This window comes from Papaver somniferum, chromosome 8, assembly GCF_003573695.1.
Source record: "Papaver somniferum cultivar HN1 chromosome 8, ASM357369v1, whole genome shotgun sequence".
Taxonomy (NCBI): Eukaryota; Viridiplantae; Streptophyta; class Magnoliopsida; order Ranunculales; family Papaveraceae; genus Papaver; species Papaver somniferum.
In genome coordinates this window covers 10,354,865-10,426,953 of record NC_039365.1, presented here as the reverse complement: position 1 = coordinate 10,426,953, position 72,089 = coordinate 10,354,865, and the positions used below count along the sequence as shown (strand labels likewise).

Here is a 72,089-nt window from a genome sequence, read left to right as displayed (position 1 = left end):
GAAAGATTGTTTATCTTATGGGGACTGGGTCAGATATTCTTTCCAAACTCAACCACTGTTGCTCATGTTGGTTGGTTTGAAGCGTTAGCAGATCTCGACAAAGCACCATATTATGACTGGGGATCTGCAATTTTAGCAGAATTGTATTGTGGGCTTGATCTTGCGTCAATGGGAAAAGATAACTACACTGATTTCTGGGGCATCATAGAGGTAAATATTAAAATTCTTATTTTTAAATTTATTATTATTACTGAATTTAAATAATTTTTACGAACAAATGTAGATTATTTAGTCAAAATACTAAAATTATGGAGTAATTTCCGGTATTGGTGGTATACCTACTTCCGTGTTGGTAAAACAATCCTAAAAGACGGGACATTTAGATTTCCAATGTTGGACATGTATATGAAGCACAACATAGAGAAGAACATTGGAAGCGACGTCTTTAGTTCCATCTTTGTTCAGAGGTTACATCAGATGTCTCGGAGCCACAACAACATAATTGTTCACCCTGATGTTGATTCACCTCAGTATGGTGATGATGTTGGAGAACCTATTCTTGATTATTCTATGCGTAGAGTTACTTTTACAGTCTTGAATCACAAAGAGGGGTTTGGTAGATGGAAAAAAGAGTGCAGTACCAAATACAAGGTATATTTGCAATTGCAATTAACCCACTACCACAGATGCAAACCTCTGCATCAGATTTTGATCGGCTGAGAAGAACCGGTTGGGAGAGGTATGAACTAAATACAAAGACAATGAAGAGAAGTACGTCAACTGGTACAAGTCAATTACGAAGCATGTAATTGGGACATAGAACATGCTGATGCGTGTCGTAGGTGCAACAAATTAGTGATCTTAATTTCACTCAATTAACAAGTAATATAGTGAAAGTCAAGGTCGTTCCCACGAAGAGCAGAGAGATTTAGTTGTCAAAAAGTGTCACAATGGGGGTTTGTTTTAGATTTCAGAACAAAGTAAATAACAAAGCAATTAAAAGTAATTAAGATTTAAAGCAATATGGAGACAGATGATCGAGGAATCCTCCTTCGTTACTAAACCGTCAATGAGTTAATATATTCATCAATTCATCATTAATCATAGATTATTATCAACCGTGGAATAACAACTAGCAGTGATATCCCCTAAAGTCTTTTGGTCACTGAATATCGAAGCGCTCGAATATCAGATTCTATTCGTCCAAGCCACCAAGCAGTAGCGCACTCAAGGTGTAACTTGGTCGAGTGGTTTATATTTTACGACTTAGGTTAATCTTAGTAGTTAGACTCTTAGCGCAAGGTCCACTTTCTAATGTTGTTCTACACGCGATTGCTCCACAGAATTCCTCTACAAGGTTTCACGTTTTCTACTTACATATGGGTTATTCAACAATGACACGGATATCCTAACCCTTTACTAGCAATAAATCAATCAATGAACTACTATAGTTGGCCACCTAGAGCAATCAATTAAACAATCATAGACATTCATTAAAGTAGAAGCAAACAATAATCATATGAAGAACTCAAAATAGATGCATATATTAATCCAAATCAATTCTAGAACTTAGAATTCATCCTCAATCAATGGTGGGTTTAGCTACTCATGGATGTAGAAACACACATGTTAAACATATAAGAAAATGAAAGAGAAATCGTTAAGATAATGAAATCGCTCCAAAACCCTAGCTTTTCTTCCTTGTGTTCTTCTCTCCAAAGGCGCGTGATTCAAAGATTAAAAGATAGAAATTCTTTTATTATAGATATATCCAAATTGTAGTTGTGCACTAAATCCCGGTCGAATGGTCTCCAATCTTGAAAGCCGCACCAAGCAACCCCACTTCCAAAGTCTGGCTGTACCCAAGTCTCTTGAGTATATCCAAATGGGCCCATACAAATGATGAAGGTCCAGCCCACTAAGTCTTAAGCATGTTGTATCACTGTCGGATCCAGAGAACCAACAACATACCTTAGTCTTCACCTTCTTTCCCGCGGACAGACTATTCTCCGTGAAATATTTTTTCCCTGAGTTTCAGTTTTCTCCCGTCAGAATCACGGATACTCATGCCTCCGTGAGTTTTAAAAGTTACGGGATTTTTTTGCTCGAGCACTGATAGGTGTCTAAAACACCTAATTTTATATCTAGTAATTATGCTTTCTTTGCGAGTTGTCTTGTAAATTATGTATCTTATATTTGCTTTTGAGTGTTATAGGTACTTTGGAGTCATTCGGAACAAAGGAAGAAGAAAGCGCCCATTTTGAGTGTCATACTTGGAACCAGCGACAAAGGAGGCGAAGAATGAACTGTCAGTTCCCCACAACTGACAGTGGAGCAAGAAAGCGAATTGGGTGTCAGTTATCTGGAACTGACAGGCCAAAGAGTTTAGGTGGCCCTTATCTACTATACAGGGGTGGCTATATCCACTAGCCATTTCCTACAGAAGACATGAAATTCAGAGAGATTTATTTCTCTCATCATTAGCTTATGTCTCTGCCTGTAAAGAATGGCAGCTCCATTAGAATTCAGAAGAGGGAGATCGAGAGAGGATGGGGTGTCTGTTAGCTTTGGATTTCAAGAAGAACAAAAGCAATTTGTGTTGTTGCTGCTGTAGAAAATCAGTTAAGAAAGATAGGGTTGCTGTTTCGGTGAACCAGATGAAGAAATTGAGATATGATGGAACAATTCATTGTGATTCAGATGTAATATGATAAGAAATCGAAGGGGTTTTGGTTGAATTTGGTGTTCCAGTAATTCAAAGAAGATTAATGAAGAAATTAGGGTTTTGAAAAAGGGTTTTGGTTATGTGATTGAGGCTGATAGTTGCAGCTGATGAAGATGATGAATTTGTGATCGATTCATAAGGTATCTGGATATGGCAGAGGTTCAATTAGGGTTGGATGGTTGATTGAGAGCTATTGAGGTGGTTTCTGCTGAGTAATTTCATCGGAAGTGAAGAATAGTGGAGGTGATACTGTGATGAAGGGGTTACTGGTATTGGAGGCCTGTACACAGTGCGATGGTGGTGGAAGTGCAGAACTGATTGGAGTTGCAGGTGCAGTTCAAGGAGGAGATTGAACAAATGGTTGTCTTATCATTACAGGGAAGTGATGGTGTCAGTGTATTGCAGATGGGTGATGTAAGATATTAATGGTTGTTTAAGGGGTCTTGCTGGTGATGGTAACAGATGGGAACTACCGGTGTTGAATGAAATATTGCAGTCAAGGACTCAAGATGAGCTGATATCGAAGTGACTGTGTAGGCAGTGAATATAGTAAAGGAACATGAATCTATGGATCTGAAATGACTCAGGTGGAAGAGTAGTTCTGCTGGTAATGAGATTGCAGCTGTGTTTGAGAGTGGTTATGGTGCTTGAAGTAATGAATGAAGCTGCAGTGTCAAGTGATTTTGGAGGAGAATGGGTATTGCAGGTTCAAGAGAGAATGTTGTGTAGCACAAACTGCAGTGGATTGTTTGTTGTTGCAGCTGGAAGTGGTGTGTTCATATGTTGTTAAGCTGTGATATGAGATGGAGTAATAGTGGTAATGGTCTCAAAAGATGAAGCTGCAGCTGTAATTCAAGGAATTAGACTCAAGGTAGAGAAACTGGAACTGCAGGTGAACGAGAGGTGGCGGCCGGAGTTGGAACTGATGTCGTGTGTTTACAGTGGAGTCATGGGAGATTTCAAGGGATATTTGCAGCTGAAGCAGCAGAAATGATGGTGTTGCGAGCAGCTGAGAACTGTTGGAAATGGGATTTGTTCTTGAGCTGATGGTGCTGAGTATGGCAGGTGCAAGCTGATATGGATGGTGTTGCACCTGGTGGTAGTAAAGTTGGTGCTATGTAACTACAGGGTGCGAGATTGATGCAGTGAGGCTGTGATGGTGTTGATGCCGTTCATTTGTGGAGACTCAAGTGCAGGTGAAATGCATAAGGTGCAAATGGGTCTAGTGGTATTGCTTGTGATAGAAGTGCGGCTTGAGTTTGCATGAAAGCATGGGACTGCAAGCAAGAAGCTGTGGTGATACTATGAGCTTGTGGAGATGCAGAATTGCAGGGAAGACTAAGAATGGTGTCTACAGGTAGAGTATGTGTTGCTATTGCAGATGGCTAAGCAAGAACCAAGTGCTGCTGTTGATTGTGGTGTTCTAATTGTAATTGAGCTGCTGCCAGAACGAAGGAACTGAAGTTGCAGCAGGGATTGAATGTGCTGAGTAGATGTCTGTAGGATGGAATGGATGATTGAATCATTGTGCAAGGGAGGAGCTATAATTGATCCTGAAACAGGCAGGAAATACCCCAGAATCGGCCTGAACTCTGACAGAATCGGAATACGGCAAGTTGACTCACCGATCAAGGTAGCTGACTCAGATGCACTTGGATTTGTTTTGCTGGCCTGGCTAATAGACTGTCGACTTATTTGTGGCAGTGGGTTGGTTTTGAAAAGGAAGGCAGAGATTATAAAAAGGGGATCTCGATTCTACGCTAAATCTTATCTCAACTTCTACTTTTGTTTTAGGGTTTAGAAACATGAGTTTTCTCTTTATTCTTGTTATGAACTCCATTAACATGAGTAGTTAATTTTATTATTGGTTATGGAATAATTGAATTTCACACAACATGCTTTATGATATGATAAATTAGTTTTGTCTCCATATTATCGATTATGATTCACTACTTATATTGTTATATGATTTGAATGCTTGTTTGATCGAGTCGCGAATCGGTTGAGTTTGCTTTCAATCTCTATTGCTAGATTAGGATTTGTTATATGCAAAAGTGATAAATTCCTGATTACAAGTAGCATAATTGTGAATATTGCTTGTAGTGATATATCCTAGTAGTCGTAAGTGGATCATAACCTTTGTTAAATCGGATTAGTGCTTTTACACGTTCGGTTGCTTTGATTTGCCTGATTTCATAGAACTTAATGCATCTAGGGAAATAAACTTGATTAGTGCTTTTACACGTTAGGTTGTTCTCTAAGATAGAATTCATATTCGCATCTTTTAATGTGTTTATTGAGGACAAGAGGAGATTTGCGGGATATACTTGCGATCAAGGTATCTTAGGGCCTTTGATAAAAGAAAGATTAAATATCAATTGTAGTTATTGTTAAAAAGCATGTTTGCGAATGAAGATGAATCCTTAACCAATATCTGTTCTATTTGATTTGCTTGTTTATTTCTTTATTTGCTTTCATTTTATCTTAATTTATAAAAATCAGAAAACTCCCTCATTTGTTTGTATAAGAAACCGAACCATATTGACAACCTAGTCCTCTCCGTGGGAACGAACTCTTTCTTATCACATACTTCATTTATTTTAGTTAAGTAAGAAAGTGAAATTATTTTTGACGCATACGACTGCGATCAAGTGATAGACGCATTTATGTGTCTAATATAGCCCAATTGTATATTGTGTTAGTACCCATTTTTGTACTTATTATGGTGTTTTATTTATTTGTAGGTGTTTTTGGAAAAATAAGGTTTTGCGGAAAAATTGGTGTAAAATGTGGCGTTTGGAGCTCCGTTGACAGTATACCGGAAGTAGCCCAGAAGTACCCCGGAAAAGTCCGAAAACATCCAAGAAAAATTACTAAAGGCACCCAAGATTTGGTTATTTCCACCCCAAGAATTTTATTTCAACCCCACTTGCTATTCGCACCCCATCAGAGGATAGGGGGCATTCCTTCTCAAAATTCAAAAATGGATTTTTGGCGGGAAGACTTGTTACAGCACTGGCAGATTTGGTGATCGAATTTTGGACGTGATTTTTGGAGATTCAATTGCTGTATTTGCTACTAATGGGCTATAATTGAGTAAACAAGTCTGTTACGATCGATTGGACCCAACCAATTGGGCTGGAATGACCGGGAGAATGGATCAAAGTCCAACCAGGACACGTACTCTCTGTTTAACTTTCAAAGCTATTTTCAAGAGATTCTGGGAGAGTTTTGCTGAAGTAAACTATACTTGGTCCTGTTCAAGTCTTGATAAGAGTTTGGTGGCAAATTTATAGCTAACAAACGCGTACAGGGAGATCACAAGAGAGATATTTTCTCAACAGCGCAGAGAAGGGAGAAAAAAGAAGAAGTCGGATCCACTCGAGATTTTTGGGGGTTTGATAGCTATATAAGTGTTGGTTCGAGTCATAAGAAGGGTTGGGAAACCCTTAGGAGAGAGTTTAGAGTCGAGGAGAGCCGAGGAGAAGCGATTACAGAGAGTTACAGTGCTGCTGCTGCTGCTGTTCGAGGAGGAAGAAGAAGAGGAAGAACAGACCTGCTAAGGCAGTCATTCTTCAACAGTCTTAAAACCAGAAACGTGTGTCGTAGTTCAACAGCGTTAGATATGTATCGTTTATAAACGGCAGTACTCATCTTTGTAATAGTGACGCTGTAACGTTTACACAGCGTTGCAAACTTCTCTTTATCACCATATTCATCAATAAAAACACCTATTAAGCAATTTTGAGCAAGTTTTTGATATGAGGAGCTAAACCCCTTAGCCAAGGCGACGGAGGAAGCCATTGGTCCTTATTTATGGTATAATTCTAACTTTATTATTTATTTGCAATATTATTACATGATTATTTGCATGGAATTTTTATTGGAAAATTGATTTTTATTGAATAATTGTGATTCATTTTGATGGAGCATGCTTATTTTAAGACTCTTGATGTTTCATGCTTGGTGTTTACATTTATTACTTCAAAAATCTACAAAAGGCATAATATTAGAATCACTCTAAAAGAAAAATTGCATGAATATTAATTATTAGAATTTATCAAATAATGGGTCAATGGTGGAATCCAAGTCTTGGTGTTTTTCCCTAAAGTTTTCAAACAAAATTTATTTGCCTGTTTAAATTTAAATCTAAGAAATTATTTCCTTCACAAGTCTGAAAAGAACCCAGTTTTTGCCAAATTTTTTGGTGGACATTTAAAGACTTGGAGTAAAAGGCAAAGCAAAAGGAGCAAAAGAAGAAGAATTTTATTTATTTTTATTTTTTTTGATAAAAAGAGAGAAAAAAAAAGAGTGACATTTTTATTTTTGTAATTTTTTTTTTAGACTTTCTTTTCTTTTGTATTTTTTTTATGGACTTTGGACATTAATTTTTGGACATTTTTATTTTTATACCCTACGGAAGGGTACCCTTAAATATAAACTGTGTGCAGGGAAGGACGGCGATTACGATATCGTCTCGGCCCCTCGGGTTCGTACACGACATAGGAGTCGTGGCCCGAGTCGACTTCAACGGTTCATCGCCCGTCTGGTACGGGAGGTAAGTCTAATCGAAACACTCGCGAATCCCCTGCAAGCGAGTTACTGTATTCCTTAAGGTGATAATTGTTTGAGGAAGAACCGGACTGTTTTTATATTCCTAGTAAAGGGCAAGGCCTGGCCTAAACAAGATAAGGGTTCGGATTTCATCACCGCTCCCTTCTTGCCCGCTTTAGGAGAACAAAACCTAACGCGAACCCAAGCTTTAAAATCTGATTAGAAAGAGACCTATAGGGTATCGAGCTTAACAGGACAATCATTCGAAAAATATTGGTTACTCTTTTAAGCACACCTCGAAGTTCTTGACGGTTTCTGCGAGTTGAATGCGTGACTGCGCCGCATTGGATCAGTGAGGTTTTTGGTATCAAAGCTCCACTGAGCTTCCCTCGCCTCGATTCAACTTGCTTTAACTCGGATTGATTCCAGAGGGGTTTGCTTAAATTGTAACGAATTCCCTTTCGAAGGATTAGAAGCTGGTCTAGAAACAATCTAAGTGGAGCCATCATGTTTGTTGTTTGCTAGAAATCTTTAGGTTTGCTGTGGTAAAGTCGAGTCATCCTGCTGTGTGATTGCTAGAACCTTTCTGTTAGGATTTTTATTTATTTTTGAATTCTTTTTAGTGTATGCCCGATTTTGTTAATAGGGCTTGGAAAAGAGATACTCTAGGTCGATTGATTAGCGAAAAACCTAGTAGTTCTTCTGATTTAATCAGGGAGCTCGAAGACTCTTCTTTTGAGAGCCCTGTTTTTGGAAACTTCAGTTTTGAGAACCTATCTCTTCGTGATAAAAGTACCCCTAGTACTCCAGTTGTGCCAACGATGGCAACTTTGAAAGACTACATGTTCCCAACTAGGACCAACCGAGCTTCGTGCATTAAATTGCCAGCCACTACGGCTAATTTTGAGATAAAACCTAGTATTCTTCAGATGATCCCTATATTCTTAGGAAAGGATGACGAGAACCCTTATTTTCATATTAGGGACTTTGAGGAAATTTGTGGGACAATTAGAATAAAATACCTTACTGATGAAGTCTTGAAACTTAAGATGTTTCCCTTTTCCTTGAGAGATAAAGCCAAGACCTGGCTGAACAACCTACCATCTGAATCCATTGAAACATGGCAGGAACTTATTGCTGCTTTCTATATGAAATTCTACCCTAAGCATAAAACTGCAGCTGTTAGGCAGAAAATTAGTGCTAGTGTGCAACAAGAGTGAGAGTCTCTTTATAGGTTTTTAGAGAGATTCAACGATCTTCTCTCTCAGTGTCCTCACCATGGATTTGATAATATGAAACTCGTACAGATTATTTATGATGGTTTAGACTATTCGACCAAAGCCATGGTTGAGTCTATGTGCGCTGGTGAGTTCACTAATAAAAATGCTGATGATGCTTTTACCTTCTTAGGAGCTATCGCTGAAAAATCCCAACAGTGGGAATCTTGTGTTGAACCCCCTAAAAGACTCTTGGTCAATAGAAGTAGCACCAATATGGTAGATACGAGTTTTGCGTCTGATGCTAAGTTTGCTGCTTTGTCTAGAAGGTTAGAAGCTTTGGAAATGGGTCAGTCTAAAAATAGGTCCCTTGTTGAACCTAATAGAGCCTATAAAGTCTCTAGTTGTGGAATAGAGCCCGATAATTCATTTTGGAAGGTCAGGTTAGTGAAGAGCAAGCCCATGCTGTCTATAACAATGCTAGGTTTGATAACCGTCAGAAGTTTGACCCATACTCAGAAACCTACAACCCTGGTTGGAGAAACCATCCTAATTTCTCTTGGTCTAAGGGACAGAGTCAAGGCCAGTCTAGCAATTCTCAGCCTCCCCAGGTTTTGATTTTAAGAACTCTTCAGGTCAAACCCAGTTTCAGAACACTTCCGAGAAAAAGATCTCTACCTTAGAGGATACTCTCACTATGTTAGCAAATAACCATGAAATGCTAACAAAGAACCACATGAGCTTTCAACAAGAAACTAGGAAAGAATTGAAGAATAATTCCCAGAGTCTTGCAAAATTAGAACTTCAAGTAGGACAAATAGATAAGTTCATAAGTGAGAGAGAAGATGGAAGGTTCCCTAGTCGTACTGATCCCAACCCAAAAGGAGAGAAATCGTACAATCATGTGAATGCTGTCACAACCCTTAGGAGTGGAAAGAAAGTTGACAACAAGGTTGCCATGTCTAATAGTGAACATGCTGTAGTTCACCCGTCTGAGCCAGAGAATGAAGAGACTGATAGAGTCTCTAAAGAGACCAATGAGGGTCATGTTGAGCCTCACTTTGTTCCCAGAGCCCCATTCCCACAACTGCTAGTTCCTACTAAGAGGGAGTCCAACTTTAATGATATATTGGAGGTTTTTAAGCAGGTTAATATCAACCTTCCATTATTAGTTGCAATTAGGCAGATTCCCTCTTATGCCAAGTTCCTTAAGGACTTGTGTACGCGAAAGCGTAAGCTCAGTGTCCAGAAGAAAGCCTTCATAGCTAGTCATGTGAGTTCTATTATTCAGAATACCACTACTCCTAAGTATAAAGACCCAGGGTCCCCGACCACTTCTTGCACAATAGGTAAATACCGTGTTGAGAAAGCGTTGCTTGACTTAGGAGCCAGTGTGAACTTAATGCCATACCATGTGTACCTTAAGCTAGGACTTGGTGAGATGAAACCTACCCAGATAACACTTCAGTTAGCTGATAGGTCCGTTAAAGTTCCTCGTGGTGTGATCGAGGATGTTCTCATAGAGGTTGACAAGTTTATTTATCCATTGGATTTTATTATCCTAGATACCCAACCTGTCCCTGACCCAGAGAACCAAATACCAGTGATTTTAGGTCGCCCGTTTTTAGCCACGTCTAATGCGATCATAAACTGCCGAAATGGTATTATGAATCTATCTTTTGGTAATATGACTATTGAGTTGAATATTTTTAATGTCAATAAGCTACATTCTGAGCTAGATGACATGTGCATTGAAGAGGTCAACATGATAGGAACCTTAGTTCCGAAGTCTGTACCAAACACCGAATCGGAAGATCCATTAGAGAGTTGTCTAGCCCGTTTTAGCATGGATTTTGACGATGATAGCAACATTGAACAAGTAAATGCTATGTTGGATTCTATTCCTATGTTAGATACTGATACATGGAAATCCAGGTTTGAACCATTACTAGCTACCGAATCTACCTTAAGCCCTTATTTCGAAGAGCCTAAAGATCCTCCTAAGTTGGACCCCAATTATGCATTTGTAGGCCCATCTGAGATTTTGCCTATAACTTCCGATTTGGATAGTGATCATGAGATTAGGCCAGTAACTGTGCTTTAACACAATAAGGAAACTCTAGGTATGACCATAGAGGATATGAAACATATAAGTCCTATAGCTAGTATACCTCAAAAGAATTTAGAGGATGAACCACCTGATTATAACTCAGAGAAAGCAATTGACCTTTTTCAGGAACCGGATGGTCTAGAAATTAGGAATATTGTGACTAGTTTATCTAGAGACACCCAAAACTCTAAGTTTGGGGGTAGTGAACTAGAAGAATCTCTAGAGTATTTTAAATACTCTCCGGATCCGGAAATTCAAGCCATAGTTAAAGGTCTTACGGAGAATAGTGATTACCCTAAATTTGGGGGTAGATATTGTCAATTATCCCCAGTAGAAGTCCCTAACTTGGGACTCAAGCCTAGTGCATCTGAGGTATCGCTTGAGTCTATTCAGACTCCACAACCTGATCCGCCTGATACTGTCCAGGAGAAAATCCATATGTTAGAGACCCGTTTTTCGGATGAATCTGTTTGTCGAGACACTCATATGAAGCCCAAGTGGGAACCTCAGATAAATCCAGTTGTCATGCGAGAAACTTTAGATCAGGTTGTGCTCTATCTGCTCATTTTTCTGATCTTGAGCATTTGTCTCCTATTCGTGGCAGTTCTATTTGGTCTTATGAACCCACAATTGTTTCGACTATTGGTATACGACTTTGGAAGGTGACAATTCTTTTAGAGATATTTGATGTCTAGCTAATGACTATAAATTTAGCATTTACTGGGAGGCTCCCGCGTTCATGTGATACGGTAATATCCTTCCTTATTTCTTTTCCCTCCAGTGGTAATAGTTTCTCCTTGTTCATGCTTTTAATTTCATCTTTAGAACATTGAGTACAATGTTAGATTTAAGTTTGGGGGTATGGGAGAAATTTTTGTGTTGCACTTTTGAAACTTCTAGCGTCACATGGTATCCGGTTAGCTAAGTTTACATACTGTTTCTCACCGAAAAGATAGAAATTGGAATGCTACAGATAACAACTTATTGAGACATTAGAGAAAAAGACATTGATATCCTTGAAATTCAGGAGAGAACTTGTTCTTTTTAGAGGGTAACCGTGATGGACCTAACCATACATGATGGAAAGGCAAGTAGGTCAGGAAATGCCAGAAAGACAAAGCAACCTCACAATGTAGTCTTAGTTACTGGATTGCGACTCTCTCTCAGTAGAAACTTATCATCATCAACAAGCGGAGCGACATCAAAAAGAGAATAATTCAAAAATCAAAGTTGAAGTTATAAGAGCAAATGATACAAGTTGTTAGAATCCATGATACCAAGACATCACAAGTTGCGAAGATCCAAGTTTTGAAAGTCCTTCTCTCATGGCCATGTAAATTTTTGTCTTGTATTTTTTTCTATTTTAGCCAAAAAAAAAATGAAAGAATGAAAAAAAAAAAATGAATGAAAAAAAAATGAATGAAAAAAAAATAAATGAAACATCATTACGTTCTTTTTGTTCAATAAGGCCATAGGGAAGAAGAAATTTATAAGTCAAGCAAGAAATCGAAGAGAAGAGTTAATTGTCAAGGTTCTATGAGGTTCGAGAGTTTATCATCAACAGTTGAATACCGAAGAAGGCGTTGTTTCTACTGGGCACTGTGAGAGAGTGAAGAAAGATGCATTTTGGTTGCTTTGTTAGTCTGCTTTCAATCTGACACAAGATCTTTCTAGCACTGGTTTAACTCATCACACGTAATTAGTCCAGCTGTATAGCAGATGTACCTCTCATTTTTATCTCTCTCCTAATCTTATCCAGTTGTAAAGCAGCGTACGCATCTTACAATGTTTATCTAGCTGTATAGCGGATATATCTTTATCTAGAAGTCGTGTGGATGTGTCTCCCCTTTTCTTCAGTTAGCTTTAGAGCTGACACCTTTAATTTCTCTGGCATTCTAGTTACTTGGAGATAGGTTGAGAATATGTATGTCCTCATAGCTCTTTGGATACTCGTGACCAATTAGGAGTAAAGGTTTTGTGGGTATATCTCTGGTAAGCCTCCCGAGACTATAACTCGGCCACTAGGGCCACCTAGGGGTTTAAAGGCTTATTGCATACGCTAAATGCAATTGACGATTCCTGCGACAGTGAGTTAGGATTTTATTTTGTAGTTTTGATTTGCTCGGGACTAGCAAATAATAAGTTTGGGGGTATTTGATAGACGCATTTATGTGTCTAATATAGCCCAATTGTATATTGTGTTAGTACCCATTTTTGTACTTATTATGGTGTTTTATTTATTTGTAGGTGTTTTTGGAAAAATAAGGTTTTGCGGCAAAATTGGTTAAAAATGTGGCGTTTGGAGCTCCGTTGACAGTATACCGGAAGTAGCCCAGAAGTACCCCGGAAAAGTCCGAAAACATCCAAGAAAAATTACTAAAGGCACCCAAGATTTGGTTATTTCCACCCCAAGAATTTTATTTCAACCCCACTTGCTATTCGCACCCCATCAGAGGATAGGGGGCATTCCTTCTCAAAATTCAAAAATGGATTTTTGGCGGGAAGACTTGTTACAGCACTGACAGATTTGGTGATCGAATTTTGGACGTGATTTTTGGAGATTCAATTGCTGTATTTGCTACTAATGGGCTATAATTGAGTAAACAAGTCTGTTACGATCGATTGGACCCAACCAATTGGGCTGGAATGACCGGGAGAATGGATCAAAGTCCAACCAGGACACGTACTCTCTGTTTAACTTTCAAAGCTATTTTCAAGAGATTCTGGGAGAGTTTTGCGCTGAAGTAAACTATACTTGGTCCTGTTCAAGTCTTGATAAGAGTTTGGTGGCAAATTTATAGCTAACAAACGCGTACAGGGAGATCACAAGAGAGATATTTTCTCAACAGCGCAGAGAAGGGAGAAAAAAGAAGAAGTCGGATCCACTCGAGATTTTTGGGGGTTTGATAGCTATATAAGTGTTGGTTCGAGTCATAAGAAGGGTTGGGAAACCCTTAGGAGAGAGTTTAGAGTCGAGGAGAGCCGAGGAGAAGCGATTACAGAGAGTTACAGTGCTGCTGCTGCTTCTGTTCGAGGAGGAAGAAGAAGAGGAAGAACAGACCTGCTAAGGCAGTCGTTCTTCAACAGTCTTAAAACCAGAAACGTGTGTCGTAGTTCAACAGCGTTAGATATGTATCGTTTATAAACGGCAGTACTCATCTTTGTAACAGTGACGCTGTAACGTTTACACAGCGTTGCAAACTTCTCTTTATCACCATATTCATCAATAAAAACAACTATTAAGCAATTTTGAGCAAGTTTTTGATATGAGGAGCTAAACCCCTTAGCCAAGGCGACGGAGGAAGCCATTGGTCCTTATTTATGGTATAATTCTAACTTTATTATTTATTTGCAATATTATTACATGATTATTTGCATGAAATTTTTATTGAAAAATTGATTTTTATTGAATAATTGTGATTCATTTTTGATGGAGCATGCTTAGTTTAAGACTCTTGATGTTTCATGCTTGGTGTTTACATTTATTACTTCAAAAATCTACAAAAGGCATAATATTAGAATCACTCTAAAAGAAAAATTGCATGAATATTAATTATTAGAATTTATCAAATAATGGGTCAATGGTGGAATCCAAGTCTTGGTGTTTTTCCCTAAAGTTTTCAAACAAAATTTATTTGCCTGTTTAAATTTAAATCTAAGAAATTATTTCCTTCACAAGTATGAAAAGAACCCAGTTTTTACCACAACTACAACATCATTTGAAAATCCATCATCAAGCATCTTCAAACTCAGTTCATCTTTGTTCAGGTTTTTCAATAGAAATTGAATCTGGCTCTGTGTACAATAACAATTTACATCCCTGTATGGTGTATTTCCACTGAAACATTACAAAATAAGCATACAAAGTACATTAGAATCATTAAAAAAATACATTAGAATCATACCCAAATTCAAGAAATTTTTTTAAAAAATACATTACAAACATAAACAATAACATACATTAAATATTATTAACAAATTATCCTGTATGGGGATTTTCTTTTTAATTTTACAGATTCTGGAAAGATTCATCTTAAAACATTAAAAATTCCCAAACCCAATTTTTAACAAACCCAATTTCTAACAAATCCTAACTTTATGAACATATAACAGTTACAAAATCAGGATGAGTAAAGTAAAATATTCATCATGCAATAACATAATCATCATCATTCAACTACAGAATCATCACCAAAACGAAGAAATTATCATTTAAAAGAATAAATCAAAACTAGGGTTTTGATAAAACTAACCTGTCTGCAACCTTCTTCTTCTTTTCGTTTTCGTTCATCTTCAAATCAAGCAAACACCCAAGTTAAATCTCTCAATCACTCTCGATTTCACTTAAGGTTACAGAATAATCACGATCTACAAATCTCTCTCTCTATCGCGCTGCTAACCCTAAACTGAAACCTAAGAGAGAGAAACGAAAACGAAAGTCTCTCTCTCGACAGGTTATAAAAATCAAGGGATAAACTAGGAAACTTAGTGGAGTTTTGACCACGTGTTGACCTAGTTGACCAATAGATATTTGACTTTGGACGGATTCTATAACTGGGAAGCAGTTTTGAAAAATTGAAAATAACGGGGGCAACTTATTAAATCGAAATTTGGGAGTGGAAAGTTTATCAAAATTCCCTTTTTTTCTTCTGTGTTTTTGATTGTCAGGTGAAGATTTTAAACCCAAAGTTGATGCCTTTGGACCATTTACCCGAGTTAACCTATCAAGTCCCACCAAATGACCCAAACACTTTAGAAGATGATGGCAGCAATGACATATGTGGTCTCTTTATATATTATTTTCTTTTCTTTTTCCGGATAAAACAATGACGTATGTGATGATTGTTAAAAATGTTTCACTACATTTTCAATATCTCATACCTCACTGTAAAATGGTATTCACTCCCATATTACAGAACCACAAATTTTCTCCTATAATTTGCTTTCTGATTTCTAGCATTTTCGAGCTTATTTTCTATCAAAATCTATACAAACAATGGCAGATGAAGTAGTTCTCTTGGATTTCTGGCCAAGTATGTTTGGAATGAGGGTCAAAGTAGCTTTGGCTTTGAAAGGTATCAAATACGAATACAAACAAAAAAATCTTAGAGATAAAAGTCCTTTGCTCTTGGAGATGAATCCAATCCATAAGAACATCCCTGTTTTGATTCACAATGGAAAACCCATTTCCGAATCACTCATAATTGTTGAATACATTGATGAAGTTTGGAATGAGAAATCTCCTCTTTTACCAACTGATCCTTATCAGAAATCCCAAGCTAAGTTTTGGGCTGATTATGTTGACAAAAAGGTAAGAACACTATGAAAGGTCACAATTTTGTTAAATTTTTTATAGTTTCAATTAAAGGTCACTAGTTTCAGTTTTTCCTGAGTGCAGGTTCAACCTAATGGAAGGAAGATATGGGCAAGTAAAGGAGATGACCACGAGATGGCTAAGAAAGAATTTCTTGAGGGTTTGAAGGTATTGGAAGGAGAGCTTGGAGAGAAACCATACTTCGGTGGTGAAAAGATTGGGTTTTTGGATGTGGCTTTTATTCCTTTCTATGCATGGTTTTATACGTATGAGAAATGTGGAAATTTTAGCATAGAAGAAGAATGTCCAAAGATTGTGTCTTGGGCTAAGAAGTGCTTGGAAATGGAGAGTGTTTCTCAGTCACTTTCTGATTCCGAAAAGATTTATGAATTTGTTCTCACCAGGCTTGCAACTGCATAGAGTCATGCCGAAAGCTCGCACGGTCTCTAAGGGTCTGGTCTAAGACTAAGAATATTACTTTAGGAATTTATAGTAGAGTGATGCAAATGTTTTATAATTTTTCTTGTACTTGTTTTTTTCCTTTCAATAAAATTTTACCTCTTTACTTCAAAATGAGAGAAGACTAAAAGCTCCATATCAATGGGGATTCCAGAACTGAATTGTTACTCCATTAATCCCCACATCCCAGTGTTGGATATGCGAAAGAGATCTATTGCTTTAACACTATTGAGATCAATCACTGCAGGGATTAGATATTCCGAGTGAGTAAGACAAAGTGAGCAAACAGCAAAAGAAAAAGACTCGACAGTGTATCATAAATGGTGATGACACTTTGGAGACCACAGTCCACTTTCACAACTGACTAGTCTGACTTACTGATATAAGAAAAGATAGCTACCGGCGGCTGTCATGTTATATATGTTTGTGCAGAAGAAAATCCATATGCTACAGACTGGTGAATACGTACGTATTTTTCGTAGTTTTCAGCCTTAAACGAGTTATATGCATATTCTCTATTTAAAAATAGAGTTTTTTTGGAACGTTGTAGTTAACCGGAGCTTCTGGTTCATTCTGGTCCCCATTCTAAATTTTGACCAATAGAATTTTAAGAGAATCTTTTAGGTCCACGAAATATTATTTAACCAATCACATTTTTGAAAATAATTGCCTAAAATTACTAAATCTTATTAATCTTGGAAACATAACAAAACAAATAATTACCTAAAAAATTATTAGATCTTATTAATCTTGGAAACATAACAAAACAAATATAAACAACTTCAACATTACCAAAAAAAGAACAATTTCATCATGATAAAATTAAATAAAATTAAATATGAAATGTTCATCATGATATCATCATAAAATTAGATCAATCATATGAATTAAAAAAAAAGTCCAATGTCCATTTACAGTTTTTGTAGTAAAATCCGCCTAATTACAACTCCAAACTACGTGTAAAAGAATACTTGCAATTACACTTTTAGTTGGTATTAAATAACTCGACCATTGATAAAATTTAGATTGACGATTAAAAGAAAATACAAAAATTAGATTGGCAATTAAAAGAAAATACCTTATTTGTGGATGTCACGCATGAATCAAGAAATCTTCTTGCGAGAAATTTGCAAAAAGGGTTTGTTAATCCTGTACAAATAGCAATAATACAACATCACTAGGAGTAAAAATCGCCAAACAATAAAATTTGCAAAGAGAAGAAAAAAATTATGATCTAAATGAATCTAATACAAAACAAGCATGAACCAAAACAACCAATAATCATCCCGATTTCACTATTATTTTTCTAAACTTTGTTTTTTCCATTTTCACCATTATTTTACTAAACTTTGTTTTTTTCCATAATTAAAAATAAAATATATTTAGAATAGAAAATGGTTTAGATATTCTGTGTGCAAAAATAGATGCAGACACTAATTGTAACAATATATCAGGATAATTTTATTTAATATTTTTTCTTAAAATATTCATCAGTGTAATAAATAAAATACTTCTGATTAAAATAAGGTAAAAAGATAATAAAATGCTAAAACTTTCTATATTTTTTACATATTGTTTTTTAGATATTGATTAATAGTATATTTATTTTGAAAATAAAATCTTTTTATTTATGGATTGGTTTATCTATATATAAAGCATTTCACCAATTGTTAAATCATTTCCGCACCGCTTTCTTTTTTCCTTTCGATTTATTATGATTTTGTTGTCTCTGACCACCTTTGTTGTTAGTTTTACAGAGTAGATCAAAGGGAGATTGTCACATGGACCATGGTCCATGGAAAGAAGTTTGATGGCACGACGAAATTGGTATATATCTTTCTCTTGCGCAATCGACTGATCATTACAATATTTTGTTGGAGTTGGATATCATCTTCCATAATACGCTTTTTGCAATGTTCATCATGATATCATCATAAAATTAGATCACTCATATGAATTAAAAAAAAAAGTTCAATGTCCAATGTCCATTTACAGTTTTTGTAGTAAAATCCGCCTAATTACAACTCCAAACTACGGGTAAAAGAACACTTGCAATTAAAATTTTAGTTGGTATTAAATAACTCGACCACTGATAAAATTTAGATTGACGATTAAAAGAAAATACAAAAATTAGATTGACATTTAAAAGAAAATACCTTATTTGTGGATGTCACGCATGAATCAAGAAATCTTCTTGCGAGAAATTTGCAAAAAAGGTTTGTTAATCCTGTACAAATAACACTAATACAACATCATTAGGAGTAAAAATCGCCAAACAATAAAATTTGCAAAGAGGGGAAAACAATTATGATCTAAAAGAAGCTAATACAAAGCGAGCATGAACCAAAACAACCAATAATCATCCCGATTTCACTATTATTTTTCTAAACTTTGTTTTTTCCATTTTCACCATTATTTTTCTAAACTTTGTTTTTTTCCATAATTAAGAATAAAATATATTTAGAATAGAAATTTATTTAGATATTCTGTGTGTAAAAATAAATGCAGACACTAATTGTGACAATATATATGAGGATAATTTTATTTAATATTTTTTCTTAAAATATTCATCAGTGTAATAAAAAAATACTTCCGAATAAAATAAGATAAAAAGATAACGAAATGCTAAAAATTTCTATATTTTTTACATATTATTTTTTAGATATTGATTAATAGTATATTTATTTTGAAAATAAAACCTTTTTATTTATGGATTGGTTTATCTATATATAAAGCATTTCACCGATTGCTAAACAATTTCCGCACCACTTTTTTTTTTCCTTTCGATTTATTATGATTTTGTTGTCTCTGACCACCTTTGTTGTTAGTTTTGCAGAGTAGATCAACGGGACTTTCGATTTATTATGATTTTGTTGTCTCTGACCACCTTTGTTGTTAGTTTTGCAGAGTAGATCAATGGGAGATTGTCACATGGTCCATGGAAAGAAGTTTGATGGCACGACGAAATTGGTATATATTTTTCTCTTGCGCAATCGACTGATCATTACAATATTTTGTTGGAGTTAGATATCATCTTCCATAATACGCTTTTTGCAATGTTCATCATAATATCATCATAAAATTAGATCACTCATATGAATTAAAAAAAAAAATCCAATGTCCAATGTCCATTTACAGTTTTTGCAGTAAAATCCGCCTAACTACAACTCCAAACTACGGGTAGAAGAACACTTGCAATTAAACTTTTAGTTGGTGTTAAATAACTCGGCCATTGATAAAATTTAGATTGACGATTAAAATAAAATACAAAAATTAGATTGACGTTTAAAAGAAAATACCTTATTTGTGGATGTCACGCATGAATCAAGAAATCTTCTTGCGAGAAATTTGCAAAAAGGGTTTGTTAATCCTGTACAAATAAAAATAATACAACATCATTAGGAGTAAAAGTCGCCAAACAATAAAATTTGCAAAGAGGGGAAAAAAATTATGATTTAAAAGAAGCTAATACAAAGCGAGCATGAACCAAAACAACCAATAATCATTCCGATTTCACTATTATTTTTCTAAACTTTGTTTTTTCCATCTTCACCATTATTTTCCTAAACTTTTTTTTTTCCATAATTAAAAATAAAATATATTTAGTATAGAAAATGATTTAGATATTCTGTGTGCAAAAATAGATGCAGACACTAATTGTGACAATATATATGAGGATAATGTCATTTAATATTTTTTCTTAAAATATTCATCAGTGTAATAAAAAAAATACTTCCGATTAAAATAAGATAAAAAGATAACAAAATGCTAAAAATTTCTATATTTTTTACATATTATTTTTTAGATATTGATTAATAGTATATTTATTTTGAAAATAAAATCTTTTTATTTATGGATTGGTTTATCTATATTTAAAGCATTTCACCGATTGCTAAATCATTTCCGCGCCACTTTTTTTTCGATTTATTATGATTTTGTTGTCTCTGACCACCTTTGTTGTTAGTTTTTTTTTTGAGTAGATCAATGGGACTTTCGATTTATTATGATTTTGTTCTCTGACCACCTTTGTTGTTAGTTTTGCGGAGTAGATCAGTGGGAGATTGTCACATGGACCATGGAAAGAAGTTTGATGGCACGACGAAATTGGTATATATCTTTCTCTTGCTCAATCGACTGATCATTACAATATTTTGTTGGAGTTGGATATCATTTTCCATAATACGCTTTTTGCAATGTTCATCATGATATCATCATAAAATTAGATCACTCATATGAATTAAAAAAGAAGTCCAATGTCCAATGTCCATTTACAGTTTTTGTAGTAAAATCCGCCTAATTACAACTCCAAACTACGGGTAAAAGAATACTTGCAATTACACTTTTAGTCGATATTAAATAACTCGACCATTGATAAAATTTAGATTGACGATTAAAAGAAAATATCTTATTTGTGGATGTCACGCATGAATCAAGAAATCTTCTTGCGAGAAATTTGCAAAAAGGGTTTGTTAATCTTGTACAAATAACAATAATACAACATCATTAGGAGTAAAAATCGCCAAACAATAAAATTTGCAAAGAGGGGAAAAAGTTATGATCTAAAAGAAGCTAATACAAAAAGAGCATGAACCAAAACAACCAATAATCATCCCGATTTCACTATTATTTTTCTAAACTTTGTTTTTTCCATTTTCACCATTATTTTCCTAAACTTTGTTTTTTTCCATAATTAAAAATAAAATATATTTAGAATAGAAAATGGTTTAGATATCCTGTGTGCAAAAATAGATGCAGACACTAACTGTGACAATATATATGAGGATAATTTTGTTTAATATTTTTTCTTAAAATATTCATCAGTGTAATAAAAAAATACTTCTGATAAAAATAAGGTAAAAAGATAACAAAATGCTAAAAATTTATGTATTTTTTACATATTATTTTTTAGATATTGATTAATAGTGTATTTATTTTGAAAATAAAATCTTTTTATTTATGGATTGGTTTATCTATATATAAAGCATTTCACCGATTGCTAAATCATTTCCGCACCGTTTTTTTTCTTCTTTCGATTTATTATGATTTTGTTGTCTCTGACCACCTTTGTTATTAGTTTTGTAGAGTAAATCAATGGGAGATTGTCACATGGTCCATGGAAAGAAGTTTGATGGCACGACGAAATTGGTATATATCTTTCTCTTGCGCAGTCGACTGATCATTACAATATATTTTGTTGGAGTTGGATATCATCTTCCATAATACACTTTTATAATAATTTTGTCTATAGATTTCACAATTTTGGCAATCGGTGATTTAGATCTTACTGTTTTTAAGTTAAAACCTGTGGTGAATGCATGTAATAGTTAGTGATCCAGCAAAAACTAAATAGGATTCTAGCGTAGCCAAATCTCATACTTTGCCCGTTTCTTTTTTCTTTTGTTAGGGATTCGTTTTTTATTTTTATTATGGATTCATTATTATTTTTGTTGATTGTTTTGTATGTACATTGAAAGTGTAACCAGTCAGCAATTGTTGAAGAGGTTGTTTGTGTACTGACTTGATTTGAGGTGAATCAAGAGGAGGATATTACAGTATATCTTTCAATGCTTAATTATTTAAATTATGCACCAACAATGTATGACCAAGTATTTATAATATATACCTCATTAATAATATTAAATTATTAACAACACAGTTTTGATCTTGATACTAATCTATTAAGTTTTCGGTAGTTATAATTAATGCTCGAATATGATATGAAATGAAAAAAGCAATAACCCACTTCCTTTGTCTAAGTACATAAAATATGATATATGTCTCGATTTTTTTTTTGTGAAAACTTATATAATTTACAAGTTATATATGATCACTTGATTTGTATTTCTGTCATCTAATCAAAAGTATTCCAATGCAACAACATTATTTTCCCTGTCTTTTTTGCTGGTAGAAATGAATATGTATGTCAATTTTATCTCTATTGCAGGTTTGCACGTGTAGTTGGTGAGAAAATTCTTACACTCTTAGACATTGGAGATTTAACTTGAAGATAGTTAAATTTTCTATTTTTCAGTGAGCAAGACTTGCATTCGGTCTTAAGTTTTGTTCCAATATGGGATGGTTATATCTTATATGCCAATATGTTTACAAGCACCGATCTCATATATAGGTGGCAAGACTCAACGTACCGATCTTTGTTGTTAATTATCCATATGGACCATTTATTAAGGACTATACAATGTTATTTCATCCTTTGTCATCAAAAACACTAACTCTTTAGTAGTTATTGTAGTAGCAAACTGTTCGTGTTCCATGTGGAGAGTTCCTAATTGCACACACGGCTTCCTTGCTGCCAGCGGCGCAAATTCATTCAACTCGAGGACAACAATGTTTATGATAACTCATCATAAAAGCGCATGGTATGCTTTCTGAACCATTTTCAAATTGATTTTGTCCCATGTTTTATGTTACTTGACTCAAAAAATGCAAACCATTCATTTGATTCTGCTGTTCAGTTCAGTCCGGTACTGCAGTATAGGATTTGGTATAAATAGACTTGGATATGTAAGTAGTGTTAATTTGTTGCTATGTAAATATAATGTCATAATCATTGAGCAGCTTCGACAAATAATAACCCGATACAGAGATGATACACCTATACACCGTAAAAAGGATATCACACGACTGGGACGATGAATTTGAGCAAGGATGATGTATCTATGCGCATGTATACTTAGATGTGGAGCATGCTGAAGCAGATGGCTTGCCGCAGGCTATGGGATGCGCAGAGAGGCTAGCTTTACAACAAGTTTTCTTTGAGTTAGATGCGAAGAATATAGCAACATTAGCTAATGGAGCTCTTCATAGAGATAGATGGGAGAACCAAAGTCTTATTCTAGATATTATAGATTTACATCGCAAATTTCCATTTTGCTCTTGCAAGTTTTTTTTTTTTTTTTTTTTTTTTTTTTTTGACAATCAACATATTTCAATTCATTCAAATAAACATATTACATGTTCGCTTACAAGAATAACAAAAACATCAAAATAAGAGATAATCAAAACCCTAATACAAATAAGGACATCAATTACAAGTAGATCGCGAAGAGAAAGAGCGATAAACCGCAAAGATGTCCAAAAAAAACTGTAATATCTGCAGTAGCCTTGAAGAAAGACCTAAAAGAAAAAATCTTCCAACATGGATCGTATAATTCATAAATGAGAAACAGACCCGTACATCACACGGGTGAAAAACTAGTTTACCAAACACCGAACTGGACGGTCTGTATAATATTTTCTCACATCATCATTAAACTAAATTACCGTTTTCTATCGCATTTTATATTTTTAAAATTTTATATGCGCCGATACCATGACTAGATGACTAGTTTTCTTACCAAGTTTGTTTTCCTTCCTAATATGGACAATGTGACTCGTAAGACACGGATACTTCCAATGCATATAAAACCTGACCCGTATTGCCGTACGTGCATATGGCCAAGTGTTGAAATCTTGTTCTCCATGGTTATATCTATATCTTAACTGTGTCCACTTTACCCTAACTAACAACTTCGTATTCCCGATCTACCTCGGACCTTTTCCTCTATATAAAGAAGATTATCGTCTCACACTTTTCCAGTTTGAGAGGGAGGCTAGGGTATGGAAATAGATCATTATAGTGTTCCAGGGTTACCATCAGGCGAAAAAGGGGCAAAAATAACGGATGCAGACATTAAAAAAGCTTATAAAACCAAAGCCCTAGAATTACATCCAGACAAAAGTCCTGATGATCCTAACGCAAATATCAATTTTCAGAAACTTCAATCATCGTACGATTTTCTTAAAGATAAAACAAAGCGTAAACGCTACGAATGATCTACTGCGTTCCCGTGTTCAACGCCAACGTCAGTCATCACAAGTTGATTCGAGAAAACGCCAACGTCAGTGTTAGAGTTTTTGGTATAATGCCTTACCCTCTTTTGAGAGATAATGGCCATATATATTATTATAATTTTGGTCAATTAAGGAGAATATCCTGTGACCGTAAATAAGGTAGAGTATCTTCTATTACACCCCCTTAGTCTGAGCGGGAGAGGAACAAACGCTAAGACTAGAACGAAAATTAATAAACAATTGTCTTGGAAGACCCTTGGTGAAGATATCAGCGTATTGATGTTCGGAAGGAATGTATAAGACACGAATTTCACCAATACGAACCCGTTCACGAACAAAATGAATGTCAATCTCCACATGTTTTGTGCGTTGATATTGGACCGGATCACCAGACATGTAGACAGCACTCACATTGTCACAATACACTAGAGTGGCCCGTTGTAATGGCATATGTAACTCAAGAAGTAAATTCCGGAGCCAGGTCGTTTCAGCCACAGCATTAGCGACACCCCTGTATTCTGCTTCAGCACTGGAGCGAGACACCGTTGCTTGACGTTTGGAAGACCAAGAGATAAGATTGTCTCCAAGGAAAATGCAGTAACCAGATGTTGATCGGCGTGAGTCAGGACAACCCGCCCAATCAGCATCAGAATAGGCGGTGAGGCCAGAGATGTTCGAAACCGAGAGAGACAAACCATGATCAATAGTGCCCTGTAGGTATCGAATAATGCGCTTAATGGCTTGCATGTGTGGCTCCCGAGGGTCATGCATAAATAAACATACCTGCTGAACCGCATAAGAGATATCCGGTCGAGTGAAAGTGAGATATTGTAACGCTCCGGCCAGACTACGATATAAAGTAGGATCCGAAAGTGCTGGTCCAGAAGTAGCACTGAGCTTAGAGTGCGTGTCAACCGGAGTTGCTACTGGTTTGCAGTTCGTCATGGATGCACGAGCAATGATGTCCTTTGTGTAGAGTGACTGAGATAAAAACAACCCTGAGGAAGAACGAGAAGCAGTAATACCCAAAAAATGATGTAACGGGCCAAGATCAGTCATAGAAAATTCCAGTTTCATCAGGTCGATAAACCGGGCTAGGAGAGCATTAGTAGAGGCAGTGAGTATGATATCATCAACATATAGTAATAAGTATGCAGTTTCCCGGCCGGACCGGTAGATAAATAGAGATGGATCACAAACACTACCCCGAAAACCACAACCTGTGATGAAATTCGCAAACCTCTGGAACCACGCCCGAGGCGCCTGTTTGAGACCATAAAGAGAACGGCGAAGACGACAAACATAATCAGGTCGAGCAGGGTCAACAAATCCCGGAGGTTGATGCATATAAACTGTCTCAGATAAGTCCCCATGTAGGAAAGCATTCTTAACGTCCAATTGGTGAATCGGCCAAGATTTTGATGTGGCAATGCTGAGAACGGTACGAATGGTGGCAGGCTTAACAACCGGACTGAAAGTCTCAAAACAATCAACCCCAACCTATTGCGATTTACCATTGGCAACAAGACGGGCTTTGTATCGCTGCAATGTACCATCTGCATTAAACTTGTGACGAAATAACCACATGGAACGAATAACATGAGATCCAATAGGTCGTGGTACTAGATCCCAAGTGTTAGTTTTTAGCATAGCAATAAACTCATCTAGCATGGCCTTGGTCCAGTTGGGATCCCTAAGAGCATAAAGGTGAGATTTTGGCAAGTTGGAGATGTGATGTTGTGTCTGAACATTGAGGTTCAATCTGTGAATGGGACGGAAGATTCCACGAGATGCACGAGTGACAGGACGAGAGGGGTTGGCTGAAGTGCCAGGCTGAGCAGAAGATGAAGGCGTGACTGCCTGGATAGTGCAGTCAGGCGCTGAAGTGGTGCAGTCAGACGCTGTTGCAGGTGTTGAAGAGGTGCAGACAGGCGCTGAAGTGGTGAAGTCAGGCGCTGTTGCAGGTGCTGAAGTGGAACGACGATGAGGAGGTGTGTAGAGCTGTATTGCAGGAGACGGAGTATGTGTAGTGGCGGAAGGTGGTGGAGCAACGTCAGGGCGTTGCTGTGCAGTAGATGAAGAAACTGATGTAGCAGCGGAAGGAGGCTGGACAGTAGGATTAGGAGAGGTTGGGTAACTGAAACGAAAGGGAAGGAGAGTGGAAGATGTTGTAGAGGAAGAGTCCTGACAGTTTGATGAAGTAGAGACAGTGTTCTTGAAAGGAAACACGTTTTCATCAAAAGTCACATGACGAGACAAGATGATTTTGTTAGTGGCTAAGTCGAGACATCGATAGCCACGGTGATGGGTTGGAAACCCAAGAAAAACACACTTAGTAGAACGAGGAGAAAGCTTATGAGTAGTGGTAGCGGAAAGATTGGGGTAGCAAAGACAACCAAAAGTACGGATATGAGAGTAGGTTGGTTGACGTTGATAGAGAATGGACACCGGAGAAGAGAAATTTAGAATTTTGGAGGGAAGAATGTTGTGGAGGTAGACGGCCATGTGTAAGGAGTCGGCCCAATATTTGGGAGGGATAGATGCATGAGACATAAGTGTGCGAGTGATGTCATTGACACGACGAATCACTCGCTCAGCTTTGCCGTTTTGAGAGGAGGTATGAGGGCATGAGAAACGGAAAACTAATCCATGTTTGTGAGCAAATTCATGAAACGATGAGTTGTCGAATTCACGACCCATGTCACATTGAAAAGATTTGATTTCACGTTCGAACTGAGTTTTGACGAAGGAACGAAATTCCAAGAACTTGGTATAAACTTGGGATTTTAATTTGAGAGGAAAGATCCATAGATAATTTGTGAAGTCATCTAACAAGATAAGATAGTAATTAAAACCAGTCTCAACATGTAATGGTGAGGTCCATAAGTCGCTATGAATGATATCAAAAGGAGCAAAAGTAACAGAATTTGATTCAAAAAATGGCAGACGAACATGTTTACTAACTTGACAAGAATGACAAAGTTTGGTAGACTGAGTTTTATTACATTGAATGGAAGAGTTTGCACGTAAATTATCTAAGATAGCTTTCCCTGGGTGGCCGAGACGGCTATGCCAAATGTCATGAGGGCACACGGCAAGGGATATAGGATGAGACAGAGACGATGTTGAAGGTGATACGGCAGAGGCAGTAATAGGATAAAGCTCCCCGGAACTGTTACATCGAAGGAGAATCTTCCTCGAATTCAAATCCTTCACAGAAAAACCAGACGGATCAAATTCAACAGACACATGATTATCAGTGGTGAATTTACGAACAGAAACCAAGTTTTTGATTATGTCGGGAGCAACAATAGTATCTTTGAGTTTTAGGGTGCGGGACGGAATATCTATGAACTTGGTACCGGAGGCAGTGACTGGAATACTGTGACCATTGCCAACTAAGATGGAATGAATATTACTAGTATTAAAAACAGTATTCAAAGTACCTGAATCCGCAGTGAGATGTGATGTAGCACCGGTATCCATATAGAAAGCATCTTCAGGTGAGTGTAAACTCATGGAGCTGTATGCTTCGGCAATGTCACTTGGTTGAAGATATTCCGTGGATGGAGTAAGGTATGCCTGTGCACGTCCAACTCCAGATGTTCGACCGCATGACTGACCAGGACGGCCACGGCCTTGGAAGGAACCGCGGCTGGAAGGTTGCTGCCAATGTGTTGCCGGAGGTGCTGTAGGATACGGACAAGGTGGTACTGCCCATTGTGGTGGACAGTGGATGTTGTACGTAGGATGAGGTGCACCGTAGAGCTGATAAGGGGACGGAGGTGTTGGCAGCAAGGGTGGTTCGGTGGCTGGAGCAGATGAACGGTGACCACCACGTTTGGTATGACCACCACGCTGTGAGCGCTGGTTGTTGCGATCTGTGGTTGGAGCTGCAGCGGCAAGAGCCGTAGGTGCAGACTGTGATTGTTGTTGGGAGCGTCGGATCTCTTCGGTACGCAGCTGGGATCGAGCGGCATCAAACGTCGGCATTGATTGTTGGATAAAAGATGCTACCGTGTTGTATTCCTCCGGAAGGCCGTTGACAAGTTGGATCACAAGGCGTTTGTCATCCATGGGAAAGTCAAGATCAAGTAATCGATCGGACAGGGATTTTAGCTTATCGCAGTAATCATCAATACTATTGCAATCAATAAACTTAAGATTGACAAACTTACGTTCAAGAGTCGCAGCGCGGTTACCTTTATTGTCTTGAAAAAGCTTCTTAAGATGATCCCAAAGTTCTTTAGCAGTTTTGCCAGATTTGAGGACGGTAAGCATTAAATCCTTGGCCATGGTGGATAACATCCACTGTCGACAGAGAGCGTCGAGTTGGAGCACGGTGTCGGCGTCAACATCTGCAGGGGGTTGGTCTTCGTTGATGAGAAAAAGAAGGCGATGAGCCTGAAGATGGAGTTCAAACAGAAAAACCCAAGATGAGTATTCATCCTGTTTGATGTCTAGGATAATAGGGATTAGGGTTTTGATGTTATTGATAGCAAACGCCGGATGGATTGTCTTTTTATCTCCTGCCATTGTTGATTTTGGTGAGGTAAGTGAAGAAGAAGAAGAAGAAGAGGATCGGCTATTAGGTCGATACCATGTTAGAGTTTTTGGTATAATGCCTTACCCTCTTTTGAGAGATAATGGCCATATATATTATTATAATTTTGGTCAATTAAAGAGAATATCCTATGACCGTAAATAAGGTAGAGTATCTTCTATTAGTCAGTCATCACAACAAGGTTCAACAAAACGTAGAAGGAGTGCTGATCTTCCTGAGGGGGTTCCAGAAAAACTCCAGAAATTAGCAGCAGATTTGGATAAAATAATTCGCAGCAGCATGCACAAGATTGGAGAAGATCTGTCTAGATTAAGTGCGAATGCAGATTTTGGATCAAGCCGTCAGAAGTCGAATCTGGGAAGAGGCAAAAGGACACCTGCAAAGAAGAAATAGACTTTACTGGCAGGGCTGTGGTCTTAATGGTTTAGTTGGGGCTAGAGGCTCTTTGTTTGTCCTTGTTTTTCAGGCTTAGTTTTAGTCTGTATTTTTCTATTTGTTGCACTGCTTTGTGTTGGAATTTGAATAGGGACTTCGGAAGGCGAGTGCTAGGCACCAAAAACGCACTAAGTGCAGGCCTAGCGCCTAGCAAATAAGGCGCCCAAGGCGCCAAGACATGCACATTTCTGCAACTTTCTAATTTTTCCTTGATGCCTAGGCGCTAGGTTTGGCGCCTCACCTCGCGCCTAATACAACATAGCTTCCGAGATATACGAGTATAATTTTGTTGCTCTTAACTCTCTAGAAACTCTATTATTGTTAATAACTTCTTGCTTGGTTACAAATGAATGTATCACTGGTTATCTATTGGCTACACAAAACTGTCTAGGACCTTCCTAGAATTCTCTAGACGCTATTTAGTTTATCATACAACTGTATAATGACCGATCGTTTTTTACTTCACATTATAGAACATTGTAGACAAGACCTACTCTAGCTTTCTAAACTATTCCAATTCTAGAATTTTCGAAACTATTCTAACAGGCTAACTCTATTAATTCACTGTGTAGAATTTTCTGCACTTTTCAATTTGGACAACTGGTCGAGACATTAATGTTAGGTGTACAGTCTCGTCGGATATCCATCAAGGGATTTAGAATTAGTGTTGCACCTTAGCACATCGAGAGGTATAAGGTCACCATAACACCGACTACGTACTTTTTGAATTTTCTAAGTGGCTTGAAATTTATCTTGTGATAAATACATACAGAAATTCTTGATGAACCGTGGTTCTGGACCACTCTATATATACCACCTCACATCAAGTGGTATCCTGCTAAATCTTTTTTTCCTTTAGGTAAAAAGGACGAGTTCCTTCATGCGAGTGTGTTAATATGCATGCTGATTCTAATTTCTAAAGTTGTCGCTTGACTCAAAATGCAAAGTGTGACCCATAATTTGAAGATTAGTTTGTTAATATTTTCTTACTAATACAGTATGATTTGTCATTTTTTATGATAAAAGTAAGGCTAAATGATCATTTAGCGTTCATTGAACTAGTGGATGGTCGTTTCACTTTTACTTTTTGTGGATGTTTTTTGCACCGGAAGTTGAAAACCCATCTGGTGTTCAATGTCTCCTTGAGAAAAAAGAAAACATGGGCTGCTTTGCATACGAGCAAGGAAATCTGGATTATTCTTTCTTTTTCTGTTAGGTGAAGATTTTACAAACCAAAAGTTTATGCTTTTTGGATCATTTTCCCTAAAGAAAAAAAGCGTCCTTCGTTTTTTCGAGACATAACTGAGTCGTTTAGATGTGGCAAATGAAGCAGATGTAAAATGATAACCGACTCAAATACAAAAAAATAAATAAAATCCAAACACAAAAGTAGTCTCTTAGGCCAAACACAACGGTCAAGGAATTCCCTTAACTATAGCTTAATTTAAAGGAAAGCGCGCCTCACTATTGGAACATGACATTCACTAGCTTAATCACACAGAAACATAGTTTCCGTGCGATTAGTACTTTTCCCAAAAAAAATCCCATTGGAGTATTTGTATAGGTTAAAAGATAATAAGAGGAAAAAAAAGATATAATAGGTAAAACAGTTCTAGCAAATAAAAATAGGGTAAAAGAGTGAAAATCAAAAACGAATGCTCAATATCCGTTCAAAATCACTAGAAAACTAAGTTTCCGTAAAGTGAAAAATCTAACGGAAACTCAGGTTCGTGCGGTTTCCCTTAGCTACAAGGTGGTTCATATCTTATCAACTTCAAAGTCTAGCTAAGAGATATCGGTACATTTAAGTGACACCAAAGACCATAGTAATTGAATTTCTCTATAATTAAGTTATAGCGAAGCGAAATCACTTACCTTTGTGTTTGTCCTTAACCAAATATCAAACACTTTTGAAGATGAAGAAAGCAATGACATACGTGGTCTTCTTTATTTTATTTATTTTGGATTAAGCAACAATGACGTATGTGATAATAGTTCAATTCCGTTAGATTTTCATACCTCATAATTCGGTATAAATTTTGTTCACCCTGTAAGGACCCGTAAATTCGTCAAAATCATTTCACCAGTCAAGAGATGGTTTAACCGCTAATAGACAACTAAATATGAACAATAACCAATAGAAATTTATTGAAAACCAACCTCGTTATGAAACTAGAACCATTCGAGATATATCGAAAAAATTACGCGAAATGGACTACTCTAATGTCTTGATCGGATATTGGACGATAAAAAATCATTTATTGTGTGTGGAGGGAAAAATGATCATTTTACATATGCATTCTATTAAGACATCCGAGTTTTCTTCTCAGGGTAACTCTATCATTTTATATAATAATGTTATTATTGTTCGCTGCCCATATCCAAAGCGTTGGGTGACGTAGTAAAAATCATTGGATTTTGAGATCGAAGAGAATTTCATTCTCTTATTCTTCTTGAATTCCTTCTCTTCTCATGTTCTTATTCTACAAGTGATTTGAGTCGAAAATAAGGTTTGATTCGGTTGATGAGACTGTACAATTGATGAAGGAGATGATAAGGTTGTGAATCATAAAGGAAAACAAGTAGAGATTGTTAAAGTTTTTCTGTTTGAACTGATGAATCAGAGAAGAAACGGAAATTAGGGTTTTTAGAATTGAATCTGATAAATGGGATTTGATAACTATATTGAGTTGATGATAGAGGAAGAACAATATGGGACAAGCATGTTGGTGTCGTAGCATCACAGTTCTTCCAAAAGTAAACAACATGGGTAAATAATGCTTCCCGGAGTAAGCTTCACAAGTTTTTCAATGATGCATATCTGAGTATGCGTCATTCAAAAAGTGAGGGTATTATGAAGTCTTTGCACTTCACCTAATTAAGGAGGTCGATGATTCTATAACAATCGGTATTTTTCCTCTCGTGATCATTCAAAAGTCTTTTTAAACCAGCAAGAGTGAGAAATTAAGACGATTGCTTATCTATCTGGGATTCACGCATATTACGAGCTTGATTTTAACTGATTCACCAACTAAGTTAGTCGGAAATGGACTTTCTTCGTCGTTAATAATGTTATATCAACATGATTTAGGATTTCTTCTGTGGTAAACTCAAGGTGGCTCCAGACGTGTAGGATCTATCAAAGCTGACCTTTCTGCTAGTACCTTTAGATTATCTAGTATAGAAATTTTCATTTCTTCTAGGTTTTGTCGAGTCTTGTGGAGCTCCTTCTTGTTTTTAGCTAAGGAGTGGTGGATCTTCAGAAATAGATGTGTTTGTACTGGCCTTCAACTATAAATGAGTGACAACCCTCCCACTTTTGGTCGCCAAAATATGTTGGATTAACTTCAATATAGAAGTCACTAACAAGCTGGTTAGGACATGATTAGGAAATTGATGTAATCCTAAGGGAATTAGAAGTCATCTAATTCTAAGAAAAGGAAAGACATGCATTAAGGTAATAGGACTAGGAAAGGAATTCATAGTTCTATATACATATGATCACCAAAGTTGTGGTTGATCATATGAGAAAGATTAGAGATTGTGTTTAGTTTTGAGAGATTTTCTAAACATCAATAAAGAGAGTTGTATTTATATAAGCTAAGTTTCATCTTGCAGTTGCCATTAATTGGTATCAGAGCTAGTTTCTGAGCCATGGAAAACGAAACCACCATTGTGGGTGCAAAACAGTTCACGCCACCATCAATACAAGTTCCAATCCTCTACGCCACAAACTACACAGTATGGGCCATGAGAATGAAGGTACTGATGAAAATATACAAAGTTTGGGAAACAATTGATCCTGGTACATTGGACCCAGACAAAAATAATGTTGCCATTGGATTACTCTTTCAAGCAATACCAGAATGTCTTGTTCTACAAGTTGGTGAACAGGAAACTTCAAAGAAAATTTGGGATGCAATAAAGGCACGTAATCTCGGAGCTGATCGAGTTAAAGAAGCCCGTCTGCAAACCTTAATGTCTGAATTTTAAAGAGTGAAGATGAAAGACACTGATACTATTGATAGCTTTGCAGGAAAGCTATCAGAGATAGCCTCAAAAGCTGCGTCACTTGGACAATCCATTGATGAAGATAAACTGGTAAAGAAGTTTCTCAATAGTTTACCGAGATCCAAGTATATTCATATCATAGCTTCTCTCGAACAAGTCTTAGATTTAAACAAGACTAGCTATGAAGATATAATTGGAAGATTGAAAGCATATGAAGAGAGAATCCTTGATGAAGAAAACAATGGAGAAACTTAAGGAAAACTCTTGTACACAAACTCTTACCAACAAAACTCTACGACAAGAGGAAGAGGTCGTGGAAGAGGTGGTAGAGTAAACAGAGGCCGAGGAAGGGGAGGAAGGTTTAACTCACAAGATAGAACAACAAGTCAGAATGATCAAAATCAAGGGAAAGAAAAGAAGGATAGATCAAACATTATTTGTTAAAGATGTGATAAACCAGGACACTTGTCCTTTGTATGCCCTGAAAGAATACAAAAGATGGAAGAAGCAAACAAGAATGAAACAATGGAAGCAGATACAACTCTTTTCATGCACGAAGTTGTATTCTTAAACGAAGGGAAACTAATACCAAAGAACTACGAATCAAAGGATGGAGAAGAAGGAATCTAGTATTTAGATAATGGATCCAGCAATCACATGACTGGTAAGAGACACTACTTTTCTGAACTCAATGAGAAAATCAAAGGACAAGTGAAGTTTGGGGATGGATCTTCTGTAGAAATTGAAGGGAACAGATCAATTCTATTTCAGAGCAAGACCGGAGAACAGAAGCTTATCACAAACATCTACTTCATCCCAAACTTACAAATCAACATTCTAAGTTTAGGACAAGCTACAGAAGTTGGATGTGATGTTAGAATGCGACAAGATTATCTAACAGTTCATGACCCAAGTGGAAGACTTTTAGTTAGAGTCTCACGCTCACAGAATAGACTCTACAAGATAAGTCTCATGATTGGAAGGCCATTGTGTCTGAATATGAGACTGGAAGATCGGACATGGAAGTGGCATGCAAGATTAGGACACATAAGCTTTAGAAATTTAAAGGAAATGTCTCAGAACAAGATGGTTCGAGGGATACCATAGATAAACGATGAACCAAGGAATTTTCAGGAAGCAAAGGTCTCGACTAAATGGACACAAGCATGTAGAGATGAAATTATTTCAATCAACAGAAACAAAACTTAGTTTCTAGTTGATAAGCCAGGTGGGTTAAAAGTGATTGGCCTCAATTGGATCTTCAAGGTTAAAAGAAATGTTGATGGAACTATTAACAAATATAAGGCAAGACTTGTAGCTAAGGGATACGTTCAAGAATCAGGCATAGACTTTGATGAAGTTTTCGCACCAGTTGCTAGACTAGAGACAATTCGTCTCTTAATAGCAGAAGATGCATCAAACTCTTGGGGAATACATCATTTAGACGTAAAGACGTCATTCTTGCATGGCGAACTAAGTGAAGATGTGTATGTTGAACAACCAGAAGGTTTCGAAGTAAAAGGACAAGAGCATAAGGTTTATAAGTTATCAAAAGCTCTATATGGTCTAAGACAATCTCCTCGATCCTGGAATACAAAGTTAGATCAAATCTTAAGAGAAATCAGATTTGTTAAGTGCTCTAAAGAAACATCAGTATACAGAAGAGAAGAAAAGGGAACGCTTCTTGTGATTGCAGTCTATGTAGATGATCTATTTTTGACTGGCAACTCCCTTAAGGTGATCAATGAGTTCAAGAGAGAAATTTCATCAAAGTTTGAGATGTCAGACCTCGAAAAACTCACTTATTACCATGGCATAGAAGTCCATCAAGGAGTAGATGGGATTCAGATTAAACAAGAAGCTTATGCAAGGAGAATTTTGAAAGAAGCAGGACTTGAAACTTGTAATCCAACTAAGATACCATTGGAGTTTGGACTTAAAGTTTCAAAGGCACAAGAAGAAGCTGAGATTGATCCAACGAGTTATAGAAGAAATGTTGGATGCCTTAGATACTTATTACACACAAAACCAGATTTGGATTTCTCTATGGGAGTAGCAAGTCGTTATATGCAGAGTCCACGCAAGTCTCATGGTGATGTAATAAAGCAGATATTGAGATATCTAAGATGAACAATCAGCTGTGGATTGAAGTATGGTCGAGGAGGATCAAAAAGAATTGTTGGGTATAGTGACAGTAGTCATAATATTGACCAAGATGATGGAAAAGGTACAACTGGTCATATATTTTATCTAGGTGAAGCACATATTACATGGTGTTCACAGAAGCAAGACATTGTAGCTCTCTCATCCTGTGAAGCTGAGTTTATGGCCGCAACAGAAGCATCTAACCAATCAATATGGCTTCAAGAACTGTTGGGTGAAATCAAAGGAAGAGAACCTGAAAAAGTTCTCATCAAGATTGATAATAAGTCTGCAATTGCACTCACTAAAAATCCAGTGTTTCATGGGAAGACGAAACACATTCACAAAAGGTATCATTTCATACGAGAATGCATCGAGAAGGAGGTCATTAACGTAGAACACATACCTGGAACTGAGCAGAAGGAAGATATATTAACAAAGGCATTGGCTCGGATCAAGTTTGAAGAGATGAGGAAGTTAATAAGAGTACAAGATTTTTCACAAGCACAATTGAAGCTTAAGGAGGAGATTCTTGGATTAACTTCAACATAGAAGTCACTAACAAGCTGGTTAGGACAAGATTAGGAAATTGATGTAATCCTAAGGGAATTAGAAGTCATCTAGTTCTAAGAAAAGGAAAGACATGTATTAAGGTAATAGGACTAGGAAAGGAATTCATAGTTCTATATATATATGATCACCAAAGTTGTGGTTGATCATATGAGCAAGATTAGAGCTTGTGTTTAGTTTTGAGAGATTTTCTAAACATCAATAAAGAGAGTTGTCTTTATATAAGCTGAGTTTCATCTTGCAGTTGCCATTAAAATATAAGTGTTGAAAAACGGAGAATGATAGTAGGAATGAATATTGTAAAGTTTATGATGAGTACGGAAATGTTATTGACGAACTACCCTCGCCTGCACCAATATAATGATCGTTCGAAGCCTTCTTCAGTCACATGTAAGAGATAACGGGGTCGGTTTCATGAAGAAACCTGAAAGATATGAAATAAGTGTTCTTAGTTGGAAAGAGTTGCAAAACCAAGGCTCTAAGATAGACGAAGTTTGTAGCTATATTAATACATTGTTCTATAGTTATGTTTATAATGACCGAGCGTTGGCCTATCTGTAGCTACAAAACCCTAATCTTAGGGTGGTGGGATAAAGATGAGGGATATAATAAGTACCTCATCCGTGATTACAGGTATATCTATGGATAAATCGACGAGCTGAGTCTATCCTCTGTATTGATTTCTTTATAACCCTCATCGACTATGTGAGTAGGCTAGTACTCACACATGCCAGAGTTATAAACAAAAACCTATCAAAACTTAAACTAAATAATCAAGAAAGTTTTATTCTCGTAAGAACTTTCATTTTTTTTCCCACATTAATAGTCCAAATCTAGCCCACGTAAACTGGAGCTTGGGAAGCACTAACACGAACGCGACAAAATGTGGACACATGAATCGAAAAAATTTAAAATCATCAGGACACTGACACGTTTATGTACATATTAATTAAATAACTTTTATCTAGGAAGATTATAGTGTTATACTATTAGTAAATCAACTATAGAAATCACACGTATCCGTGGAAAAAACAACTCAAGTTTAGGCCGCTAGATTAGCCTCCCCAAAAGATGTTGATAACCATGAAAACACCCTTCAATTTATCATGTATCTAATACTTAGTCCACCAATTATTATTATTTAGTCCCCATAAATTTCTGCGAAAAAAATGTTAGCCCCCACCATACAATTTTCTGGCTCCTCCACGGTCAGGTCAGGTGAACCAAAATTTATCCCGTCAAGTCGTCAACCAGAATTTGTAAGTGGGCCGAACTGCCATTTGGTTGAAAATGTGCCACGTGCAGTGATATAACTTTGTGGCCCATAATTTATCTCACAGTGAATCACAACTTGGATCCCAAGATCTACATCGTAGTCTAAAATCTGACTGATCATCGAGAAATCTTTACTATCATTCGAAATCAGTCTCGTGGCCTCAAAGTGCCGATCGTTTTCTTTTGTGATGGTTAGATGAAGATTTTATGAACTCAAACAGTTACGCGGCCAAGTCTCCAAACACTTTTGAAGATGACGTGAGCAATGACATATGTGGTCATTTTTTTTTTCTTTTTTTTTCTGGATAAAACAAGAATGACGTATGTGATGATTGTTCAAATATGTATTACTAGATTCTCAGTACCTTATAAAATCACTATAAAATGTAGTTCACTCTCACATATCAAAACCACAATTTTCTTCTCTGTTTTCCGATATTTTTTCACTGAAAAGAAAATCAAAACTCATATCAACAATGGCAGATGAAGTAGTTCTCTTGGATTTCTGGCCAAGTATGTTTGGAATGAGAGCAAAAGTAGCTTTGGCTCTAAAGGGTATCAACTATGAATACAAAGAAGAAAATCTTAGAGATAAAAGTCCTCTACTTTTGAAGATGAATCCAATCCATAAGAAAATCCCTGTTTTGATACACAATGGAAAACCCATTTCTGAATCACTCATAATTGTTGAATACATTGATGAAGTTTGGAATGAGAAATCTCCTCTTTTACCTGCTGATCCTTATCAGAAATCCCAAGCTAAGTTTTGGGCTGATTATGTTGACAAAAAGGTAAGAACACTATGAGCTTCTCTCATATTCAGTTGTTCAGATCCCTGGGTTAAAACCATGTTTCTTAAATTTTCATTTTTCCTGACTGCAGGTTTATGATAGTGGAAGGAAGATATGGACAAGCAAAGGAGAAGATCAAGAGAATGCCAAGAAGGAATTTACTGAGGTTTTGAAGGTATTGGAAGGAGAGCTTGGAGAGAAGCCATTCTTTGGTGGTGAAAATATTGGGTTTGTGGATGTAGCTTTGATTCCTTTCTATACCTGGTTTTATGCGTATGAGAAATGTGGGAATTTTAGCATTGAAGAAGAATGTCCAACGATTGTTTCTTGGGCTAAGAAGTGCTTGCAAATTGAGAGTGTTTCTCAGTCACTTTCTGATTCAGAAAAAGTTTATGAATTTGTTCTCTCATATCAAAAGAAGCTTGGAATTGCATAAGTTCATTACAAATGCTCACATGTTGGGTCACAGGGATGTAAGAAGATGGACCAAGAATTTGTAGAAGAGTAGTGCAAATGTTTTATTTATTTTCTTGTACTTGTTTTTCTCCTTATCAATAAAAATTTTAAGCTTTTTACATAAAAAGAAAACTGATTAATGGCTTATTCCCATCACCCCTCTATTTCAATTGAAAAACTGATTAATGGCTTATTCCGATCACCCCTCAAAAAGAGGAATCCACTAACCCTAATGGGTTTGTGTTTTTCTTTCTTGGGGAATCTTACTCCTATCACCCCTTTATTTCAACTTACCAAACATGATAATGGAATTATTGTCGGGAACGTGATTTCATTCCCTCCAATCAAATACATCGATGTAAATATAATTTTGTATTCCCAAATACTCCCTTCTTAATAAATGACAAAAGGTTTACCTCGTTGTCCAAAAGTTGCCTTGTCACCCGCAATTCGCCTGTGATTAAAAGTTTTGCACTTTGACCCAAATTCACCTTGCAAATAATTTGCATCCTCACCTAAATCAAACGCAATAACCCAAAATCTCCATAAATGCGTGATCCGAAATGTTCCCCACGCCCGTGGCCCAAAATTTTACCTATCTTCCAAAATTTCCAATGCGATCCTACATATACTAACTAATGTGACCGAGAAACTGATGAGTACAAGTTTACAATGAGGCTTAAAATTTGTCTTGTGGCCTCAAATTTGCCACACATGTAAGCCAATGCCCATTCAGACCGAGGTTCCTGCAAAATAAAAAGACTCTCATTTTTCCCTTGTAAACCAAGACCTTATCACGTAAATCTTTGCACTCTAACCCAAATCTACCCCGAAATTTAATGTTAACCAAGAACAATTCTATATAACCGTCACTTTTAAGTTTTAACCACATAAATACCATCTACACTTGTAATTCCTTGGTCTCCACCTCCCAAGGAAACGGGGGTCTTTTGAGTTTTTCTATAAAGGTGCGGTTTTTACATAGTTTAAAATGATGATATAAAAAGATATTTTGTTAACCAATTCCATCGTTCAAAATACGTAGTACAAACCAGAATGAGTGTTTGATCACGTATGTCTCAGTTCTCTCTCTCCTCTTTCTGGGAGAAGAAAAAAAAATCCAAAAACTCAACGAATCCTAGCGTCGCTTGAATTTGGAGCAGATCTGAGCAGGAGATGCTTAATCTTTCTCAATCCTTTGTTTTTTCTTCTGTTTTTTTAGCTTAAATTTCATTTTTCCAGTTACTTTTAGATTACCTAGTCCTATCTCGTTTCTGTAGTCTTGTTCAGATCAATTGCTGGTTTGGGTTTGTTGTTTCTCACTTGTCTGTGTAGGAAATCAATCAGAGAAGATGATTTTTCTTTGTCTGCAAAGGAAATCAATTGGTTCTCTCAATCTCAATTTCACAGCATTTTTTATTTCATCAGAATCAATCGGTTCAGATCTAATTACATCCTCTTCAACGAAAGGAACATCAGCTTTAAAATCACTGGTTTCAAGTATGGCAACAAAAATTACTAGATCTCCAACTACAGCAGCAACAACAATCACAGAAACGACGGCAACAAAAATCACTGAAGCAGCAACGAAGATCACGTATTTAACTCCAAGATCCATAGATGTAACATCTGATACAAAGAGAAAAAGAAGCAAGAACTTTTCACTAAAGAGTGCTCCTGATTTGGATCCTTTTAGGTTACTTTGTTACAAAAAAGTGGATCCTACAACTCATGGTATGGTCCTGCCTCTCCTAATCGTGACAAGGAAAGGAGAGCTATGTGAGGATGAAAAACCTCACAACCCCAAAACCCTGAGAGATGGATGGATCCTCTGTTTGATCCTAATTCTTTTGCCTAGCACAAAATTGTTAGTTGATTTGGAAGAAACCAGTTCTTTCATAACAATTCCATCTAACTGTTACCGTCACAAGGAAAAAATTCAGTTGGTTGTACCACTTGGTGATTCCCTCTGCTTTGTCTCTAAAGTTGTTGGTGTTCTTAATTGTCAATGCTCTTTTAGTTACTTCATTATCTCTGTGATGTCCTGTTGCTCATACTATCTTCTAGTTTTTTGTGGCTATCAATATCTCTATAATGGTCCTTGGAAATTTGTTGTTGGGTTGTAATCTTTCTCTAAAGTGTTTTTTGTCTTACTTAAAAAAAGAAATATATAGTACAAATTTCCCATGTGATTAAAAATCTGTCACGTGGCTCAATATTTACTTTATGACCTCGAATGTATCTTGTAATAATTCAAAAATTTGATCTACGTCCAAAATCTATATCACAGTTTAACAGGGCTTTACTCAAAGTTGTACCTAAATGCCTCCCACACTTTTCTTAAATACCACCCATGATTAAAAACTAAATAATTTTATACCCAATCTGAATTGGGTGATAAAAACTCACCTTCTTCTCCGACTATATTACTTGTAACAACGGCCGTCGTACCCCTTCCACCACCTTCAATTTATACACAATAATATAATCATGTGTGTAATTAAGATTTTTATTTTTATTAAGATTTAAGCTTATGTTTTAGCCCTAATCTCATTCATGACATGAGTTTTAGGGATGAATTAGGTTTTTATTTTATTTTGTTTAATTTTGATTTTGATTGTTTTTTGCTAAATTATTTTGATTGATTAGAATTTGATTTTACACAGAGACTGTTTTTAACCTATGCTTGCTCACGATTTCAACAGGGGATTGATAAGGCACTCCCAAATGGTTTTAACTTTATAATTAAGGTCCATTGGTATTGCTTCAAAAAAACAAAAAAAACCATGGATATGCTACGAAGGAAGTGGTGGTAGTAGGTGGATGCGGTAAGCAAAAATGATTATGGGTACTACTCTACCGAGATGACACTATAGAGTAAATGAGTTTCCATTACCCACTTTCTATTAGGTGTACAATTATTATTATTTGAGACCATGAGTGGTATTTAGGGAAAATGTGGGTGGCATTTAGGTGAAACCTTACTCAATAAATACATTTGTAGATTTGTAGAGATTTAAATAGAGTCATGAAAATTAATAATTTTGCGAAAATTATATGAGCAGACTTTTGCGGAGTTATGCAGACATTTGTAGAGTCCTGAAGAGTTGTAAAAATAAATTTTATATGGAAATATGCATGATAGACATAAATACAAAATTTATTGTAGCTTATTTATTATAGTAAACTTCAACTAAATTAAAATAAATTATTATTATTTTTGTTGCAGTGGAAAATATGGAGAAAGTAAAGAGACAAAGCGAGTTTTCTATTGATCAAGATAATAGGGTTACATGGATACAATATCCTTTATATATATGTAAAGGTAAACTCTAGGTAACTAGATGGACCGCACATCCATGGGCCATAGTCCTTATAACACCCCCCTTGTGTGGTTCAATAACAAAACTTTATACATAGTGCTCACATATATTGCTTTGAATGTTGTTCTTCAAATATCGTTACCTCCTTGATGACTTGTGTTGAAATCAATTGCCGCATTAAAACTTTGATAATGAAAAAATTCAGTGGGACAAAACTTTGGTATAACTCTTCACATGTAGTACTTCACATGTTGTCTCGTACTTTACATGTAGTTCGTCACATGCAATACGATCTTTAAAGATCGACGAGTCTAAGTTAATTGCCTCGTTAACACTTCGTCCGGAAAAACCTATAGGGACAAAACCTGAACTAAAGCAAAGGAGTACATTATTAAGCAAACTTAGAACATAGATGGACTCAAATATGTTTCCTCATTAAAAACCTTGCCGAGTAACAAAACCCTGTGGGAAAAAGCAACTTCGGTGTAGGAAAATAGTTCAACACACCATTAGATGCTCCCCCTGATATCAGGAAATTTTCATTAGTCTAATGCAGTCAAAAGGAGTTTATCACACTTTACTTTGGTGACTTGAATGTTTATAAGACCATTTTGTTGATTCTGGAAGTTACGTTGCTTAAGAGAATATCGTGTTTCATTTCTTTGATTCATGTATTCTCAGTACTATCAATGCGATCTTTATGTCTTCAATGTTCAACATACTTGATATTTTTAGTGTTGTCTCGCTAAAAACCTTGTCTAGTAACAAAATCCTCTGGGAAAAACTATTCTCGAACGATGGGAAAAAGAGTACAACACAACTTCAATTTCGAAGTAAAATATGTCGACATCATATCCTTATATCCCACCCCCGATGTCGGCATCTCCTCCTGATTACTTTCAGAGTTGTTCCAGGCAGTTCCTTTAGTCATGTACTTTGAGAAACTGAATATCGACAATGACTTAGAAAATAATCCACCATATCTCCCCTGATTATTTTCGTTAGAGAAGAGATTATTATTCCTTCATAATCAACAACTTTTGGATTGCACTGTCATTAGCATTCCTTTTTATGTCTTTACATGGATAAAAATTTTTTATGTCAATTGTTACTTTTAAGTACATAATTACGTTCACTATACCATTCCAATGACGTTGCGTTCGCGCGGAGCTTTATCTAGCTAACAAGTTCCCTGAGGATGTAAAATTTAATCGAGTACATTATTATACTAAGTACAACAATGCATCTATTGTACTTAGATATGGGAATTTCATCTCCCAACACATCTTCGTCATATTCCTTTGGACGAAATGGTTATTTACTTACATTTGAACCTCGATTAATCATGTGAGTGCTATCAGGATGCGTGTCTTTGTTAATTTGCCTGAAAACTTTAGACATATGCAAAATGGTGGGATAATATACCACAATCTCAGTATTCGATCGATATTTCCCTAGATTTTTCATCTCAAATTTGGATTTCAAATAGCTCTTAAGGTCTCTTATTACATCAAGAGTACCCATCATATCTGTATTATCGGCATAGATAGCTACAATTCCAAATTAAGAACTTTCTTATGAATAAGCAAAAAAAAAATAACTTACTTGTTTATCCCCTCCAAATCAAATAGTCACTTAGACGGGTATACCACATCCGCCTGATTGCTTGAATCTATAAGTGAGCGTTTTATCTAACTATAAACGCACTCTGTGGTTTAGAGTCATTTGATTTGGGAAACAAAAGTCCATCAAGTACTTTTGTAAATATCTTATATCTCTTGATTCTTTCAGAGATACGTAACAACCACATACATATATTTCATTTCAAGTCCTTTTGAAATTACCAAGCTAACTAAGTAGCGGAACTCTACAACGTTCATTACAAGAGAACAATTCCAGGGCTTTGTGAGAAACCTCGCGCCACAAGGCGAGTCTTTGTACTTTAAGAATACTTTCTTCTCATTATGCTTTATGAGAAATTAATTATGTATGTCCAATAGGATTTACACTTGGTTGGTTAGCACTACCACACCAAATACCTGTATATATTTGTCAAAGAACCAAGTTCTACCTGGATTGTGTAGGACAAATATGCTCTTTCTTAATATTAAATAATAAAAAGCATGGTTCGATCTCATACTGCTCTATTTCCTTGAGCAACTATATATAAAAATATTCATTAGTATGCTCGCACGATCTTTCCATTGACTCGTGTGTATTCTCATAATCCTTTAGGATTTCATTGTTCTCTGGAATCATTAAACTTTGGAGCGTCCCCTAGTATTGATTCATTGACATAGTCAGAGACAATCAAATGAGATGATTTCATTGATGATACAAATTAGGTTGTGCCTTACTCATCTACTTCCATTCTAGGTTAGCATTGATCGAACCTGGTGGTCTCTCCATCTTCCTTTATGGAGCCACAGCCTCAACCACACTTCCACTAAGTGTAGTTGTAACACCTTAGTCTATGGTGTATATCCCTTATCGGGGATTCGTAACCTTGCAGGTAGGTTTGAAACTGGTATGTGTGATCTCATCACTTTAGCGATATCAGTGTACATTCTGAAATTCGATTATTCTTTGTCACTTCACATTCACATTTGTGGAGTATAAGAATCAATATGAGACACAGTGGGAACACACCACGACAATTCCTGTCATTCCCTTAGAAAATACTTTTTCTTATCTTCCCCAACGTTCGGAAGACTGTCTCATTAAAGTGATAACCTGCAAATCTAGCAGTAAGAGATCTCCTACCAAATGTTTTAAAATGCGGATAATTGTTGAGCGTAAATATCCAACAAAATTACTTAATCATTTTCGTGACCCATCATAGTACGATGTGGACTCGTAATGGCACATATATAGTGCAACCAAAAATGCGTAAGAACACAAATGTCAGGCTTAAATTCAGTTACCAACTGGTACGCAGAAAAGGTTGACTAATATTGGGTTCTAAAACGAATTAAGTAAAGATGCACGTAATATTGCATATCCCCAAAGCAATAAAAGGTAGGTTGGTACGCATAACCTATTACTTAGACACTATCTGTAACCTTTGATGGTAGCCTCTGCGAGACCATTGGGTATAAGATGCTCTATATTGATCCTATTAAACATGCAATATTCATCATCAAGTCCTTTTGATGTAATTCTCTAGCATTAACAAGGGTGGTTAGCATTTGCACTTTGCATTGTATAATATGTGCTAGGAGTTTTCAAAAACGCATAATCTCTTGAGAACTATAACTAGTCCAAAATTTTAAAAGATTCACCAGAGCCATAAGTCAATTTAATGGTCCGCATTCTGCATGAATATTTTTAAAATTTTCACCTCGTTTTCCTTTCTAATATGTAATTTTTACCATTTGCATCTTAGGATGGTCTCGATCCTGTTTTACTGAAGACTTTGTGAAATGAGTGATATTCTCTTACTTAAAAACATAATGGGAAGGGGGAGAAGTGCATCTAGTACTTTAGAAAACACTCAATATGACGTCACTTTGCATTCTTTCAATCTTTTTTCCCATTTTCGTTCACTCAAAAAAAAATGATATTTGTATGAGTTCTTTTAAAACAATCATCATGTCACAACCAAAGTTGCTTTATGGTTATGCTCAAAGCCTGTATGAGTCAGTTCCCAATATTTCATCGTCGGAGTCAATATGGATTCAATAATCCAAACTAATACTATACTGATTTACGTTTCACTAAATTGACTCATTAGTTTCTCTAAAGTATGTTTCCTTCCAAATACATTAGAGACTATAAAAGATGCAATCAATTACATTCTCATCACTGTGAGTTTCCACATGATATCCATTTGCATGGGTTTCTTTGGAATTTAACAAGGTGTGATTATCTCTCGGTACATGTAGAGATTTTGTGACCTCTTTGTTCTATCATGAAAACAAATTTTGAGCAATGCTGCGCCCGATGTTCGAATCCTTGCGTAACAAAAGAAAATCTATCTTATTTACTTTAGAGTGTTACCGTTCATGGAGATGATATACTTTTCATCATAATGTACGATTGATCCTTATAACTCAAGTACTTTTGAGTATATCTCAAGTGATTTAGAGGATTTCAGTCTCGTGGAAATGATATACTTTTCATTTCATAAGTACAAACTATGAATTTAGTTCTTCGCATAAAAAAAAAAATTTATTTGCTAATATAATATCGGTCAAACTATCATTTAGACAATAGTTTTGGATCAAATCATGCAAAATATAGAATCTAACCATATGAATTCGATTGAATAAATATAGACAATAAGAAAAATTTGCAAAGTTCTTGTTGCCATTAATGTTGACATCTAACTATGATATGACCTTCTCCAAGAATATAGTGAGTTCGTTTTCCTTTAAACTCCCTATATCTCTTATAGTTGGCTACTAATATATGATACTTGCATTACAACACTTGTACCATACTCAGAAAAATGCTTATACCAATATTTTCAACTCTCATTCATATGAGTCATAATTACATCTCTGTCCCATAATAGGTAGATACATTTACTTTGTATCATTATTACTGGATCCATAATTACATCTCTGACTCATGAAAACTTTTGTGAGTTTCTTTTCACAAAAAGTGAGGTTTTCTTTTAATTACAACATATCATTGTCGAAGTTATTGACTCATTATAGTCTAACAAGTGGATTACATCCCACTGAACATTCAAGTTTGGGGGAAAATGAATGTTTCGACAAACTTCCTTCAAAGCATTACATCGTCTGAAGTTAATATGTCTCCTTGGAAATGTTGAAGGTATGACTTCCTCTTTGAAAAGTATATCTTTACAAGTTGAAGATTTTTATGACGAAAGTATTGTACTTGTGCACACATACTTCTATATCATAGACTCTTTAATGGTGCTCAAGTACTTCTGAGTCAAAAAAGTCAAATTAGAGTCGAATTTGTTTTGTCAAAGTCTGGTCAATTATTTGGTCAAGACCCGGTCCATTGGGTTGACAAGGTCATGGTTAATGAATATAAACATATACGGTCCATTATATATGAAGTATTCAGGCCCATTGTTAATAAGTTTTAAACTATTAGCATGTGAGCCCAAAACATATGGTTAACCCTAAAAATTGAAAAAAAATTCTTTTTTCAAATGTTCTGATCGACAGACAAATGCATCATAGTACGATCATGATGAAATTTTTACAGTTAAAATTTCAACAAAATCCAACGGACAGATAAAAATTTATTCATGTTTCCGTATGACTGTTCCAATTAACGTTTCTGTGGACACACCTGGAAATATCACGTACTTTGGAGTATTTCCCGTGGTTGGATCTTTATGAAATTTTTACAGTGCTTCAAGGAGAACAGTACGTAACACATAAAAAAATACAACATAATCTAATTGTTGAAATTCCTAAAACATACGTTTTTCTACGCTGTTATAAATAAGGATTTTCCTGAACGTACACAGATTCATTAAACTCCAGTTTTGGAGATTGCATCATATACTGATATGATTGAAATTTTAACACAGTAAGTAGTGATTGATCGGGTTGAACATATTAAAATTGCATGAAAATCTAACGGTGCAATCTCTATATCTTATAATCATACGTTTGTGGAACCCTAATATATACTACGAAAATGAAATTTCTTTGTTCAAAAGAAATACCTGGTAACACATCCATGATGATAAACAAATAGGATCAGAACCACTCTAATCTTCAAGGAATAATTCATAACCAATCTTGAACGAAGAAAAAAAATTTGCACCAGTTGGTAGAGTCGTGCATGATAACGTGTTGCAGTGGAAAATATGGAGAAAGTAAAGAGACAAAGCGAGGTTTCTATTGATCAGGATAATAGGGTTACATGGATACAATATCCTTTATATATATGTAAAGGTAAACTCTAGGTAACTAGATGGACCGCACATCCATGGGCCATAGTCCCTATAATAATTTTATATATGGAAGAGGCTACCAGGGTCATATTATTACTAAAATAAAGAAAAAAGAATTACAATGGAGTTGTTGGTAACCTAGCAACAAGCTGGGCACCAATACCTTTCTGAATAACCAAACAAAGGTATTTTTAATATTATTATTCATTTTTTTAATATTAACAAAGGTATTTTTAATATGATTATTCATTCAAAAATAAATGTAAGTATTATTTACACATGAAACAATAAATACAATAACATAGATATTTTTATATATATAATTATTTCTTTTGTTCAATAAAATTCAATAAAGTGAAACAATAAATTAAAATAATTATTATTGTACATTTTTAATCATATCATATAATTAAAATTTTAAAAAAAATGTTTAATCATATCATATAATTTATGCTCATCTATAATAGGAGTTTTATAAATTGTGTATTCATGAAATAAAATAAAAGAAAGTAAAAAAAACACCTTTATAAAACATTTGGAAGTCTTCCAAAATCTTACATATTTTGCAAGACTTTTATCAAGGCAAATATATAAACAAAAGTCACTCAAAGTCTTGAAAATAGGTAAGTATGCAAAGTCTTTGAATTTTTCAAGTTTACAACGAGTAACACAAACTTTAGAAGACCTTTTGACAATCTACAACGAGTAACATAAACTTTGAAAGAGATTTTAAAAGTATACAACCAATAACACAATACTCTGTAAAGTCTGTTTAACCACCTTGAAATCTTCATTGTAATTCAGATATTTGTTGGTGTAATACAAATACTATCACCGAACGTAAATTTTATCTCGTCACCTTGAATTTGCTTAGTGATGATTGTAAACCTGCCTCGCAATTAGCATGTGAACCCCAAAACAATTGAGAAGAAGAGAATCAATTTACTCAATCTTGATGATCCTTTACATGTACACAGAAATATACAAATGTTGTATACAACACATAAAAGCAAACAGATAATATCCTACTTCCTTTAGATGATATCTTGCCTAATTTAGTATATACGAATTTCCTAATGATGTCAACAGGATACGTACAGAACATTGTATATATTCCCTAATACTCCCCCTGAGGTTTGAGCATGGGGATCACGAACGCGCAACTTGCGAAGAAGAACCTCGAACTGAGAACGTCCAAGTTCCTTAGCGAAAATATCATCTAGTTGTCCCTTTGTACGAACATGAGAAGTAACTATAGCACTGGCCTGAATATGATCACATATATAGTGACAATCAATCTCGATATGCTTGGTACGCTCATGAAAAACCGGATTGGCAGCAATATGAAGTGCAGCTTGACTGTCACATTAAAGACGCCTCGGTTGCGAGTGGAGAACACCAAGATACTTTAATAAATCCTTTAACCATGTCAACTCACTACAGGTGAAAGCCATGGAGCGATATTCTTCTTCGCAGAAGATCGTGATACTGTGTGTTGCTTCTTAGTCTTCCATGAAATAGGAGAGCCTCCCAAAAATATAAAATATCCCGTTAGAGAACGACGACTAAGAGGACATGAAGCCCAATCAGAATCACAATACGCATTAAGTTGTAGAGCACTATCCCTACGCAGAAAAAGACCTTGACCAAGATGACCTTTGAGATATCGAAGAACCCGAACCGCAGCATCCCAGTGAGATATACAAGGAGATTTCATAAATTGGGCCAAAACGTGAACTGAATAACAAAGTTCAGGACGAGTAATAGTCAAGTATATCAAGCGCCCAATAAGTCTATGATATTGAGATGGATTCGAGTACATGGGCCCATCGTCAAGAGCCAGGCGATGATTCTCATCTATGGGAGAGTTAGTTGGCTTTGCTCCAAGAAGTCCCGTTCTAGATAGTATATCTAATGTATATTTTCTCTGTGAAAAGAACAAGCCATCACGTCCCCGAGAAATCTCAATTCCAAGAAAATACTTGAGGATTCCCAAATCCTTTATACGAAAACATCGGCTCGAATAGGCTTTAAAAGAAGCAATAGCAGCGGAATTGTTCCCATAAATAATCAAATCATCAACATAAACTAAAACATGAAGATCGTTATCATGTCGCTTAAATGTGAAAAGTGAGTAATAGACATAAGATTGCACAAACCCAAAAGATTTCAGAGCACCAGCAAGTTTAGCAAACCAATTACAAGAAGCCTTACGAAGACCATATAAAGATTTACGGAGACGACACACTTTACTGGGAGAAGTACTAGAAAACCCAGGTGGAAGTTGCATATACATTTCCTCGTCAAGATCACCATGAAGAAAAGCATTATTTACATCCATCTGATGTAACTTCCAATCACGAGAAACAACAACCACTAAAAATGTCCGAACAGAAACCATTTTAGCAACTGGCGCAAATGTCTCATGATAATCAACTCCTTCCACTTGATTATTACCAAGAATCACTAAACGAGCTTTGAATCGCTCAATAGTACCATCTGAATTATACTTGATCTTATATACCCATTTGCAACCAATTGCCTTTTTGCCGGGAGGAAGATCAACAATATCCCATGTACCATTTTTAATAAGCGCATCAATCTCTTTGATCATTGCCTCGATCCAACGTGGGTCACGCACTGCCTCAGCATACCTAGTAGGTTCAACGCAAGCAGTAATGGCTGCCAAAAAATGTGCATGTTTCGCCGAAATGTAGCACAAGAAACATAATTAGCTATTGGATAAGGCGCACCTGAGGGCACTGTTTGAAGTAAGGAGGTTGATGCGGATTCTATAATTCGAGTTGTATTGCAGACGTAATCACGTAGACAAGTGTTAGGAATTCTGGATATGTCACTCCGACGGACAGAAGGTTCATGATTTTCATTTTCCACGTCAACAGGGAGGGAAGACTGACCCTTAGAATTAGTGCTCCCCCTGTCCTCCTGTAGCAAACTTATTTCAACAGAAGATGTTTTACTTACATCCATATCATTGGACGGAGGACCCTCATGTCCAATAGTGGAGGAAGTAGGTGGCATTTTCAGATTGCACTCAATTTTCATATCTTGACAGTCCTCAAAAAGTGAAGATATATAAGGTTGCTCAACGTCAGTTGGTGTACTATCCAATATTGTTTCTTGATAAGGAATTTTATCTTCAAAAAATACCACATCAGGTGATACAAAGTATTCATGGTTTTCCAAATCAAAAACTCGCCAACCTTTTTTTCCATGAGGATATCCAACAAAAATATATCGACAACTTCTAGGATTAAATTTATTCTTGTCTCGAGACACTAAACGGTCATAACACAAACATCCAAAATTCGCAGATGAGCATATGAAGGAGGCTTTCCATGTAATAATTCATATGGAGTTTTTCCATTAAGCAGCGGAGTCGGTGTACGGTTGATAATATATGTAGCAGACAAAATGCATTCACCCCAAAATTTTAATGGTAAATTACCTTGGAACCGTAGAGATCGCCCGACATTAAGTAGATGACAATGTTTGCGTTTAACACGTCCATTTTGCTAAGGTGTATCGACACATGAGGTTTGGATTCGATACCGTGTTCAGCAAAGTAAGGAACTAACGGTCGAAATTCCGTACCATTATCACTTCCTACCACTTTAACCTGCTTATCAAATTGAGTCTTAGCCATAGCACAAAAGTTCTTGAAAATTTGAGTCACTTCAGATTTATGTGCCATTAAATAAACCCAAACACCTCGATAATGATCATCAACTATGAAAAGAAAATAATGTGCACCACAAGAAGAAGAAATAAAATAAGCACCTCATACATCACAATGAACTAAACCAAATAAATCATTAGATTTATTCGTACTGATTGGAAAAACATCACGAGTTTGTTTTTCCTTGAAACAAACATCACATGGTTCACCACGAGAATTTTCAAAATCGTTTTTATTAACGCTAGGAAGTAATGAAACAATCTTATTAGACGCATGACCTAAATGCCTATGCCATAAACAATAAGTATTTCTTGTAGTTACTCGATTTGCCGTAGTTGGTGTCGCACTCCTTAATATATAGACCCCATCCTCTTGCTCACCCACTCCAATCAAGATCCTCATAGTACGGTCCTATATCAAACATAGCTTATCAGTTAATGTCGCCATGCATTTCATGTCGTTAATCAGACATGCCAAAGAAACTAAGTTTCAATTAAGATTAGTGTTAAGGATAATAACCCATCATTTGAAGACTCTCCATGGAAACAGTAAGCATGCCGTGAATACTTCTATAGACCGGGTATCTTGCAATAGTCTTTAGGATAATTTAAACTTCCTTTTGAATAATATCTGTTAGCTATTGAATAGCTAAGAAGTTGTAACAACCAACTATGTATCTCTTTTCAAAGATACAAATAACATCTCGACTCCACAACTTGAACTGTGGAAGTCATTCCTCCAAATATCGTGTTCTATGTTGGTATCAGGAGGGTTCGATCCCCTCACTCTTCCGTTGTGAAAGGAATAGTATACCCCTAATTTGCTCGTCAAAATACTTCAGAGAGTTTTGAACTCTACATCATCATTTTTAGGTGTTTGTTTTTCACCCATATCACCAGTTCCATCACCTACTTTAATCACATCATCCATCCATGTTACCTACAACACAAATCTCTATCACCAGATCATAACAATACACCACCGCCATTAACATCGTTTGCTGCTAAGAAAGATTGTTCAAAATTCTCTGCTAGTGACAAGGAAACTGGACAAACTCTTTTGTTTCATGTATCAACACATTCTTAAAACATTCTTAAAAACCAGTTCTAAGCAAATTTCAATTCCAAAACAAATTAATACCGTTATCAATTATACTGTTAACCAACACAGATAAATGCCACCAATTGAAGAGATATTTCGGCTATCTCACACAACATTTTGAAGAGGTATTTTGACTATCTCATATTATGAATTTGAAGAGAAACACCAATTTTCTCATACAACAGTTTGAGGAGCAGTTACCAGTTCGTTCCATAAGTTCAAAAGACCAGATGGCTGATATATTTACAAAATGGATATCTTCACCACGGTTCCAGTACATTAGAAGCAAGTTGTACATTCGTCAACTCAAGTAAAACTTGAGGGGAGGTGTTAAGGATAATAACCCATCAGCTGAAGACTCTCCACGGAAACAGTAAGCATGTCGTGAATACTTCTATAGACCGGGTATTTTGCAATAGTCTTTAGGATAATTTAAACTTCCTTTTGAATAGCATCTGTTAGCTATTGAATATCTAAGAAAGTTGTAACATCCAACTATGTATCTCTTTTCAAAGATATAAATAACATCTCGACTCCACAATTTGAACTGTGGAAGTCATTCCTTCCTCCAAATATCGTGTTCTAAGTGTTAGAAACAAATAAAACATGATTTAGTTTCAAATTAGGCCCAGACACAACAGTTCTCACACACTGAGCGTGCAAGTAAGTGTCGTTTGGAAGTCCAATAGGTGACAAGCTTATCTGCTGTAAGTGAAGTAATAAATCCTTTCGTCCGGTCATATGTCTCGATGCCTCCGAATCAAGTATCCCCTTACCAGATTGTTTCTCTTTTGAAATCTCCTTGTTCGACGGATTAAGCATATTTTCTATGGCCATCAGTTGAGAATCTGTGAGAGTATTCATAAGTGTTGTCCGATCTTGTGTTGAAACAAAGATACCACTAAAATTTTCACCTCCACCAGTAGGAAAATTAGCGGCATTAGCAACAACAAGACTTGGCTTTCCTTTCCTGTTATTCGATCCTTGCTGCAAACCCCCTCCGTTTCTTTTCCCATGTTTTTCTAGCCACCAATCTGGATACCCAACGAGTCTAAAACAATTTTCCATTTCATGACCAGATTTTCCACAATTCTTACAAGTTGGTTTATTTGCAGACGTTGTAGACATCCTAGCAACAGGTCCCTTTGCTGTCTTTGGAGCTTGTAATGCAAATCCAACGGCTTCTTCACGTACATCACGCGTCCTAGCAATAGTTTGGTGCCTTTCCTCCTGCACAACCAATGCATATACACGGCTGAGTGAATAGAGAGGATCTTGAGAAATTATGTGAGAGAGAACCGTCCCATATATGATATCATCAAGGCCCATGAAGAACCGATGAACACGTTCTTCTTCTCGTTGTTTATTCCACTGAGCAGCAAGCAAACATGTACACTTGTTACATCTACACAAGGGAGGTTTAACATGGTTACTAAGTTCTTCCCAAAAAAATTTCAGTCGTCCAAAATAAGCAGCAATAGCCTGTCCATCTTGTTTGCATTTGGCTAAATTGGAACGCAATTGCATCATCCTTGGTCCATTCCCAATAGAAAATCTTTGCTTCAAATCATCCCAAAGTTCTTTAGCTTTCTCATAATAAGTAATTGTTGATCGCAGATTCGACTCAATGGATGTAGCAATCCATACAATAAGCATCGAATTAACACTCCACCAGTCTTCAATATCAGGATCATCTTCTTTAGGTTGCGTAATATTCCCATCCAGAAAGGAATATTTTCTTCTGGCTCGAAACGCATTACGCATCGATCGAAACCATTCCTCATAGTTATCACCATTCAGTTTCACCGGGGAAATAACCATACATGTATGATCCGAAGGATGCAGATAGTACAGTGAAGATGGATCAATTTTTCTTTCACCATTATATGTCGAATCTTTCCCAGATTCTTTCCCAGTCATGATGCAAAGCTTCAGCACAGACAAAAGAAAGAAAAACTTTGTCTAAAAGATTTGATTAATTCGTTTTTAGCTCGGATGCCATAAAACAATTAAGAAGAAGAGAATCAATTTAATCAATATTGCTGATCCTTTACATGTACATAGAAATATATAGATGTTGTATACAACACATAAAAGCAAACAGATGATATCCTACTTCTTTTAGATGATATCTTGCCTTATTTAGTATATATAAATTGCCTAATGATGTTAACATGATATGTACAGAACATTTTGTATATTCCCTAATAAACCCAATCTTCTTATATTTTCCTTGATATAAGAACAAAAATTTCTATTGTAACAAGAAATATGCCACTATGGCCAAAATATTTATCATGATCCTAAAGCCACAGCCTCATTCAAATTGCAAGTTGTGTCCCATAATTTGATATAAAATATCATGTTGGATTTTTTTTAATAAATTGACTTTCGACTTCCATAATAAAATAAATTTAATCAAAGTATTGTTTAGCATTAAATAAAATAAATATTGGTTGTATAAAAACGGGTAGATACTCGGCTGGTCATTTCCATTCCTCAATGGTTGATGCTCTCTAGGAAGCCACATGTTCGAGTCCCCGATGGTGCAGTATTAATTGCAGAATCCAGGAGGTCACAGTTTCTGAGTTCTCGATGGCGCAGTATTGCAGAATTTGACATGGAAGGTAGAGTTAGCTTACCCCCTTGCGACATAATCAGTTAGTTCCTCATGAGACTCGCTGGTAGGCTAGCACGGCAACCTATTCAGCTAATGTGCGACATAATCAGCTCCTCTATCCATTTCGTCTCCCTTGGATGGTTTCTCATGAGGCTCGCTGGTAGGCTAGCACGACAACCTGTTCAGTTATAGTACGTCGTTGGAGCTTAACTTGTTAGGCTTCCAACTAGTTTCATGTAATAATCGTTATCCAATAATAAAATTAAATATTTAATTAATCAAGAAAAGTCAACCAAGTTTTTATGTTAATATTTTCTTAATAAAAGTAACAGAATATGATTCAGAACTTCGATAATAAAATATATCTAATTGAAGTATATGCTTCAAAAAAGAACTCTAATTGAAGTATTGTTTAACATTTATTAAAAAATAATTAATTATATTAAAAATAAGAATAATTAATAATCAAGGATATGTCTTCATTTTTTTTTCCGCATAAAACAAGAGGAAGATACCCTCTAACATTACATATTCAAGTTTCTAATTATGATTGGAACATGATTCAACCATGATATATTGTCGTTGAAATATTGAGAATAAAAAAAGTTCAAGAAATGTCCTGGGTCCTCTCCTTTCCAACAGTTTTTGAGATTGAAAATATTACAGTAGGCTGTTGTGTTAGCTGCCCACATTACGCTAAATCCAGTAGATAGCATAATTTCTGAAATTTTAAAATTAATTAGATCCAGGTTGTTCCTTTGGAAATCATTACTAATAGAATATCTAATATTCTTAGCTTCAACATACATTCCTTTGAGCAGCATCAAAGTATGCAAGGAATCATTATGGAAAGCTACTTCATGTCCACTCCGTTATGTTGACCAATGAAAAGCTGTTTCTGCTCCTCTTGTTTCTAACTCCTCTCTGGTGTTGCAGTTGAAGGTAGTTCTCCTGACTTCGATGGTGTAACCTGCATAATCTGTAAGAGGTATGCCAATATATACCAAAAGAAAATAGGGTTCATCATAGTCAAGGCAATACTGAAAGTGTAAACCAATTTTGTCCAATCTTTCTGTTTTCGAGAGTACAAATATTAAGACAGTCATCATTCATAGGATTGTAGAATAAATTTTGAAACATGTTGTAATTTGGGGAAGCAATACTATAATTTCTATTTATAAATTAATTATCTTATTCATTGTAGCCGCACTATTTTTTTTTTGTTTCTAAAAACCTAATCACTTCTGGATTTCCAGATGTGCCAAGTTATGATGTTGTAAAATTCAGGTCATTTCAACACAAAACCGTTTCTATTTATATTTGAAGTATTTAGCCAATCATGAAAAGTATTACTACTTTCAACCACATATTCCATACTAAAATTTAAGTGCATTCAAACTTGTTTGGCAAAATTGTAGGTCAAAAAAAGATGAGTTAGAGATTCCTCACCGTCATTGCAAAGAGTATATGTAGTATTTATATGCGGAATGACCGCAGCTACCCTCAAACTGTTTGGAAGGATAGCATTTGCTGTTTTCCATACAAAAGTCTTAATTGATGGAGGGACTTTCAGATTCCAAATTTCGTTCCAATTCTTGCTATTATCACCCGTAGAATAGATTTTGTTATACATCAGTTTTACCGTAAAGTTACCTTTTGCATTTATAGCCCATTCAGTTATATCTTCATCTTGAAGAGTTAGGTTTATTTTGAAAATACAGTTTTATCGTATTTTGATCAAAACATTTTCTCAATTGTTCATGTCCCAAGTTTTCCTATTAGTAATCAGACGGCTTACCATAGTTATATCTTCAACTCCCCTACTAGGTTTTTGTATTGGAGGATTTATTTCTAGAATCAATAATCATTCCAGACATTGATCCTAGTTCCTCTATCTACTTTCCAGAAGCAATACTTCTGAATTTGTTCCACACCATTTGGGATACCTTTCCAACCCAGCTGTCTCTCTGTTTTGATTTAGTTTTCATATGAAGGATATAAGTATTAGGATAGTATTTAGCCTCCAAAAGTTTAGCACAGAGAGAATCTGGATTTTCCTTCAACCTCCACCCTATTTTTGCCAACATGGCAAGGTTAAAGTTTTCTAGATTTTGAAACCCCATTTCTGCCTCAGTTAGAGAGTTACAAACAACCTCCCAAGCTTTTAAATACATCCCTTTTTTTCCTTGATCAATTTTTCCATTTTCATTCTTTCCCCGCCAAAACTCTCTTTAGATGTTGCTTAATTTTTTACGAATTTCCTTAGGAATTTCAAAACAATTCATTTGGTAAACAGTTAGCAATTTATCATAACAGATTTTCCAGCAGTGTTAAGGTCTTTACCACTCCAATCATCCAGTCTATTAAGCATTATTTCTACTAATGGTTCAAAACTTTTTATCTTTGATTTATTAGTAATTAGATAGAGGAGCTCCTAGGTATCTATCATCCAAGGGGATAGATGTTACTCCTAAAATCTTCTTTTATCTCTAATTTCAAGGAAGGATCAGTTATACAACTAAAGAAGACACCAGACTTACTAAGATTTATTAATTACCCCGAAGCCTCACCAAAATCAGAGAACATTTTATCCAAATTTGTACTTATAGTTTTGTTTGCCTCACAAAAGATTAAATAGTCGTCAGCAAACAAAAGATGTCTTAATGATGGTGCATTTCTACAAATTTTTATTCATTTTAATAGACCAATTGATTCAGCATGCAGTGCAAGAAAATCTAGTTATTGCTACACCATATATTGCCACACCTTCAATATAGGTGTTGCAAAAGCAAATGTTTAGTCACAATACTTTTCAGCTGCAGCTAAAAGCTATAATTTACTGCTGCAAAATGAAACTTTTGCCACACAACTGTAGCAACAATATGAAAAGAGTGTGGCAAAAAAGTATAATCTCTTGCTGCAGCAATAAAGATTGGGTACAACAATAGACTTCTTGCTATATAGGTTATCGCGACACTAGTAGGGGTTTATGCAATAACCATTGGGTGCTGCAATATATTAAGTTTCTTGTAGTTATGGGAAATGGTTTTAGATAAGGATATGTCGAATCAATATTTTTATGTTAATATTTTTTTGGGATATTTTGACTTTGGGTCACAACAAAGTGACCAGAGTTGCATTTGGGTCACCACGAAATTTTAATTAGAGTTTGGGTCACGGGACTATTGTTGACTGTCTTGAAAGTTAGGAAGTCCGATTAAAAAAGGAAATGACCTTTTAAATACTAAATTCGAATTTATTTACTAACTTTGCCATTTAACCATCCGTTAAAAACGTGTATAATGATGGATTATTGACTAACCAGCTGTTGAAATCTTCGCGCATCTTACTGTCTACATAATCTTTTGACCATCTTCATATATTTCTCTATTCAAAAGTTCTTGTCTTTCTCTGATCCTACTTCTTACAAGCTTCCATCGGTAGTGTCCCAACTTCCAATCTCTCCCTCATTTTATTTTTTTTATTTTATGTTTTTCTTTTCAGATTTCATTATTTTATTTTTATTTGATTCATAAAATAAATCACAATTTCTGATCCTAATCACTACTTACTCTTATCGATTGAGATTGGATCGATTTTGTTTAATTTGCAGCAACATGAAATCGGGCATCATGAGGGTGAGTTAAGGTAATCGATTTCAACAGATGGTAGGGTATCGATTTCATCCACAATTATTTGGGGATCTTGTGTTCTAGACCGTGAAGGAGATTCTACGATTCCCTGTCTGAATTAACTGAAATTGATTGTATAATTGTGCGTAAATGGTTGTTTGAAGTTGATTATTGTCGGGGTTGAGATTACATCTGCAATTACTTGTTCTTGCAACCACATGAGCAGTTGAAGAACATAGATGAAGGTGGTGATTAATTAGTAGTATCTTAAAGATGGATTTCGTTAGTGTTATTGATTTGGGATTGGGAGTTTCATCATCTTCTTTCTTGATACTCCTTTGATCTTTATTTTAATCATTATCATCTCCTGATTTACCCACAACCAATTTCAGAGTGTTTTATGTCAATAACATTGATTACTGAAATGGAAAGATAACTCTTAACACGGAAATGGAAAGTGACCATTCCGGACCACTGGATTCTCTGCTCTCACCCGTCAGATACAATTCAAAAGGATTTTTGTGGATGACGGCAACTGAATGGTGTTAAGTATATATAAATTAATTTAAAATAAAAAATGATTTCCTAACTGTCAAGACGGTCAACGATAGTCCCGTGACACAAACTCTAATTAAAATTTTGTGGTGACCCAAAAACAACTCTGTTCACTTTGTTGTGACTCAAAGTCAAAATATCCCTATTTTTTTAATAGAATATGATCAACAACTTTCGATAATAGAATAAAACTGGAGATGCTTATTTTACATTAAATTAAATATCTGTTTTTTTCTTGCAAAACTATTACCACTACTTTTTATTTAAGCCTGGTTTAAATAAAAAAGTGATAGAACATTTTTGCAAAAAATAAAGATAGTAATAAGTAATTATATTAAATATGTGAAGAATTAATTAGGAAAATTCTTATTCAATTTTTTTTCTAAGGTTTTCGCTTTTTCGTCCCTCCGACGGATAATGAATATGGTACCGTTGGGATTCCAACAATCATCAGCTATTATCCTATGACTTTACCACTATACTGCATTGACATCTACTACTATTATGCTGCGTTGACATTTGCTTTCAATCCACATGGATATCCGTTCCAAATGAACGATTGTTTTCAATCCACTATTTCTGCACACTCGTTCAAGGAATTAAGGGAAGTTGACAACCATGCATGTGTCGTTTTCCTTGCTAAAACTAAAACAAAAGATATCGATCATCTTCATTTTTGGATCGTTAGGTGAAGATTTTATAAACTCAAAGTTGATGCAAGTTGGAAGTTAAACCAAGATATGGTGATTTGGTTAATGGATCACAAGTATTTGTAAAGATCCTCAAGCTCGTCAACGCTATTAGACTAGTCAAGAGACGTATTATCCAGTAATATCTCGATTTTTAAAATGAACGTTAATTAATTGGAATTAATCTAACAACGATATAGATACAGAACTAGTATCGTTAGATAGATCTCGAAAAGTTATACGAGATGGGCTACTCGAACGTGTCAATTGGATATCAGACAAAGAAGAAAACATCAAGACAATATGAAGAGTAAAATTGTCATTTTCGGAAAAATGCTTTTGATGCCGCACAAACACGTCGTGGTTGCCCTTATCAAATTATGGGTACCTTAATAAGTTTTAGTCAGCCTTATCTCTATGAACCGAGAAGATAAATGCGTATTTTCTTCATTCTATTCTTCTTATCTTCTTTCTTTCTTCTTCTTCTTTTCTCTTTCCTCTTCTTCTCTTGTTTTTCATTTTCCAGCGAATTCGAGAGATCAGGTGAGATTTTTCTTATCCGTAGAAGGTGGAACCGTGCTTGGGGTAGCTGTTGGTGATAGTGATGGTGTCTGTTGTTGATTCAAATTCGAATCTGAGAGGAACTGAATTCAGGGTTTCTCTGTAAATCGATGAGGATGAATATGATAATAAGATTAAGCTTGGGAGATGAATAATAGTACTTCCAGGAGATGAAGAAACGAGGGTTGAGGTTTAATTTAGTTTTTGAAGTTGTTATGGAGAAGAATAAAAGAACTAGGGTTTGGAAGAAGACTGTGTAAGCTCGATTAGAAGACGAATTTGATGTTTTAGAAAGGGGATTTGAGATGGGTATTGATCGATTGAATGAATTAGGGTTGGAGATGAAAAGTAATTCGAGTTTGATGAAGTCTGGGTTTTGAAGATGTTTTTGAAGAGTTTGATTCTGTGATAAGAAAATGATGGAGTTATCTCTGGTGATGAACTGGTGGATATTTGAGTAAACATGATTTGGAGGTAATTGTTCTCTTTATATAATCTTATAAAGTTATCCACTTTCTTTACTGATTTTATGAGTTTTATATTTGGACTAAGATTGAGATAATTATAGAATGGAACTGTGACTGTGGATGAGAAGATGTTGATACTTGAATCAAGGACTGAGATGAGTATAGAATTTCTCTGTTTAAAGTTGTGGTTTAAGGCTATGTTGATTCGTAGAGGTTGGTGGTGATATTGAATTGAGGTGCAGCTGATGTTGCAAGTAAAATGGTTGTCAGGGATGAAATGGTGGTGTTGCTAAGATTCTTGTGATGATGGTGATGGAACTGAGATATAGTCGAGATATGGGAGTCTGTAATTGAATTGTTGGTAAGTTGTGATAGTGTAGATAGGTTTGTAGTGGTGCGTATGAAGTGCAGTAGTTTTTCCAGAGAAGGCTTGTTAGTATCTGAAGGAATGAGATTGTAGTGGTGGACAAAATAACATGAACTTGTGTTGTTGGTTACTGTTATTGTTGGTTGCTTTTGAGTTTCTGTGTTGTTTGAGTTTCCGTTCAGCTGATAATGAAGAGAAGTTGAATTACTGTGAAATGTTATTGTTTTTGGGGCTAAAAGGAATTGGTAAAAGTTTGATTGAATGTGAAGAAGTTATGGCTTAGTACTGCTATTGCAGGTAAAGCTTAAATTTCATCTGTATATTGAATTGTTGAGTTCTGTTTAAATGAATAGACTGAAATTGAATTATTGATTAGATTTGCAGTTGTGTGAAGAACCTTTATCCTGTGCAATGTCTCAGGCTTGAACCTTAGCATGTCTAACTGAGCTTACTCAGTCTGGCACGGTTTATTCTTTGGTGATTGAGTTGAGCGAACTCAGTATTTGGTTTTGATTCCGTTTTGACTCAGTTAGATGACTGAGTTAACCAGTTGACCATTTTGACCTGGACTTTGACCTGACTTTGGACGTTGACTGTTAGTTACCCATTTGACCGTTAGATTGACCCAGTTGGGTCAGGCCTTGTGTAGTGGGCCGAACTAGTGGGACGTGCCGGTTCAGTCCCATGGGCTTGGGATTAGGGCCAACAATCTTGATTAGTGTTTGGACCACTTATGGTCTGAATTAGCCTTTGGTTTCTTCTGCAAAGTTGTAGATATTTATAAGACTTAACTATGGACTATAGAATCAATCTAATTGTATTAGTTAAACCTTTAGATATGCAAGAGATAGATAATGAAAATGTGTAGAACCTTAAATGGGCCTAGAATCAGAAAGACTTGTATGATTTCTTATGTGAGCCTTTGGGGTAAATTCTTAGACTTCTTGTGTGATTAACAGTTAGTCTATTTACAACGATCGATTCAAAGGATGAACCGGTGGATCGTAGATATCGAGCTAGCCGTGGCTTGTCATCAAAGGAGGTGGGAATACTTTTAACTCTTTTGAAACCATTGTTGTTTCTTTTACAAAGGTTTATGTTTTACAAATTCATGCATTGTCTGTTTGTGCATTTCATACATTGTTTAGTTTGTATTATGATTGTTGTGTTGATTCTTTGAATATTTCCATGAATTGGAAAGTACTTGTAATGTTTGTCACTATGAATTTTTATGGGAAATGAGAATTTCCACGTGTGGTATATAGGATACACTCCTTCATTTATATCTACATGAATTCAGCTTTTATGCTTATGAGGTGTGGAATTTGGCACTAATATAAACTAATAGGGTGTGTAAGGAATTGGTCGACACTCAATATAGTACATTGTTTGAAGAAGGAGTTTGTCCATATACATTGTTTGTGCATTTCCAGTGACTTAGTCACTTTGATGTTAGGGAAAACATGTATTGTTTTTCCGAATTTTGATCATGATTTCATTAAAGTTAAATGTTATTCCTACTGGGCACCCCTTTTAGGGATGATGTGCTCACCCATTCCCACTTTCAGTTTCAGAGACAGATCAGAGTTGCGCAACGAAAGTTTCGAGGAGTTGACTCCGTTAATTAGTTAACTTCTGCTATGTTTATTATGTGGTTTATTCTATTTGCAAACAAAATGACTATTGTATATGAATCATTTGAGACAAGTTCTTGTATATATATATATTTCTGAGCGGGGTTAGTTTTGGGTTAAGTTTTATAGCAGATTTCTTAATTGATTGTTTAAGTAAATGATTTAGATTCGTAGTGCTTCTCTATTTAGTTAATCTCTTGGACAGTCAGCTGCTAGCTTTGGGGGCGCTACAGTGTTGGTATCAGAGCTCACTATTAGATCTTATATGGGAATGATAGAGATATCCAGTTCCAGTTAGTGAACCATATTAGTTTAGAACTGGGTTGGGTTGTGAGATAAATCTTAATCACTAAAAGCTGTCAATAATTAAAATAAATAATTGATTTGTTTGTTTGGGCGGTTGTTATATACATGTTTTGAATTAAAAATGATAGGTTACACCAGTTATGGTAAAAGTTTAGAGATTAGTTAGTCGTGATAAGTTAACGTTTTGTTAGTCCAGCACTGGAGAATAGTAAAGGTTGTGTTTTCTCTGTTCGTAGGAAGGCATTGTTGGTCTTGGCCAACCTTGACAGCGCAACTGCATTCAGAGATGACCGATCATAGAAGATTAATATAATTCTTTAGGAAATCGATAATTATAAACTCACTTAGAAATATTCCTAGGAATCTCCCTTGTAATTAGAGACAGATATTGTATACAATAGAAATTAGTTAAGAAGCTTAGACTTCTGTATTTGATAGAACTAAAAATCAGCATAGTTCAACCTAGAGCTACAAATTTTAGTTGTAAAAGCCATATAGGTTTGTGCTTTATTTCTTTTTGTTTGCGCTTAGATAAGAGATATGATAATTCTTTAAGGTGGGGAGTTTTGAAGACTAGAAGGGTGGTTCGATTTTCGAGGACGGGAATGAATAAGGTGGGGAGAATGTAAAGACCCTCAAGCTCGTCAACGCTATTAGACTAGTCAAGAGACGTATTAGCCAGTAATATCTCGATTTTGTTTAAAACGAACATTAATTAATTGGAATTAATCTAACAACGATATAGATGTAGAACTAGTATCGTTAGATAGATCTCGAAAAGTTACGTGAGATGGGCTACTCGAACTTGTCAATTGGATATCATACGAAGAAGAAAACATCAAGACAATATGAAGAGTAAAATTGTCATTTTCGGAAAAACGCTTTTGATGCCGCACAGACACGTCGTGGCTTCCCTTATCAAATTCTGGGCGCCTTAATAAGTTTTAGTCAGCCTTATCTCTACGAACCGAGAAGATAAATGCGTATTTTCTTCATTCTATTCTTCTTATCTTCTTTCTTTCTTCTTCTTCTTTTCTAATTCCTCTTCCCCTCCTGTTCTTTATTTTCCAGCGAATTCGAGAGATCAAGTTAGATTTTTCTTATAGGTAGAAGATGGAACCGAGCATGGGGTAGTTGTTGGTGATAGTGATGGTGTCTGTTGTTGATTCAAATTCGAATCTGAGAGGAACTGAATTCAGGGTTTCTCTGTAAATCGATGAGGGTGAAGATGATAATAAGATTAAGCTTGGGAGATGAATAATAGTATTTCCGAGAGATGAATAAACGAGGGTTGAGGTTTAACTTACTTTTTGAAGTTTTTATGGAGAAGAATCAAAGAACTAGTGTTTGGAAGAAGACTGTGTAAGATCGATTAGAACACGAATTTGATGTTTTAAAAAGGGGATTTGAGATGGGTATTGATCGATTGAATGAATTGGGGTTGGAGATGAAAAGTAATTCGAGTTTGATGAAGTCTGAGTTTTGAAGATGTTTGTGAAGAGTTTGATTCTGTGATAAGAAAATGATGGAGTTATCTCTGGTGATGAACTGGTGGATATTTGAGTAAACATGATTTGGAGGTAATTGTTCTCTTTATCTAATCTTATAAGGTTATCCACTTTCTTTACTGATTTTATGAGTTTTATATTTGGACTAAGATTGAGATAATTATAGAATGGAACTGTGACTGTGGATGACAAGATGTTGATACTTGAATCAAGGACTGAGATGAGTATAGAATTTCTCTGTTTAAAGTTGTGGTTTAAGGCTATGTTGATTCGTAGAGGTTGGTGGTGATATTGAATTGAGGTGCAGCTGATGTTGCAAGTAAAATGGTTGTCAGGGATGAAATAGTGGTGTTGCTAAGATTCTTGTGATGATGGTGATGGAACTGAGATATAGTCGAGATATGGGAGTCTGCAATTGAATTGTTGGTAAGTTGTGATAGTGTAGATAGGTTTGTAGTGGTGCGTATGAAGTGCAGTAGTTTTTCCAGAGAAGGCTTGTTAGTATCTGAAGGCATGAGATTGTAGTGGTGGACAAAATAACATGAACTTGTGTTGTTGGTTACCGTTATTGTTGGTTGCTTTTGAGTTTGAGTCTGGCTGTGTGTTGTTTGAGTTTCCGTTCAACTGACAATGAAGAGAAGTTGAATTACTGTGAAATGTTATTGTTTTGGGGGCTAAAAGGAATTGGTAAAAGTTTGATTGAATGTGAAGAAGTTATGGCTTAGTACTGCTATTGCAGGTAAAGCTTAAATTTCATCTGTATATTGAATTGTTGAGTTCTGTTTAAATGAATAGACTGAAATTGAATTATTGATTAGAGTTGCAGTTATGTGAGGAACCTTTATCCTGTGCAATGTCTCAGGCTTGAACCTTAGCATGTCTAACTGAGCTTACTCAGTCTGGCACGGTTTATTCTTTGGTGATTGAGTTGAGCGAACTCAGTATTTGGTTTTGATTCCGTTTTGACTCAGTTAGATGACTGAGTTAACCGGTTGAACATTTTGACCTGGACTTTGACCTGACTTTGGACGTTGACTGTTAGTTACCCATTTCACCGTTAGATTGACCCAGTTGGGTCAGGCCTTGTGTAGTGGGCCGAACTAGTGGGTCGTTCCGGTTCAGTCCCATGGGCTTGGGATTAGGGCCAACAATCTTAATTAGTTTTTGGACCACTTATGGTCTGAATTAGCCTTTGGTTTCTTCTGGAAAGTTGTAGATATTTATAAGACTTAACTATGGACTATAGAATCAATCTAATTGGATTAGTTAAACCTTTAGATATGCAAGAGATAGATAATGAAAATGTGTAGAACCTTAAATGGGCCTAGAATCAGAAAGACTTGTATGATTTCTTATGTGAGCCTTTGGGGTAAATTCTTAGACTTCTTGTGTGATTAACAGTTAGTCTATTAACAACGATCAATTCAAAGGATGAACCGTCGGATCGTGGATCTCGAGCTACCCGTGGCTTGTCATCAAAGGAGGTGGGAATACTTTTAACTCTTTTGAAACCATTGTTGTTTCTTTTACAAAGGTTTATGTTTTACAAACTCATGCATTATCTGTTTGCGCATTTCATACATTGTTTAGTTTGTATTATGATTGTTGTGTTGATTCTTTGAATATTTCCATGAATTGGAAAGGACTTGTAATGTTTGTCACTATGAATTGTTATGGGAAATGAGAATTTCCACGTGTGGTATATAGGATACACTCCTTCATTTATATCTACATGAATTCAGCTTTTATGCTTATGAGGTGTGGAATTTGGCACTAATATAAACTAATAGAGTGTGTAAGGAATTGGTCGACACTCAATATAGTACATTGTTTGAAGAAGGAGTTTGTCCATATACATTGTTTGTGCATTTCCAGTGACTTAGTCACTTTGATGTTAGGGAAAACATGTATTGTTTTTCCGAATTTTGATCATGATTTCTTTAAAGTTAAATGTTATTTCTACTGGGCACCCCTTTTAGGGATGATGTGCTCACCCATTCCCACTTTCAGTTTCAGAGACAGATCAGAGTTGCGCAACGAAAGTTTCGAGGAGTTGACTCCGTTAATTAGTTAACTTCTGCTATGTTTATTATGTGGTTTATTCTATTTGCAAACAAAATGACTATTGTATATGAATCATTTGAGACAAGTTCTTGTATATATATATATTTCTGAGCGGGGTTAGTTTTGGGTTAAGTTTTATAGCAGATTTCTTAATTGATTGTTTAAGTAAATGATTTAGATTCGTAGTGCTTCTCTATTTAGTTAATCTCTTGGACAGTCAGCTGCTAGCTTTGGGGGCGCTACAGTGTTGGTATCAGAGCTCACTATTAGATCTTATATGGGAATGATAGAGATATCCAGTTCCAGTTAGTGAACCATATTAGTTTAGAACTGGGTTGGGTTGTGAGATAAATCTTAATCACTAAAAGCTGTCAATAATTAAAATAAATAATTGATTTGTTTGTTTGGGTGGGTGGTTGTTATATATATGTAGTGAAGTAAAAATGATAGGTTACACCAGTTATGGTAGAAGTTTAGAGATTAGTTAGTCGTGATAAGTTGACGTTTTGTTAGTCCAGCACTGGAGAATAGTAAAGGTTGTGTTTTCTCTGTTCGTAGGAAGGCATTGTTGGTCTTGGACAACCTTGACAGCGCAACTGCATTCAGAGATGACCGATCATAGAAGCTTAGTATAATCCATTAGGAAATCGATAATTATAAACTCACTTAGAAATATTCCTTGGAATCTCCCTTGTAATTAGAGACAGATATTGTATACAATAGAAATTAGTTAAGAAGCTTAGACTTCTGTATTTGATAGAACTAAAAATCAGCATAGTTCAACCTAGAGCTACAAATTTTAGTTGTAAAAGCCATATAGGTTTGTGCTTTATTTCTTTTTGTTTGCGCTTAGATAAGAGATATGATAATTCTTTAAGGTGGGGAGTTTTGAAGACTAGAAGGGTGGTTCGATTTTCGAGGACGGGAATGAATAAGGTGGGGATAATGTAAAGAACCTCAAGCTCGTCAACGCTATTAGACTAGTCAAGAGACGTATTAGCCAGTAATATCTCAATTTTGTTTAAAACGAACATTAATTAATTAGAATTAATCTAACAACGATATAGATGTAGAACTAGTATCGTTATATAGATCTCGAAAAGTTACGTGAGATGGGCTACTCGAACTTATCAATTGGATATCATACGAAGAAGAAAACATCAAGTCAATATGAAGAGTAAAATTGTCATTTTTCGGAAAAACGCTTTTGATGCCGCACAGACACGTCGTGGCTTCCTTATCGAATTCTGGGCGCCTTAATAAGTTTTAGTCAGCCTTATCTCTATGAACCGAGAAGATAAATGCGTATTTTCTTCATTCTATTCTTCTTATCTTCTTTCTTTCTACTTCTTCTTTTCTAATTCCTCTTCCCCTCCTGTTCTTTATTTTCCAGCGAATTCGAGAGATCAAGTGAGATTTTTCTTATAGGTAGAAGATGGAACCGAGCATGGGGTAGTTGTTGGTGATAGTGATGGTGTCTGTTGTTGATTCAAATTCGAATCTGAGAGGAACTGAATTCAGGGTTTCTCTGTAAATCGATGAGGGTGAAGATGATAATAAGATTAAGCTTGGGAGATTAATAATAGTACTTCCGAGAGATGAAGAAACGAGGATTGAGGTTTATCTTACTTTTTGAAGTTTTTATGGAGAAGAATCAAAGAACTAGTGTTTGGAAGAAGACCGTGTAAGATCGATTAGAACACGAATTTGATGTTTTAAAAAGGGGATTTGAGATGGGTATTGATCGATTTAATGAATTGGGGTTGGAGATGAAAAGTAATTCGAGTTTGATGAAGTCTGGGTTTTGAAGATGTTTGTGAAGAGTTTGATTCTGTGATAAGAAAATGATGGAGTTATCTCTGGTGATGAACTGGTGGATATTTGAGTAAACATGATTTGGAGGTAATTGTTCTCTTTATCTAATCTTATAAAGTTATCCACTTTCTTTACTGATTTTATGAGTTTTATATTTGGACTAAGATTGAGATAATTATTGAATGGAACTGTGATTGTGGATGAGAAGATGTTGATACTTGAATCAAGGACTGAGATGAATGTAAAATTGCTCTATTTAAAGTTGTGGTTTAAGGCTATGTTGATTCTTAGAGGTTGGTGGTGATATTGAATTGAGGTGCAGCTGATGTTGCAAGTAAAATGGTTGGCAGGGCTGAAATTGTGGTGTTGCTCAGATTCTTGTGATGATAGTGATGGAACTGAGATATAGTCGAGATATGGGAGTCTGCAATTGAATTTTTGGTAAGTTGAGTGCAGATAGGTTTGGAGTGATGCGTATGAAGTGCAGTAGTTTTTCCATAGAAGGCTTGTTAGTAGCTGAAAGCATGAGATTGTGGTGGTGGACAAAATAACATGAACTTGTGTTGTTGGTTACTGTTATTGTTGGTTGCTTTTGAGTTTGTATCTGGTTGTGTGTTGTTTGAGTTTCCGTTCAGATGATAATGAAAATAAGTTGAATTACTGCGAGATGTTATTGTTTTGGGGCTAAATGGAATTGGTAGAAGTTTAATTGAATGTGAAGAAGCTATGGCTTAGTACTGCTATTGCAGGTAAAGCTTAAATTTCATTTGTATACTGAATTGTTGAGTTCTGTTTAAATGAATAGACTGAAATTGAATTACAGATTAGAGTTGTAGTTGTGTGAAAAACCTTTATCCTGTGCAATGTCTCGGGCTTGAACCTTAGCATGTCTGACTGAGCTTGCTCAGTCTGGCTCGGTTTTTTCTTAGGTGACTGAGTTGAGCGAACTCAGTATTTAGTTTTGATTCCATTTTGACTCAGTTAGATGACTGAGTTAACCAGTTGACCATTTTGACCTGGACTTTGGACGTTGACTGTTAGTTGACCCATTTAACCGTCAGTGACCGTTAGATTGACCCAGTTGGGTCAGGCCTTGTGTAGTGAGCCGGACTAGTGGGTCGTGCCGGTGCAGTCCCATGGGCTTGGGATTAGAGCCAACAATCTTAATTAGTGTTTGGACCACTTATGGTCTGAATTAGCCTTTCGTTTCTTCTGCAAAGTTGTAGATATTTATATGACTTAACTATGGGCTATAGAATCAATCTAATTGGATTAGTTAAACCTTTAGAAATGCAAGAGATAGATAATGAAAATGTGTAGAACCTTAAATGGTCCTAGAATAAGAAAGACTTGTATGATTTCTTATGTGAGCCTTTGGGGTAAATTCTTAGACTTCTTGTGTGATTAACAGTTTGTTCATTAACAACGATCGATTCAAAGGATGAACCAGTGGATCGTGGATCTCGAGGTAGCTATCGAAACATTTTTATGTCTGAATTGTCCTCAGTGTCTCTATTGCTAGTGCTTGATTTTGTACTTATTATGGTGTTTTTATGTTTGTGTAGGTTTTTTTGGAGAAATACACTTGTGTGGAAAAAGTTGGTCAAAAAGTGCTATTTGGACCCCTGAAGGACATTTTCTATACGGACCCCAGATTTGTCTAAGGGGTACCCAAGGTTATGCGTTTCCCAAATTCATCCTCAGCACCCAGATTTGTCCTCATCACCCATCTGCTATTCGCACCCCTGGTTTGGTTAGGGGGACATCGTCTTCATGATTTCAAAAATCGTTTTGGCGAAAAAAAAACTCACAGGCTGTTGCAGATTTGCGTTTCACATTTTGGACGGGAATCAAAGAGACTAAATGGCTGAAACTTTTTGGGATGACGTGATTGGGCTTATCAGGATTGGTAAAGGCTTTTGGTTCGATCCAGTTTGGCTGGATATTCCGCGAGAAGAAAACAGGGTAACACGTTCAGGCGAGAAGTTTTCACAAGATTATATGTGTCTGAGGCGTGTTGAAGCAATCCTACAACATGTACGATCATGTTTGGAGTGTTTATACATCATTTTAGCGCGTGAATTGTTAATTCAGGGAAGAAATTATCCGATTATTATTTTCTCTTTACTGCCGAGTAATGGAGAATTATTTGGAGTTATGGAGGATATTTATTGTGCGCGAGAGGTATAAAAAGGTCCCTGGGATGTCTTAGAGGGGTTACGAGAGTTTGGGGGAGATTACAGAGCTGTGAAAGTCGAGTTGCAGAAGAATCACCATTTCTGCTTCTGTGAAGAACACCAAGAACATTAGGCGCGGAACAACAGTCGTTTCTCAACAATGGAAACGACACACATGCGAGGGTCGAGAATCAGCGACAGTACTCTGTTCTATCGTTCTAGTCAGTTTGTAAAACTGATAACTGTTGCAAACCCGGTTTTTAATAGTTTTTCTCCATTTCATCTTTGTAAACACCCTTTGAGCAATAAAAATAAATTTTGAGTGTGTTTCCAACATGATGATGAGCTAATTTTCCCACAACCAAGGCAATGAGGAAGCTATTCACGCATGAATAATGGGTAATTATTTCATTTTCTCTAATTTTTAATTATAATTCACTCAATCACTGCTCTTGCAGAGTTTTTAAATGTTTACATAATTTTCTTAATTACTTGTGATTCAATTTGATAGATTATAGTTTGTTTGATCAATTGATAGTCTATGCTTCGGGAATACAATTAATATTTGAGAATATGTTTGATTAATTGTGAATTAAGAAATAAGGGACTTAAAAGATAATTAGAGTTTTGGATTATTTTCCATAATTTATTCATGTGTGATAGTGGAATCAGTGTCTTGGTGATCCATAATAATCTTTAACTAATTCTTGTTTGTTTTTAAATTTCATTAAATATTTTACTTTCACAAGTCTCAACGAACTTTTTACTACAACTAAAATTGAAATCACACCAATTTTTGGCGCCGCCGACGCGGACTTGTCTTTAGGCTAGAGTTTATAGATTTTTTTTTTAGGTTTTTATTTGTTTTTTCATTTTTATTTTATTTGTTCTTCTTTACATTTCTGGGTTTTTGTCTTTTCCTTACAGATATTGGATTTTGGAGCGAAAGAAAAATTTTCCAAAGCTTTTGGTGAATACTTAAAGATTTGGAGTAAAAGCAAAGCGAAAGGAGAGAAAGAAAAGGAGAATAAAAATTAATTAAAAAAAAGAGAGAGAGAGACAATTTTTTTTAGAATTTTTTTCTTTTAGATTATATTTTTCTTTTGGATTTTATTTTCGGACTCTGGACTGTGGACTTTGGGACTTTTTTTTTAAACCCTACAGAAGGGTAGTTTAAATATCAATTGTTTACAGAGAAGGACGGAGATT

At 35.8% G+C, this 72,089-nt stretch overlaps 3 protein-coding genes and 2 long non-coding RNA genes across 5 annotated transcripts; 4 read left to right on the top strand and 1 right to left on the bottom strand.

Moving 5' to 3' along the window:
* Window positions 1–15,485: 15,485 nt before the first annotated feature.
* On the top strand, window positions 15,486–16,493 carry LOC113302592 (probable glutathione S-transferase parA). The gene is made up of 2 exons (XM_026551525.1): window positions 15,486–15,917; window positions 16,005–16,493. Exons 1-2 carry the CDS (start codon window positions 15,603–15,605, stop codon window positions 16,338–16,340), a joined length of 651 nt encoding a protein of 216 aa, XP_026407310.1. The 5' UTR covers window positions 15,486–15,602; the 3' UTR covers window positions 16,341–16,493.
* Window positions 16,494–37,625: 21,132 nt separating this feature from the next.
* Window positions 37,626–38,606, top strand: LOC113304443 (probable glutathione S-transferase parA). Its single transcript, XM_026553566.1, has 2 exons — window positions 37,626–38,018; window positions 38,110–38,606. Exons 1-2 carry the CDS (start codon window positions 37,704–37,706, stop codon window positions 38,452–38,454), a joined length of 660 nt encoding a protein of 219 aa, XP_026409351.1. The 5' UTR covers window positions 37,626–37,703; the 3' UTR covers window positions 38,455–38,606.
* Window positions 38,607–53,067: 14,461 nt separating this feature from the next.
* Window positions 53,068–54,405, bottom strand: LOC113305058. Its single transcript, XM_026554169.1, has one exon. It carries the CDS (start codon window positions 54,403–54,405, stop codon window positions 53,068–53,070), a length of 1,338 nt encoding a protein of 445 aa, XP_026409954.1.
* Window positions 54,406–58,454: 4,049 nt separating this feature from the next.
* LOC113302115 lies at window positions 58,455–59,119 on the top strand. The gene is made up of 2 exons (XR_003336655.1): window positions 58,455–58,545; window positions 58,719–59,119. It is a non-coding gene; the product is annotated as an uncharacterized LOC113302115 (long non-coding RNA).
* Window positions 59,120–64,345: 5,226 nt separating this feature from the next.
* On the top strand, window positions 64,346–65,658 carry LOC113305545. Its single transcript, XR_003338509.1, has 2 exons — window positions 64,346–64,896; window positions 64,975–65,658. It is a non-coding gene; the product is annotated as an uncharacterized LOC113305545 (long non-coding RNA).
* The last annotated feature ends 6,431 nt before the right edge of the window (window positions 65,659–72,089 follow it).

Bases quoted from the DNA above. Each gene is read 5' to 3' on its own strand.
- LOC113302592 (XM_026551525.1), top strand. From the start codon at position 15,603: ATGGCAGATGAAGTAGTTCTCTTGGATTTCTGGCCAAGTATGTTTGGA. The intron at 15,918-16,004 runs GTAAGAACACTA...TCCTGAGTGCAG, and splicing joins CTGATTATGTTGACAAAAAG to GTTCAACCTAATGGAAGGAA.
- LOC113304443 (XM_026553566.1), top strand. From the start codon at position 37,704: ATGGCAGATGAAGTAGTTCTCTTGGATTTCTGGCCAAGTATGTTTGGA. The intron at 38,019-38,109 runs GTAAGAACACTA...TCCTGACTGCAG, and splicing joins CTGATTATGTTGACAAAAAG to GTTTATGATAGTGGAAGGAA.
- LOC113305058 (XM_026554169.1), bottom strand. From the start codon at position 54,405: ATGACTGGGAAAGAATCTGGGAAAGATTCGACATATAATGGTGAAAGA.